This window comes from Dreissena polymorpha, chromosome 2, assembly GCF_020536995.1.
Source record: "Dreissena polymorpha isolate Duluth1 chromosome 2, UMN_Dpol_1.0, whole genome shotgun sequence".
Taxonomy (NCBI): Eukaryota; Metazoa; Mollusca; class Bivalvia; order Myida; family Dreissenidae; genus Dreissena; species Dreissena polymorpha.
In genome coordinates this window covers 110,959,127-111,031,215 of record NC_068356.1, presented here as the reverse complement: position 1 = coordinate 111,031,215, position 72,089 = coordinate 110,959,127, and the positions used below count along the sequence as shown (strand labels likewise).

General features: G+C 36.2%; 4 protein-coding genes across 6 annotated transcripts; 2 read left to right on the top strand and 2 right to left on the bottom strand.

The window, feature by feature from the left end:
• The first annotated feature begins 847 nt into the window (after nucleotides 1–847).
• On the top strand, nucleotides 848–4,377 carry LOC127870406 (uncharacterized). Its single transcript, XM_052413012.1, has 3 exons — nucleotides 848–1,188; nucleotides 1,545–1,597; nucleotides 1,850–4,377. The coding sequence occupies exons 1-3, from the start codon at nucleotides 1,185–1,187 to the stop codon at nucleotides 2,993–2,995; spliced, it is 1,203 nt and encodes a 400-aa protein (XP_052268972.1). The 5' UTR covers nucleotides 848–1,184; the 3' UTR covers nucleotides 2,996–4,377.
• Nucleotides 4,378–15,160: 10,783 nt separating this feature from the next.
• Nucleotides 15,161–42,034, bottom strand: LOC127868511 (ubiquitin carboxyl-terminal hydrolase 22-like). The gene is made up of 13 exons (XM_052410347.1): nucleotides 41,842–42,034; nucleotides 40,637–40,769; nucleotides 39,811–39,921; nucleotides 39,477–39,578; nucleotides 38,940–39,115; nucleotides 37,015–37,162; nucleotides 36,452–36,557; nucleotides 34,921–35,012; nucleotides 34,439–34,496; nucleotides 30,967–31,093; nucleotides 26,088–26,236; nucleotides 25,666–25,815; nucleotides 15,161–21,914 (listed from the first exon to the last, which is right to left on the bottom strand). The coding sequence occupies exons 1-13, from the start codon at nucleotides 41,959–41,961 to the stop codon at nucleotides 21,872–21,874; spliced, it is 1,515 nt and encodes a 504-aa protein (XP_052266307.1). The 5' UTR covers nucleotides 41,962–42,034; the 3' UTR covers nucleotides 15,161–21,871.
• On the top strand, nucleotides 41,868–51,466 carry LOC127868512 (dehydrogenase/reductase SDR family member 7B-like). Of its 3 annotated transcripts, none has more exons than XM_052410348.1 (7): nucleotides 41,868–41,898; nucleotides 44,295–44,441; nucleotides 45,421–45,521; nucleotides 47,505–47,718; nucleotides 48,736–48,828; nucleotides 50,222–50,374; nucleotides 51,210–51,466. In XM_052410348.1, exons 1-7 carry the CDS (start codon nucleotides 41,883–41,885, stop codon nucleotides 51,431–51,433), a joined length of 948 nt encoding a protein of 315 aa, XP_052266308.1. In that variant the 5' UTR covers nucleotides 41,868–41,882; the 3' UTR covers nucleotides 51,434–51,466. The 3 variants fall into 3 exon arrangements, with proteins under 3 accessions (XP_052266308.1, XP_052266309.1, XP_052266310.1); XM_052410349.1 differs by lacking the exon at nucleotides 41,868–41,898 and adding an exon at nucleotides 42,044–42,121; XM_052410350.1 differs by lacking the exon at nucleotides 41,868–41,898 and adding an exon at nucleotides 42,097–42,178.
• Nucleotides 51,467–62,539: 11,073 nt separating this feature from the next.
• Nucleotides 62,540–69,648, bottom strand: LOC127868510 (transmembrane protein 11, mitochondrial-like). Its single transcript, XM_052410345.1, has 2 exons — nucleotides 69,592–69,648; nucleotides 62,540–63,559 (listed from the first exon to the last, which is right to left on the bottom strand). Exons 1-2 carry the CDS (start codon nucleotides 69,615–69,617, stop codon nucleotides 63,055–63,057), a joined length of 531 nt encoding a protein of 176 aa, XP_052266305.1. The 5' UTR covers nucleotides 69,618–69,648; the 3' UTR covers nucleotides 62,540–63,054.
• Between the last annotated feature and the right edge of the window lie 2,441 nt (nucleotides 69,649–72,089).

Below are 72,089 nucleotides of genomic sequence, written 5' to 3'. Positions count from 1 at the left end.
GAGGGGCAAGAAAAACAATTGATTAATGTTCGAAATAAATAATTTGATTAATGACAATTCTATTATTTGAGCCAGGTCACAGGAAAAGCGCAGTCAAATCAGTCTCCAATTAAATTATTTGTTATTGTCAGAAAAACGCTTTTAAGCAAACAGCTTTCAAGCGACTGCAGGCTGATCTAGATCCAAACTGGCCACAATCGCCTTAATGTCTCTTTTACTGTGACACAGTTCATTAAACTTTAAAATGATAAAAAGTACTAACACTAAGAACGAGTAAACAAACCAGTAAAGAGTTTGAAATCAATGTTGAATTTCAGGACAGCTTGGTGATCTGCAAATCCCCGAGGAAATGTTGATATCGGGTATCATAGTCATTCAATAAGTCGCAAAATGCTCGAATACAATTTATAAAGCACAATGTGACTTATATTGATAACTAAAAATACCAGTATGCCAGTTTTGCCATGTCAAGCTGTAACGATCCAGAAAGTTCTTCATTCACATCGAGTATATATCCTTCGAATTCCAACTATTGTTGTCATAAGCGGAGATTTAGTGAATAAATAATTCATATATCCTAAATGACAGCCTCTAAATAGCGAAACAAACCAATTTATGCAGTTAGAAAGTATTGAATCGAGGCTCTCATGGTGGCGGCCATTGATGAATGTTGAAACACGAACGACAACTCTGCTAGGAGAATGTTATCAATGACGAGCAATCTCCTACGTGGTGGCGAATGCAAAAGGGAAGTAACTGAAAAATCGAGTTATCTCAATCGGACTTGCTCGGTCTTTTACATAGGTCGCCATTATGATTTTTTTGTTGATGGTTTATGATACCTTGGACGATGCTGTTCGCATCGTCAAAAAGTCATGTTTATGTGACGTTCAATTGGTATTGAAATAATCTTATTAGAAAACCGCCAGATATAACCATCAATCGGTTATTTATGGGTTAAGCTAATCTAAGTGAGCGATTGTCGATGTTTGCAAATTAAGAATGGTTAATACAACAACACACTAATAAATCCTCATCATGAAATAAGATCATATTCGCAGCTTATTGTCCGACGGAAACAAACCATCATGCTTATGTTGAGAACCAAGGATATAAGTGTGAGCGTCGGACTCGATTTCCCACATAATTTTCATCAAGGATATTGAAAAATAGAACGGACTAATATGAGTATGTCATTGTTTTGTTCTTTTGACAGTTACATTATTTTAATATGTATTATATAAAGATGTTATCCAATTATAAATGGTTTCTTTAATTTAATATAAATTAACACATGCAGACTTAATTTTGCACCATGTGTAGCAAACTAAGCATTTCGTTAAAATGTATCTTGTACATGTACAATGAGTTTTAGGATATGCGATACATGTCTATGGTTAAGCACAAAATTATACATAAATCAAACATAATAAATATTATTTTTTAATCATAGAAAATGCAAATAAATTTTCATTATCAGCATCAGGCTTAAAAAAATGAGATTTTTAATGAGAGTGTTTGTTATGAATTAATTATTTTTCCAGCTACATGTAACGAGCGCTTAGACCTTGTAACTAAGGATCACTTGCGAAAAGTTGTAAGTTTGCGTTACATATTGTTTATTGTTTAATGGTGCTGATACATTATATTGATTGTCTATCTCTTAAAATACAAGTATAAATCTAACAACGGTTGGAGTTAAAATGTAATTTTAAAGTATTAGAATTTTAAAATAATTTTGAACTTAAAACTTGTTTCTTGACTTAATAATAAATATCATTTACTTAATGGATTCTTTTCTGTTTCACTCTATATAAAGTATATTTACATTTAAGTAAATGTTTTGCAGAAACCGATTCAGAATTTTCCGGACTGCTTTAGGTTCGTTGCAGAGGTTGCAGACGACTTCTTAAAAATATTTGATGAGACATCGGATCAGAAAGGAAAAGGGCAAAACACTTTAATTAAGACCAACACTCTTCTAATAAACAGGCCACCAAAACAACAATTATCGCCAATAACCAAGGGAAGCGAACCTATTCGACCGAAGCCAAATACAAAACACACTATTGCTTCTCACCCTAAGCAAAATTACGGTGTTCCTCATGCACATATCCGCCCAGTCTTATCGGAAAAAGGAAGCAAACAAATATCAAATGCTTCTATTCAGACACAAAAGCTTACAAGAAGTAAAACCGTTTCACCAGGTCATAGATATGTAGCGGAAAAAAGCGCGGACCTTTACGAAGATGATGAATTTTATCAGTTACCTACACAAGAAAAGGAGCCAAACTTGGCGCGAGAAGAGTTTTGTAACAATTATAAAGAAAATGATATCGTTCACGTGGATAAAACAGAATTCTTTCGATACAATGCATACGAAGTGGCGTTCGAACTCAACAGATTCGGTTTAACTACATTAGCCAAAGTGTGTCAGGAATTTGGGTTTAATGGAAAGCATTTTCAAACCCTGAATCAAAAAGATTTACAAAAAGAGCCATATGCGCTGAAACCTGCGCAAGTCGAAAGATTTCTGAAAGCAATTGGCGATTGGAGACCACATAATGACCAGTGTATTGATGAGAAAAATTATGCAAACGACAATTATGATGTACCGCCAGGCCCAAAGCAAGTAGAAGCACAACATTTCACGCATACGGATGCAAACCCGAACAGCGTTCAAAAGGACAGACACAACGCACATGAGACAAGTGAGGACTGCGCAGACGGTACATTGGAGAGGAAAGAAAAACGAAAAGCCACAAATACATCGATCGATCCAACTCTGCCCCATCTATTAAAAGGAACAGAACAACAAATTAACAAGTATGGCGAAAGTATTCGGTCGAAGCCAAGTAGGGTACAAACTATTGCTTCACATTTTGATAAAAAATACGATGTTCCTCCTGCATATATCCGCAGTGTACTGCCGGAAAAAGAAAGCGCACAGAAAGCGAATGCGTCGATTAAGACGTCGAAACTTAAAAAACGGTAAACTAATACAACAGGTCGAAGAAATGTATTGTCAGCAAGAGGCGAGAACGGTTTTTTCAGCTGTTTTCCACAGACATTCCATAAACGTTTTGTAGAATTCCAAGAACCACCATCAGATGGGCGGTTAATTACATGCGCGGGCGTTGACGAAGATGCCACATACATCAGGCATCTTAAGAAGTCAAAGAACTAAAATTGTCGCGATGAAACTTTTTGTTAAAGTTATGGATGAAATATGCGCCATATGCATAAACACAATTCTTTTGATAAGAAACTTACTTGGCATTTAACCTTATCAGATTCGGCTTTTCATCAATAGCCAAGGTGTGTCAGGAATTCAAGTTAAAGGGGCCGTCCAACGTTTTGGTGAATTGACAAAATTAAAAAAAAGTTGTTTCGGACTCGCACATTATCACTTTTGTTATGATATTTTTGAGTTAATAGTAATACTGACCATTTACCATGCTATTTAATATCAATTATATGCATCTTTTGACGATTTGAAAACCTGAAAATTATAAAGCGTCGTGCGACGCAAAACGATTGAATAATTCGGAAAGTTCTGTTGTTGTAGTTATATTTAGGCAAACTACGAGGATTGATTATATTATATAGGTGAAAAATACATCCGCTCTAAACATGAGCATGGATGTCGAGTGGTCTAGGCGGGTGACTTTTTACTCCAGAACTCCAGAGATCAGTGGTTCGAGCCCTGTCGAGGGTTACTTTTTTTTCCTTTTTTAAATTGTATTCTTGTTTTTTTACTGATGATTTTTTATGTCAAATTTTTAAATTTATCAATATAAAGCATTTAATGACATGCTTCAATACATGTTGGACGGCCCCTTTAAGGGGAGAGCATATTCAAACTTTACATCAGACGATTTACGGTACATCTTCGAAAGCCAAAAGGTTTGTAAACAGGACACCATATAGTGGAGACTGTTTTAATGAGGACAATAACGCCAATAACAATAATAATGTGCCGCCAAGACCAAAGTAGTTCATTAAATAACTTCAAATTCACAAGTGCACTGATACAAATCCGCCAAGACCAAAGTAGTTCATAGAATAACTTCAAAATAACGCATGCACTGATGCATATCCCACCAGCGTTCTAAAGGACACAAACAACGCAAAAACGACATCAGAGGACTGCATAGACGATGATGACCTCTAGATAAACTGGGAAGCAATGCATCAAACTTAACCAAATGAGTCGGAATACGAAAATGAAACCCTTTTCTGTGTGCATGTGATTAAAATGAAAACAAACTTAATAATAAAAATGATCGAGGTCTGTAAGTCCCCCGATTATAAAACTTCCGAAGACATGAACTTCAAAGCTGTGTGCTCAGCAAATATTTATAAAACTGTATTATGCCTTGTGTAACGTAATGATTTGCGTCGTTTTATTCAAGTGTGTTCTTAATCATCACATTGCATGAAATGAATGCATAACGTACGCGTGTGATTTAACTTTCCGTCGGCTAATGCTCGGTGGGTATGGTAATTGTGTTACCATTTAAATATTTACTAATATTATTTTATAAATGTGAATTCATTTTTTGTGTGAAGTGAAGATTGTGAAAATACAACTATAATTCCTGTTGAGCAAAACTTGATGAGAAATGACAATGCCTTACAAATCCATAAAAAGAACATTAACTTATACAGCAAGCTAAAACTGTTTTGGGACGAAGGATACAAACAACTAATAAATATTGATATATATAAATAAACTGATGCGCGTATATAATTGATCATGATCATCAAATTGAATAAGTGATCGCGTCAATTTCAGTTCCCAAGCAGTACATAAAAAATGTACGTCGTTCATTTTATTTACGTGTTTGTTTGACTAGCTCTATGACCTTTGATTAAAGCCCATTTGTTAAGAAGGTATAGCGTTAATGTATATAAATCGTCAATCACTATGTTGATATTCAATCTATATTCGTACAAGCGATTAGACAGGCGTTGCAAACACCATCTTCATCATATCCACCGTACGATAATAAATTCTTATAAAATAAAAATAACATAATGTTTTATAGCAATTTTAGTGCTACCAGCCATCAAATTAATGAAACTGGCGAATTGTTAAACGAATACACATGAATCCAAATGCACAGGCAGCAGTATCATAAAAAAAAAAATCCCCCCCCCCCCTCCGGACCATACCCCCCCCCCGAGCTTACCCCAGGGGTTCCAGATTGTTAAATGTACACCTATTGTGTATGGTTTGACTTTTCAACAACGAATATTGACAAAAATACATAGCTTAAAAAAATAACCCTCGTATAGGTATTATGAATACACAAGGTATGAAACGCACTATATACGCACTTTTTGATACTGCTGCCTGTGTCCAAATGTTGTGTGCTTGAACTCTGTGGTCAAACAAAGATAGAGACTTTCCGGATGAGATTGTATAATTGATATCGGATACATTGCACTTGTTTGTCGCTTCGGAAGAAGCTTTCTATGCGACTGATATTTTGTTCAAGTATCTTGATACTCTAGTGGTGATATCAATGATCGATAATTAATTCGTCCTGCTCATTTAGCTACACGTCGTTGAAAACTACATATAGGTCAATATTTTAACAAAGGGTCTTGGTTAGTGAACATATTGAAACCTTCAACACATTGCATGTAATGATTTTTGTAAGTGTTAAATAAATTTTAGCGCACAACAATCGCACATCTAAATTCGCTAAGTGTTTGCAAGATTGTTAATACAACAAAAATGTTTTAATAAGGAGTCAATTAATAAATTTGTTGAATGACGTTCTTTTTCGCCCTTATAATGCTGAATCATCACATTCAAACACTTTCTTTCATTGGAATTAACAGCAAATAACAGATGCAATATTGCCATATCGTGCCGTTAAGCCAGGTTTCATTCATTTGCCAAACACAGTAAAGTATTCAATCGACTAGGAAAGAAGGTTTACTGATTCGAAACAAATTTTACAAACATAAACGCTCCCATACATACGTCTTACGTTTGATACTTTGAAGTGCATGCACTATTATGACATTCTTGTATTTGATTGTTTTCAGTTTCCTAAATACGTATAGCCTTTATGCATCTCATTGTTTTAATTCATACCCCATAAAGCGTAATATGAGTTTTATTACTAATACAACAAATGCACACGGAGAGTATATGTGTAAGTAAACAGTATCATTACAACTACCCGGTCTAATCCCCGAACCCATTTCTTTGCTTTGGTCGTTCCATTGCAGCGAACTCAGCGGTAATTTTTGTTTCATTAAGCTAGAATCAAGCCCTTGTTTACCATAAATTCTCACGTTGCTAGAGTATTCACCTTTTAATTTTCTGTTTTTATTTTTCTGCAACGAAAATAATCTGTATATAATCATGTATAGTGTAGATGCTTATCTTTACGTTATAAATATGAATAAAGCAGGTCAAAAGAGAACTATATCCCCCGAAGAGATTCTTTCGACCTTGAAGTAATGGCATTTATTTTGAGGGATGGACTCGTTCTTTTGGTACATCTGAATAATAATAACTTAGCAATGGTTAAAGGAGATACGAAGCAGATACAAAAACAAGAGGGACTGAAAGGCCCAAAGTCGCTCACCTGAGATAACAAGATATTATTGGGACAAATCTTCTGACCAAGTTTCAAGAAGATCGGAAAATAAGTGTGGCCTCTAGAGTGTTAACAAGGTTTTACTATATCCGTATAATGAATAATGCCCCGCCCCTGGCAGCCATGTTTTTAAACCAACCGGAATCATTTTTTACCTCTACCAAGATATTATAGGGACCAATCTTCTGACCAAGATTCATGAAGATCGGACAGTAAATGTGGCCTCTAGAGTGTTAACAAGATTTTACTATAGCCATATAAGGAAAAATGAACCGCCCCTTGGAAGCCATGTTTTTAAAGCAAACATAATTATTTTCAAATTCATCCAAGATATCATTGAGACCAATCTTCTGACCAACTTTCATGAAGATTGGACAATACATGTGGCCTCTGGAGTGTTAACAAGGTTTTACTAAAGCCATATTAGGAAAAATGCCCCGCCTCTGGTGGCCATGTTTTTAAAGCAACCAAACCATTATCGAACTCATCCAAGATATCATTGGGAAAAATCTCTGACCAAGTGTCATGATGATAAGAAAATAAATGTGACCTCTAGAGCATTAACAAGGTTTTACAAATGCCATATAAGGAAAAATGCCCCGCCCCCGTGGTGACCATGTTTTACAAGCAACCAAGACCATTATCGAACTCATTCAAGATATCATTGGGACAAATCTTCTGACCAAGTGTCATGATGATAAGAAAATAAATGTGACCTCTAGAGCGTTAACAAGGTTTTACTATAGCCATGTAATGAAAAATGCCTCGCCCCCTTGGTGGCCATGTTTTTCAACCAACCGGCATCATTTTTGAACTCGTCCAAGATATTATTGGGATGAATCTTCTGACCGAGTTTCATGAAGATCGGACTATAAATGTGGCCTCTAGAGTGTTAACAAGATTTTACTATAGCCATATATAGCCATGTAAGGAAAAATGCCCCGCCCATTGGCAGCCATGTTTTTCAAGCAAACGTAACCATTTTCGAACTCATCCAAGATATCAATAAGACAAATCTACTGACCATATTTCATGAAGATTGGACAATAAATGTGGCCTCTAGAGTGTTAACAAGGTTTTACAAAAGCCATATATAGCCATATTAGGAAAAATTCCCCGCACCCTGGTGGCCATGTTTTTAAAGAAACCAAAACCATTTTCGAACTCATTCAAGACATCATTGGGACAAATCTTCTGACCAAGTTCCATGAAGATCGGAAAATAAATGTGGCCTCTAGAGTGTTAACAAGGAAAAATGCCCCGCCCCCCTGGCGGCCATGTTTTTCAACCAACCGGCATCATTTTCGAACTCTTCCAAGATATTATTGGGATGAATCTTCTGACCACGTTTAATAAATGTGGCCTCTAGAGTGTTAACAAGATTTTACCATAGCCATATTAGGAAAAATGCCCCGCCCCTTGCCAGCAATGTTTTTCAAGCAAAGGTTACCATTTTTGAACTCATCTAAGATATCATTGAGACAAATCTTCTGAGCAAGTTTCATGAAGATAGGAAAATAAATGTGGCCTCTAGAGTGTTAACAAGATTTTACTAAAGCCATATAAGGAAAAATGCCCCGCCCCCTGGCGGCCATGTTTTTCAACCAACCGGCAACATTTTCGAACTCGTCCAAGATATTATTGGGATAAATCTTCTGACCAATTTTCATGAAGATCAGTCAATAAATGTGGCCTCTACAGTGTTAACACGATTTTACTATAGCCATATAAGGACAAATGCCGCGCCCCTTGGCAGCCATGTTTTTCAAGCAAACGTAAGCATATCATTGAGACCAATCTTCTGACAAAATTTCATGAAGATTGGACAATAAATGTGGCCTCTAGAGAGTAAACAAGGCAAATGTTGACGGCGCACGGCGGACAAAAGGCGATCACAAAAGCTCACCATGAGCATGTTGTGCTCAGGTGAGCTAAAAATGTAGGCTAAAATATCGACCTACGAGTGTGACATGACAGAAGTATGCCCAGTATAAATCGTATAAGTAGCCTACACATTGAAATTACTGACTCGTGCCTCCTGCACATCGTCTCAATGACTTTACCACTTTGGCCAAGATATAGACAGGCCAAGAAAATAAAGTCTCAAACATTTGACTTTAAACTATGACTTTGACCTTGAGCCTGCGTTTCTGACTCGTGCCTTCTGCGCATAGTAACAATGACCTTAAATTTAACCAGCTGTCCTGAAGCACCATCAAACAGTACAGGAAATATGGGGCGGACGCGAAATCGGAGGTTCAATCGTTTGAATTAAAGTACGCCGTTTGAGCCGATCGGAGGGATTGACGGCCGAATGTCATTCCGATAATCCCCTTTGGTGGATTATCTAGAGCTTTGCAACACACGAGAATTATATCCTAGCTCCACTTTGACAGCTATGTTCCAGGGCAAATAACTTAGGGATGCATGGAACATTGGGATGAAAAACGTGTATTGAATATATACACTTCAATTTGACAATTTTCAATGTTATCGTTTGAGAAATAAGGTTTCGTTTTAGAAATACGATTTCGTTTGAGAAGTAAGGTAGCAGGTCGCTCTACAAAACTTCATCCATTTTTGCTCAATGACAAAATCACGTCCTAGCCCAGCCCAGCACTGATGGCTCCTACGAACAACATGTAAACCAATACCGAACTTTGATAAAAGTTCCGGTGCGTTTCCTCTAGGTTGCTTATTTGCTGCAGATAAATGAAGTTATAAGCAGATTGCAGGTTATGTATCTAGCAAAGATGGATAGCAAATCGGGCACTGCCTGCTAATGCATCAGCCAACATCCAATAGGATATGCTTTAATCAATACCATTGAATTGTTAATCATTAGCTGATAATTCAGCCATACTATTCTTGTCTTTGAGGTCTGGGCAAGTTCATGTTTCTTCTTCTCTGTAGCCCTCTCGAATTTGATCAAATCGCATAATACGAGAGGCGCCCAGATTATATTTGAACAAAATTTATGACGAAATATAAGAATAGCAACAGTACCTTTATTGAAGTAAGTGTTCAATATGAGATCCATGACATGCGACCTACACCTTTTTGGCCACGATTCAAGACTCTTGTTAATAATATTTTGGTCCAGTTTTCTCCACTCATCCTTAAGAGCTTTTTTAAGACCTATAGCAGAGTTAACGTTGCGTTTCTGTAGACGGCGTTTAAGGATTCTCCATATACCAAAGTCCATTGGGGAAGCATCCGGAGACTTTGGCATCCATTCCTCAGGGTCAATAAAGTTCACTTTCTCCGTCTTAAGAAACTAGAGGGTATGTTAAGATGTGTGACTTGAGGCACTGTCCTGATGGAAAACCATTGACTTCCGACCTTCTGGGAACAGTTTCGGAACGTCATTTCAAAGAAAAGGCATCAATACCTTATTGATATAGAAATTGCTATTTACTTTAGTTCCTTTGTTGATAAAGCGAATCTCGGTTTTACCTCTATAAAAGACACCAGCCCATGCCATGAAACCCTTGGCGAAAGAGTCCCGCTTAACGAACTTAAAGTTTGTCGCTAACTGTTTCGCCTTTTCTCATGTAGTAAACTGTGCGCCGCCCGTAAGACCCACCTAAACATAACATTTCCTCATCAAAAGTAACAAAGTTCTTCCATCTTCCACCTCTTAACTTCATGTATAACTGTCGTGATCTAGCCCTCCTCTTCCTAATTTGCGTCATGTTAAGCTAATGAACTTTGCATTTTTTTTCGTAGTTTATCTTCCAATATTTTTGTGATAATGTTATATACAGTTCCTTTAGAGATGCCTAACATAGACGACGTCTGATGATCTTAACGAGTTCTTTGCCCCTTAAAACCTGTGTATAGCAACCGAAATAATCAAATTTGAGTGGATATTAGTATAGTTATGCTCATAAATAGGTTTTGGCGGGCATCTTGGCGGTCATCTTGTCGGCCATTTTAGAAGCGATGTTGGATTTCTGTGAATTATTGTAAACTTAAACATGTACAATGATCTTTATGTGTTTTTTGCCCCTTAAAACCTAGGTATAGACACAAAATTCATAATATTTGAGTGGACAGTTGCATAGTTATGATCATTAATAGGTTTTGGTGGCCATCTTGATGGCCATTTTGGACGCCATGTTGGATTTGCGTGTAATATAATAAACTTAAACAATGTCTGATGATCTTAACTTGTTCTTTGCCCCTTAAAACCTATGTATATCAACCAAAATAATCAAATTTGAGTGGATATTTGTATAGTTATGCTCATAAACAGGTTTTGGCGGCATTCTTAGTGGTCATCTTGTCAGCCATCTTGGCGGCCATTTTAGAAGCGATGTTGGATTTGTGTGAATTATTGTAAACTTAAACATGTGTGATGATCTTTATGTGTTATTTGCCCCTTAAAACCTAGGTATAGACACCAAATTCATAATATTTGAGTGGATAGTTACATAGTTATGATCATTAATAGGTTATGGTGGCCATCTTGGCGGCCATTTTAGACGCGATGTTGGATTTGTGTGAACTATTGTAAACTTCAACATGTGTGATGATGTTTATGTGTTATTTGCCCCTTAAAACCTAGGTATAGACACCAAATTCATAATATTTGAGTGGACAGTTGCATAGTTATGATCATTTTCATTTGCATAGTTATGATCATTAATAGGTTTTGATGGCCATCTTGGTGGCCATTTTGGACGCCATGTTGGATTTGTGAGTAATATAATAAACTTAAACAAGTTCTGATGATCTTAATGTGTTCTTCGTCCCTGGAAACCTATGTGTAGCCACGAAAATAATCAAATTTGAGTGGATATTTACATAGTTATGATCATTAACAGGTTTGGGCGGCCACTTTTCAATGAAATAATCACATCGTCGTCATTTTGAAAGACAATTTTCGTTTCCATGGGAACAAAATTGTTGTACTGTATGCATGAACATAAAGTAAAGTCAATGCCCTTCAGTTTGATACAAAATTACCTTCAATACCTTGTATATATTGTGTCAAAAGGTGAAAATATGTGGTAAGATCGATAATTTTTCTGTATTTTTGACCTTTGATATGACCTTGAACTTGACCTTCGAAGATGACCTGAATGCATCACATTTTGAGTAGTTCTAATATAAACAATTTCCACCAGTAGATTAATTTGTATCATTTTTATATCAAGACGTATACCTATATTTTGATTACTATTCAGTACAAACAGAAATGGCGGCCATCTTGGATATCTTAGCTCTCCACCATTTATGCCAATTTATGCCGGTGGCTTAGTAAACTTCAGGCTATCACGGTCATTTTGGTATATGACTCAGCTTGTTGCAATATGGTGTCCACGTTACCCCTTGAAATACTGGCCTTCTGAGCTGAAGGTCACCCTACCATTACACATTTTATGGCATTGTCATGCCCATGGATTAGTTCAAGGGTGCGTTACACAATCGCGTGGTAAAAGTAAACATGTCTTGCTCATGTTAACTTTATGGTGATGACACTCATGAAATTTTTAATTAAAATGTTTGCGAAATGTGGAAGAAGTTTACTCCACAAAGTGGTGTATGCGGACAATCGAAAGATGGGGATTGAACTCACATACCTCTCCCTTTGAGTTAAAATAGAAATCGTAACCCAACACTGCCCCATAAATATGTGCATCTCGACACAACATTGAACTCATTAGGACGGAAACTGATTGAACCATTTAACATATACTTCCTTCACAAGCATCATTATAAAAATATACACATTTGCATTGACATATTTAATAACATTTAGTGAAATCAACCTATATACAAAAGCAGCGTGTCAAACGCAAATCTGAAGTCAATCGAAAGCAGTGTGTCTTATATAAGCCTAATGGATAAATATACTAGTAATAGATATCTTCAGTAGTAATTTTAGGGAAACAGATATTTTAGAAACAAAATTACAATGCTTGAATACATAGCAATATTGTGATTGTGACAAAAAAGAAATAACCACACTTTCTACAAAAATGGTTAGTTCCCACTAACCCGACCAACAATAATTTTTATTTCCACCCTTATCTTATTTGTTGACCTCTCAGGTTTTTTTGCTCCATTTAACAATATTTTAAAAATGCGTTTAAATTATTATGAATACAGAATGTTTCATAAATCTTTGGAAGATTTCTGCTGTTAAGTATCCACATTAATAGGGAAAATAAGGTTCGCATTACCTTTTTCTGATATGTTAGTGGACACAAACATCTGTTTGCCTAATAGAACAAGAACAATAATTTTTAAGTTCCTTAATTGCGCGATATGGTTGGTTATCGAGCTTGGCATAACAATTGTTGTCAACAAACATTAGCAGAAAAACAGAAAGTTTCGTTAAGTTTCATTTAAAACTGTATACGTAAGGGAGAAAAAACGGCACTTATAAAACACTCAAACAATTCTGTTTAAATCAATATGAATGTTAAGCTTAAAGTATATCTTTACAGGAAACAATCCTTCCAAACGATTTTTATTGCTTTTATGGTTCTATAATGTAACAAGAGGGCCTGAAGGGCCCAAAGTCGCTCACCTGAGAAAACAAGATATTATTGGGACAAATCTTCTGACCAAATATCATGAAGATCGGAAAATAAATGTTGCCTCTAGAGTGTTAACATAGTTTTACTATAGCTATATAAGGAAAAATGCTCCGCCCCCTGGCAGCCATGTTTTTCAACCAACTGGTATCATTTTTGAACTCGTCCAAGATATTATCGGGATGAATCTTCTGACCAAGTGTCATGAAGATAGGACAGTAAATGTGCTCTCTAGAGTATTAACAGGATTTTACTATAGCCATATAAGGAAAAATGCCCCGCCTCTTGGAAGCCATGTTTTTCGAGCAAACATAATTATTTTCAAATTCATCCAAGATATCATTGAGACCAATCTTCTGACCAAATTTCATGAAGATTGGACAATAAATGGGGCCTCTAGAGAGTTAACAAGGCAAATGTTGACGCCGCACAACGGACGACAGACAAATGGCAATCACAAAAGCTCACCATGAGCACGTTTTGCTCAGGTGAGCTTAAAAGAATTGTAAAAAAGATTGGAAATTAATGTGGCCTCTAGAGTGTTAACAAGGTTTTACAATAGCTATATATAGCCATATCAGGAAAAATGCCCCGCCCCTGGTGGCCATGTTTTTAAGCAACCAAAACCATTTTCAAACTCATCCAAGATATCATTGGGACAAATCTTCTGACCAAGTTTCATGATGATCGGAAAATATATGTGACCTCTAGAGTGTTAACAAGGTTTTACTATAAGGAAAAATGCTCCGCCCCAGTGGTGGCCATGTTTTTCAACCAACTGGCATCATTTTTGAACTTGTCCAAGATATTATTGGGATGAATCTTCTGACTGAGTTTCAAGAAGATCGGACTATAAATTTTGCCTCTAGAGTGTTTACAAGATTTTAATATAGCCATGTTAGGAAAAATGCCCCGCCCATTGGCAGCCATGTTTTTCAAGCAAACACTACCATTTTCTAACTCATCCAAGATATCATTGGGAAAAATCTTCTGACCAAGTTTCATGATGATCGGAAAATAAATGTGGCCTCTAGAGTGTTAACTAGGTTTTTACTTTAGCCATATAAGGAAATGCCCCGTCACCTGGCCACCATGTTTTTCAACCAACCGGCATCATTTTCGAACTTGTCTAAGATATTATTGGAACAAATCTTCTGACCAAGTTTCATGAAGGTAGGACAATTAATGTGGCCTCTAGAGAGTTAACAAGATTTTACTATAGCCATATAAGGAAAAATGCCCTGCCCCTAGGCAGCCATGTTTTTCAAGCAAAGACTACCATTTTTGAACTCATCCAAGATATCATTTGGACAAATCTTCTGAGCAAGTTTCATGAAGATCGGAAAATAAATATGGCCTCTAGAGTGTTAACAAGGTTTAACTATAGCCATATATGGAAAAATGCCCCGCCCCCTGGCGGCCATGTTTTTATCCAACCGGGATCATTTTCCAACTCGTCCAAGATATTATTGAGATGAATCTTCTGACCAAGTTTCATGAAGATCAGACAATAAATGTGGCCTCTAGAGTGTTAACAAGATTTTACTATAGCCATAATAAGGAAAAATGCCCCAGCCCCTTTGCAGCCGTGTTTTTCAAGCAAACGTAACCATTTTCGAACTCATCCAAGATATCATTGAGACCAATCTTCTGACCAAATTTCATGAAGATTGGACAATAAATGTGGCCTCTAGAGAGTTAACAAGGCAAATGTTGACACCGCGCAACGGACGACGGACAAAGGGCAATCACAAAAGCTCACCATGAGCACGTTTTGCTCAGGTGAGCTAAAAAGAATTGTGGTAATCTTGTTAGAAGTAAATAAGGGCATACAATTTTCTGAAACCTTTTTTTTTCAAGTTTCCCATGTCCTCTTACATTTATTTTATTTGATTTTGGCTGTGAGTAAATGATAAATATCTTTAGCTTATTAAATCCAAATATTTGTGGAAAATAACCTATATGAATTAAGTAAAAAGTATAACCACAATAATTTTGTATTGTATTTTTTCATACCAGCTTACAAATATCTTACTAATGTAGTGAATATGATCATAATAAGACTTATAAATACTCAATACAATTTGCAAAATAAGAAAGATAAGCATTTAACATCTTACCACAAGTTCATTAATGCATTTCTGCTTCAGGTAAAATACATTTAAAGAGTACACCGAGAACGGTATTAAACCCTTTTCAAAGGGTATTATATCACCAAGTGCCTAACAAGATTTGTCAATATAAAAACAATTTTCTTTTTAAATATGAAAATCATGCAGCTGTAGAGGTGGGGGACACTTAATGGACAAAGAATATTAATTTATGAGCAAGACAAAAAACATACAGTTAACAACTGTTAACTACACTTACTTAACCTTTACACAGTAGTGATGAAAATCCCTGTTGTCACATTTGGATAATATGTAATAAGGTTAATAAGTTGTAAAAATCAGAAATTCTAATGTGAAACTGGGGCATAGCTTCAGCAATTATTAATGTAAGACAATCTAAATGGCACATTCACAACTTCATATAAAAAAAAAGAATACATGCAAGTTTTAACTTTGTATGTGTCAATTGTTGAAAAGTGAAGGAGTACTGTGTCAGACAGACAAACAGACTAACCAACGTCCATGGTGAATACAGCATACACCCCCCCACCCTACTACTTTACCGTGGGAGAAATCATTATCATCTCTTGAGTGTCAAAATATTTGCAAGCATAATTGCTTATTTATCAGCAAAAAATTCAAGTGCAAGAAAAACACTAATAGGTAATAACACGTGATATGCAACATATGAACATCGCTGGGCAAGTAGAAAAATCTATAAATAACTGATATCACAGGAGTAAGATATAAACAAAACAAACAATATCAAAAGTATTCATACACATTCTAGCACATTAATAGAACGACCATATAGATATATATATATTTGAATTAATTGAACGCAGAAAGGCTTCTGAAAATGTAACTTGACACAACATTTACGCTAATCATAAGTATTGTTGGTAAGGTAGAAAATAATACGGTTGACATTATACCAGTAATGAATAAACAAAGGCTGGTAATAATTTTGCCAAAGTTTCCAGTGAATGCAACTTAAATGTTTCAAGGGCATTTTTTTGCAAAACCAAAATAACCTGGAATTACAAGTTTAAATAATACAAATCAAGACAGTGGCAATAAGGCAAAGGAATCAATAGAAACTCATACACTCGTGTACATGCATACATTTCTAATAGAAATTATATAGCGTTCTAAATTATCACATTACTTTTTACATGAACACAATGTCTTTGATAGAAAACCTCACACAAAAAATACAATGTACAGCATACAAGAGGGCCTGAAAGGCCCAAAGTCGCTCACCTGAGATAACAAGATATTATTGGGACAAATCTTCTGACCAAGTTTCACAAAGATCGGAAAATAAATGTGGCCTCTAGAGTGTTAACAAGGTTTTACTAAAGCCATATAAGGAAAAATGCCCTGCCCCCTGGAAGCCATGTTTTTCAACCAACCAGCATCATTTTTTAACTCTTGTAAGATATTATCGGGACGAATCTTCTGACCAAGTTTCATGAAGATCGGACAGTATATGTGGCCTCTAGAGTGTTAACAAGATTTTCCTTTAGCCATTTAAGGAAAAACGCCCCACCCCTTGGAAGCTATTTTTGTTCAAGCAAACATAATTATTTTCAAACTCATCCAAGATATCATTGAGACCAATCTTCTGACCAAATGTCATGAAGATTAAACAATAAATGTGGCCTCTAGAGTGTTAACAAGGTTTTACTATAGCCATATAAGGAAAAATGCCCCGCCCCTGGTGGCCATGTTTTTAAAGCAACCAAAACCATTTTCAAACTCATCCAAGATATCATTGGGACAAATCTTCTGACCAAGTTTCATGTTGATCGGAAAATAAATGTGACCTCTAGAGTGTTAACAAGGTTTTACTATAGCAATATAAGGAAATTAGCCCTGCCCCCATGGTGGCCATGTTTTTCAACCAACCGGCATCATTTTCAAACTCGTCCAAGATATGATTGGGATGAATCTTCTGACCAAGTTTCATGAAGATTGGACAATAAATGTGGCCTCTAGAGTGATAACAAGATTTTATTGTAGCCATATAAGGAAAAATGCCCCGCCTTTTGGCAGCCATGTTTATCAAGCAAAGGTTACCATTTTTTAACTCATTTAAGATATCAGTGATACAAATCTGTTGACCAAGTTTCATGAAGATCGGAAAATAAATGTGGCCTCTAGAGTGTTAACAAGGTTTTACTATAGCCATATAAGGAAAAATGCCACGCCCCCTGGCGGCCATGTTTTTCAACCAACCCGCATCAATATGGAACTTGTCCAAGATATTATTGGGATGAATCTTCTGACCAAGTTTTATAAACATCAGACAATAACTGTGGCCTCTAGAGTGTTAACAAGATTTTACTATAGCCATATAAAGCCATATAAGGAAAAATGCCCCGCCCCTTGGCAGCCATGTTTTTCAAGCAAATGTAACCATTTTCGAACTCATCCAAGATACCATTGAAACCAATCTTCTGACCAAATTTCATGAAGATTGGACCATAAATGTGGACTCTAGAGAGTTAACAAGGCAAATGTTGACGCCGCACAATGGACAACGGACTACGGACAAAAAGCGATCACAAAAGCTCACCATGAGCACATTGTGCTCAGGTGAACTAAAAATCTTGAACACTCTAGCAATGGTTCACAGCATAACTGACTCCATGAGTCACACAATCAATATCCCTAAAACTATACTGGTGACTTTTAAGGCAACAGTATTTGGGGTCATTTGCCAGATGCACCATATTAAGCAAACCTTTATCCTTAACCATAGGAACGAATTGTCTTGACCCAATTTTTTATATCTGCAAAAAATATTATTTTTTGTCAACATTTGTGTTTCATATGTTAAGAGTGAAATCTGTTAAATATTTCATAATTTGTACCAACGGATCTGACGTTCATACATAAAAACTAAATAACAAATCAATAACTAGTTCTCCAAAATATTTTTTAGACATATCAGATTCATTTTAGATGTTTTCAGAATACAACTTCGAATGTTGTTTTCTGCTTGACCTCCATATAAGAAGAACATTTACCTTTAACAGTATTGACCACAACAAATACAACAAGACCACAGCATAATGGGTGCCAACGCTCGTCTGCAGGTGCATTTTTGAATAAATGAAAGATTTTTTTGATTTTTTTAAAGGTCACAGTGACCTTGACCTTTGACCTAGTGACCTAAAAACGGGTGTGGCGTGTAGCACTCATCAAGGTACATTTACATATGCAGTTTCAAAGTTGTAGGTGGAAGCACTTTGATTTTAGAGAAAAATGTAATGGTTTTAGCATGACGACAGCGGACGACATGACGAGCTAGCTATGACCACACCTTGGGTTTTCTCCGAAAACAGCCAACTAACAAGAGCTGTTTGAGAATAGCGCACCCAAGTTTTCTTGTTCTTGTCCAAGTTTCTGGTGTGTTTTTTTCTAAACCCAACTGTTTGTTCAGCAGAGAAATTATTTAACCTAACAAGTAATTTAATTTATTTGTTTGTTTGACCTTGACCCACTGTGCCCAGTTTGCAAACACACAAATAAATGTGTTATAAAATGTATATATGCTACGTGTTACTATTTTGTCTTACAGAGGTATGATTATTATTATTATTATCATTAAAAAATGAATAGTTACACAACCATAACTGTATTATTAATGTAGCCTATATATTATACAAACAAGAGGGCCTGAAAGGCCCAAAGTCGCTCACCTGAGATAACAAGATATGATTGGGACAAATCTTCTGACCAAGTTTCACGAAGATCGGAAAATAAATGTGGCCTCTAGAGTGTTAACAAAGTTTTATTATAGATAATAGCTATATAAGGAAAATGCCCGCCCGCTGGCAGTCATGTTTTTCAACCAACCTGCATCATTTTTGAACTCGTCCAAGATATTATCTGGATAAATCTTCTGACCAAGTTTCATGAAGATCGGACAGTAAATGTGGCCTCTAGAGTGTTAATAAAATTTTACCATAGCCATATAAGGAAAAATGCCCCACCCCTTGGAAGCCATGTTTTTCAAGCAAACATAATTATTTTCGAACTTATCCAAGATATCATTAGGACCAATCTTCTGATCAAATTTCATGAAGATTGGACACTAAATGTGGCCTCTAGAGTGTTAACAAGATTTTACTATAGCCATATATAGCCATATATTAAGGAAAAATGCCCCGCCCCTTGTGGCCATGTTTTTCAAGCAACCAAAACCATTTTCGAACTCATCCAAGATATCAGTGGGACAAATCTTCTGACCAAGTTTCATGATGATTGGAAAATAAATGTAACCTCTAGAGTGTTAACAAGGTTTTACTAAAGCCATATAAGGAAAATAGCCCCGCCCCCGTGGTGGCCATGTTTTTCAACCAACCGGCATCAATTTTGAACTCATCCAAGATATTATTAGGATGAATCTTCTGACCAAGTTTCATGAAGATCGGACTATAAATGTGGCCTCTAGAGTGTTAACAAGATATTACTATAGCCTTATATAGCCATATAAGGAAAAATGCCCCGTCCCTTGGCGGCCATGTTTTTCATGCAAACTTTACCATTTTCAAACTCATCCAAGATATCATTAAGAAAAATCTTCTGACCATATTTCATCCAGATTGGACAATAAATGTGGCCTCTAGAGTATTAACAGGGTTTTACTATAGCCATATAAGGAAAAATGCCCCGCCCCCTGGCGGCCATGTTTTTCAACCAACCAGCATCATTTTCGAACTCATCCCTGGCAGCTATTATTTGGGATGAATCTTCTGACCAAGTTTCATTAAGATTGGACAATAAATGTGGCCTCTAGAGTGTTAACAAGATTTTACTATAGCCATATAAGGAAAAATGTCCCGCCCATTGGCAGCCATGTTTTTCAAGCAAAGGTTACCATTTTTGAACTCATCCAAGATATCAGTGGGACAAATCTTCTGAGCAAGTTTCATGAAGATCGGAAAATAAATGTGGCCTCTAGAGTGTTAACAAGGTTTTACTAAAGCCATATAAGGAAAATAGCCCCGCCCCCGTGGTGGCCATGTTTTTTAACCAACCGGCATCAATTTTGAACTCATCCAAGATATTATTAGGATGAATCTTCTGACCAAGTTTCATGAAGATCGGACTATAAATGTGGCCTCTAGAGTGTTAACAAGATATTACTATAGCCTTATATAGCCATATAAGGAAAAATGCCCCGTCCCTTGGCGGCCATGTTTTTCATGCAAACTTTACCATTTTCATACTCATCCAAGATATCATTAAGAAAAATCTTCTGACCATATTTCATCCAGATTGGACAATAAATGTGGCCTCTAGAGTATTAACAGGGTTTTACTATAGCCATATAAGGAAAAATGCCCCGCCCCCTGGCGGCCATGTTTATCAACCAACCAGCATCATTTTCGAACTCATCCCAGCTATTATTTGGGATGAATCTTCTGACCAAGTTTCATTAAGATTGGACAATAAATGTGGCCTCTAGAGTGTTAACAAGATTTTACTATAGCCATATAAGGAAAAATGTCCCGCCCATTGGCAGCCATGTTTTTCAAGCAAAGGTTACCATTTTTGAACTCATCCAAGATATCAGTGGGACAAATCTTCTGAGCAAGTTTCATGCAGATCGGAAAATAAATGTGGCCTCTAGAGTGTTAACAAGGTTTTACTATAGCCATATAAGGAAAAATGCCCCGCCCCCTGGCGGCCATGTTTTTCAACCAACTTGCATCATATTCGAACATGTCCAAGATATTATTAGGATGAATCTTCTGACCAAGTTTTATGAAGATCAGAAAGTAAATGTGGCCTCTAGAGTGTTAACAAGATTTTACTATAGCCATATAAGGAAAAATGCCCCGCCCCTTGGCAGCCATGTTTTTCAAGCAAACGTAACCATTTTCGAACTCATCCAAGTTATCATTGAAACCAATCTTCTGATCAAATTTCATGAAGATTGGACAATAAATGTGGACTCTAGAGAGTTAAATGTGGACTCTAGAGAGTTACCAAGGCAAATGTTGACGCCTCACAACATACGACGGACAAAAAGCGATCACAAAAGCTCACCATGAGCACGTTGTGCTCAGGTGAGCTAAAAATACATAAGTTACTGTTATAAGTATTACAAGACTATTGCCAAGCAATATATGTCCCCTACCCGCTCCATCATTGTCAGAATTTTTTGTTTGTTGTTGCCATAGCAACCAGAATTTTTGACATAGGAATAAAATGAAATTACGTGCATAATGTCCTTATTGCCATCTATCCATGTTTCAAGTTTCATGAAAAAATATTAAGTTATCGCAGGATCCAGAAAAGTGTGACAGACTCACAGACTTACGGACACACAGAGCGCAAACCATAAGTCCCCTCCGGTGAAATCGGTAGGGGACAATTATATTACCAGTATTACTATTATTCTTTAGCGTAATATAAAAATTACTGACAACAACAAATGACAATTATTTTTAACACTGAACTAATCCAAAGCTCCATTTGCGACTACACAAAATATGAAGACTTGTTTCTAACATGGCTGTTAGCTGGTAATACTGTGGTGAACCCCGCTCTTTCTCTTAATCATTCAAATTCATTCATACTCTAGAATCTGCTTGTGGTAAAACAACAGGTATCTGAAATATGGACAAACAAGAGCTGTTAAAATTTTTGCAATAAAAATTGGACAATAAAAAGGTGTTCGTGTACTTCTATTGTATCTTAAGCTATAACAAGTAAACAACAAGACATGTGTTTGCGAAACACAATGCCCCCAACTTTGCTTTGAAGTTGCACCGCAGCTACCAGTAATTTAGCGAAAATTGTTACCGGTAAGTACAAGGCCCATAATTGGCCAAAAATTAAGTAACTAAAACAAAACTCAAACTTCATCTGCAAATCATGTAGGTCGACTCACACACCAAATATCAGGTCAATACCTTAAAGCATTTCTAAACAAGAGCACCGCCTTGCGGGTGCAGACCGCTCATCTATTTTCTTTTTAAAGGTGAAGGGACTCTCATTTTCAATCACAAAGGAGGGAGGGGTGGAGTGAAGAGCGGTGCATTGTGTGGGGGTGTGGACATTTATTACATTTTCTTCTAAAAATGCGAAAAAAAGGAAAAAAAAATCGGGGGGTGGGGGGGGGGGGATTCTTGGGTGCGATGGTTGGACGGTATTTCAAACATAAAATAATAAAAATAAATATTTGTGTTTTTTTATCGTTTCATAAAAAAAAAATTGGGGGGGGGGGGGGGTGAGGTGGGGGGTATAGTGTGAGGGTGTGGTGGTAATTTGTGAGATGATCTTAAAAAAAAAAAAAAAATAGGGGGGGGGGGGGGATTCGGGTGGGGGGAGGGGGGGGTGGGGGGGGATTCTTGGGTGCGATGGTTGGACGGTATTTCAAACATAAAATAATCAAAATAAATAGTTTTGTTTTTTAACCGTTTAAAAAAAAAATTGGGGAGGGGGTGGGGTGGGGGGGGGTATAGTGTGAGGGTGTGGTGGTCATTTGTGAGATGATCTTAAAAAAAAAAAAAAAAAAAAAATAGGGGGGGGGGGGGTTGGGGGCACGGGCGATGGTTTGGGTGGAGTCTATTGTGGTATGTCAGGTAAGAGTAGTTTTGTCAAAGTATCAATCAAATCTAATCATAAATAAAGAAGTTATGGCAATTTTAGAGAAATTTAATAATTTGACCTTGAGAGTCAAGGTCATTCAAAGGTCAAGGTAAAATTCAACTTGCCAGGTACAGTAACCTCATGATAGCATGAAAGTATTTGAAGTTTGAAAGCAATAGCCTTCATACTTAAGAAGTAAAGTGGATCGAAACACAAAATTTAACCATATATTCAAAGTTACTAAGTCAAAAAAGGGCCATAATTCCGTAAAAATGACATCCAGAGTTATGCAACTTGTCCTTTTACTGTACCCTTATGATAGTTTGCGAGTGTTCCAAGTATGAAAGCAATATCTATGATACTTTAGGGGTAAAGTGGACCAAAACACAAAACTTAACCAAACTTTCAATTTTCTAAGTATAAAGGGCCCATAATTCCGTCTAAATGCCAGTCAGAGTTACATATAACTTTGCCTGCACAGTCCCCTTACGGTAGTTAGTAAGTGTTGCAAGTATGAAAGCAATAGCTTTGATACTTAAGGAATAAAATGGACCTTAACACAAAACTTAACCAAAATTTTCAATTTTCTAAGTATAAAAAGGGCACATAATTCTGTCAAAATGCACGCCAGAGTTATCTTACTTTGCCTGCCCAGTCCCCTCATGATAGTAAGTAAGTGTACCAAGTTTGAATGCAATAGCATTGATACTTTCTGAAAAAAGTGGACCTAAACGCAAAACTTAACCAAAATTTTCAATTTTCTAAGTATAAAAAGGGCACATAATTCAGTCAAAATGCACGCCAAGTTATCTAACTTTGCCTGCCCAGTCCCCTCATGATAGTAAGTAAGTGTACCAAGTTTGAATGCAATAGCATTGATACTTTCTGAGAAAAGTGGACCTAAACGCAAAACTTAACCGGACGCCGACGCCGACGCCAAGGTGATGACAATAGCTCATAATTTTTTTCAAAAAATAGATGAGCTAAAAAGGTTCAGAAAATGGAATAACGGACGGACAGACAACCTGACTGCTATATGCCACACTATCGGGCGATAAATACTGTCTGTAAAATAGATATGCATCAAAAGGATAAAACAAATGTAAATATAAAATTTACAAAAGTCATGTTGATGAAAATTAAAGAAAAACTGTTGGCTGATACTTCAAATAATTCAAATGCAGACATTCCCAAAAGTGCCAGACTGTCGGACCTGACTGTTTTTTTTAATACAGGTCCGAATGTTGCCCATCCTAATGTCTGGTTAATAATTAAAGAGCAAAAGTTTATACATTTAATAGAAATATAAACCAAAAATAAGAGAGCTAAAATGAAATGTGAGCAGTAAAAATTACGTCATATTTTTGTTAACATTAGTGAAATATTACTGCGCATGCGCACCAAACTTCCTTTTCTAAATATTGCTAATTGCTATGTGCTTTTAAAACTTACTCCGTTAAATAATGCAATTGATATCCCACATTTGTTCGGTTGTTTAAGATAGTTCATTGAATCCTACAAGTACAAATGTGATTTTTTTTGTAAAAATTATTTATATCTTCAGTCACTGTCACACTTAAGTCTCAGTATCTGAAAATATTTGTTTAAACAGCAATTTCCATTCCAGTAAACAATTATTGAATTCTCAATTGAGAAATTGCCTTATTTTTAACTAATTTTTGGTTTAAATATTTTTCTTAAGAATACTTCGAGAGTGCTGGATTTGTTAGTGTTCATTGTTCACAGGGGTTTTTCTGCCTATTTTGGGAATAGGAGTCTGACCAAATTGGACATTTTGGGAATTTTTGCTTCGATGAAACGGATCATTTTGGGAAAACATTGGGAATTTATCATGCTTAAATAAGTCAGAGGTTTAACAAATAAATTTGTTTTTATTTGATATTTTGACCTTAAATGCAGGTAAGCATCAGATGAGTAAGTTTGGTTTGTGTGAATGTGGGAATTTTTGTTATAACTTCGGTTTGGGATCAGGTCCGTTTTCCGGAGGCGCAGACAGTGCTGAAAACCCCCTGGTTCAGTGTTGTGTTGTTTATTTTCCATTTCAATATATTTGAGTCGCTGACATGATGTTTCAGTCCTATGAATCCTAGTCCGGTCCTGCAAGTTTTTAAGTCCACAGAACAGAATGCCATGTGGACTAGAAATACTTTTGGGAATGTCTGCAAATGTAATAGATTATTAATTATTGAAACAAATTGGCAGGTTATTGAAATAAAGTATTTTTTATCACAAACAATGTCAAGAAATGTTGTGAAGGTTTGATGTAACTGCTCTACAACAAGAATACAAACTAGAGCTTCCCAACAAGTTTGACTTATACCACCGCAACTGTCCGCTATGTTCAAAGGCAAATAATTAAAAACTGAGTAATGCTAAAGTGTTTTACAAATCTACAATGCATGCTGATAAATTTTCAAGTTTTAATGAAATTGCTTGAGAAATGTAGAAATAAGTTGAAACACAAACTTATGCGGATAAACTGACCGCCCCACCAACAGACTGAGCATCTTCTCTATACTAGTCCCTGTTTCCTGTAAAACGCTGTTTCAACAAATAGTTCAACAATTTGGCTGTTTAGTTAACTTAATTGTGAGTATATTATCACAAAGATTTTTGTTAAGTTTTAAGAAGATCATGTGAAATGATTGGACAATGAGAATGAAGAAAGACTTCAAACTGATATAAGCACACTTATGTGCCGTACTAAATAGTGAGATGGGGTCAAAATAATACAACTGTTTCACCCACCCTTCGCTGTTGAGCACCTCTTGAGGTAGTGCACGCGTTATAAGGTGATCATCGCATTTGAACCACTGGTTCTTGTGCTGTCGTATATAACACGTGTAGTGCCCGCACTCTATTGTTCCACTGTGATTTACCACGGCAAACAATGAGTACCTGTAACAAGAAAAAAACAGGATACCCCCATGTTATCTTTTCCTCGTTTCCTGAGTTAAGCAGCCTTTTATATATTAGTTACCTAAACATGTTTCTTCTTTTTTATGTTGGTCATTGTGTGTTGTTTAAACATGCTCATTGATATATGAGGTAATGTCATTTGAATGAAAGATTTACAGACAACAGACAAAAAGTGCTCCCAAAAAGCACAGGTAAAGTAAAAAAAAGTTTGAAGGAAAATTATATATCCCAATTAACAATAAAATACCCACTTGTTTTTACAGGAAAGCCCTTTGGTACAACCGTTGATATCACCATTTTGTATCTTCGACGATGACATAAATGGCGTCATGTCCAACTCCTCGGGAAAGGACACATAGGTCGAGATCTTCTTGTGGTAACCCGTAGAATGTTCAAATCTCTGAAAGGATAAACACCCTTTTTGTTGTTTACAATGACAAATACAGTCTACTCTCGTTATCTCGAAGTCGGCGGGAACAAGAAAAAATATCGAGGTAAAGAGAGTTCGAGATATCCGATTAGGCGTTTTCAAAGAAAAATGAGACAAAAATTTACCTTATTTATAACATCCTAATACCTGCTAATTGGTCTAACTAAAGCCGTCACTGTGTTGCATAATTCTCTCTACTACCCTATCTATTACCTGAAATATACGTGTTTTTACGAAGCACGATTAAATTTGCTATTTAAATGCTTAAAATGACGTTTTAAGTGTTACAGAATTGCATGCGGTTATAATTTTTCGAAATGATTGAGTAAACATCAGGTAATGGTGCTATTTAAAGTTATGATGCAATGACATCCAATCAAGACCAGGGTTTTCCATCTGAACATGCGTAAATTAAGTTCCGGAATACTGAACTGTACATGTACATTTTGTTGCTTGAAATGCAAAGTTTAATTGATTAGATTTTCAAGTTAGCCATGACAATGACTGTTGGATTTCAAGGATAGAACAACGTTCTGCAAATTTGCGACGGTTTATATACACAAAAATATAACTCAATGCATTTTGGAAAGTTGTTTGTAAAAACAATTAGTCTTTCGGCCTTTTGGCAGGCTGTGTATTTATTGCAGTTAAAGTGACAGGCCTTACTCTAGTGTTAATGGCTAAGGACATTACACACGTGTGGTCATTGATGCATTTAAAGGATCAATTATCTACGGCACAGTATCGGGAGCAGCCGGGCAAAGCGGGATGGCGAAGTATCAAGGAAAATATTTCGCACCTTTCAAAGGCTTTGCTGACACTGGGACAGTTATTCGCACTTCGAGATAAACCACAGTAAATACATGTAAAATCAAGACTCGGGACAAATTTTTATATCGAGATAACGAATTATTTCACATAACGAAAATCGAGATATGCAATATTTATTAATATAGATAAAGAAGGACAAAAGTTGGGACATTGGGCTTACCTCAACATATCGAGAAAATCGAGATATCTGATGTCGAGATATCGAGAGTAGACTGTACTATACAAGAGCCCATTTCATGTCATATTTTTTTTTTCAAATTTAATCCAGTCAAAAGTAAGGTCCATCAAAACTTCATAATAAATTGCATTGAACAACACTTTAAAGCCTCTATAACGCTCAAAATCAACGAAAATTTGATAAAGAATTTCGTAAAATAATGTTAACACCTAAACAATCAGTGTTCCTTATAGCAATAGCTACAATTTCAACGCTAGATGTGGTATGATTACATAGATTTATGTAGATACACAATGCTCGTTTTTATTTATTTGTGACACAATTAATTCCATTTTAATTTCCCACGAATATATCTATTCAAACGACACACGAATACTAAGATGGTACAATGTTAGTGTTCATGTGTCGTATGAATAGATTTTGTTGCGGGAAATTAAAATGGAACAAAGGCTGTTTGTAAAACATGCATGCCCCCTATATGGGCTGTCCGTTGTAGTGGCAGCCATTGTGTGAATACAATTTTTGTCACTGTGACCTTGACCTTTGAGCTAGTGACCTGAAAATCAATAGGGGTCATCTGCGGGTCACGATCAATGTACCTATGAAGTTTCATGTTCCTAGGCAAAAGCGTTGTTGAGTTATCATCCGAAAATCATTTTACTATTTTGGGTCACCGTGACCTTGACCTTTGACCTTGTGACCTCAAAATCAATAGGGGTCATCTGCAAGTCATGATCAATCTACCTATGAAGTTTCATGATCCTAGGCGTATGCATCTTTGAGTTATCATCCGAAAACCATTTTACTATTTGGGGTCACCGTGACCTTGACCTTTGACCTAGTGACCTCAAAATCAATAGGGGTCATCTGCGAGTCATGATCAATCTACCCATGAAGTTTCATGATCCTAGGCGTATGCGTTCTTGAGTTATCATCCGGAAACCATTTTACTATTTCCGGTCACCGTGACCTTGACCTTTGACCTAGTGACCTCACAATCAATAGGGGTAATCTGCAAGTCATGATCAATCTACCCATGAAGTTTCATGATCCTAGGCGTATGCGTTCTTGAGTTATCATTCAAAAACCATTTTACTATTTCTGGTCACCGTGACCTTGACCTTTGACCTAGTGACCTCAAAATCAATAGGGGTCATCTGCGAGTCATGATCAATGTACCTATGAAGTTTCATGATCCTAGGCCCAAGCGTTCTTGAGTTATCGTCTGACAACCGCCTGGTAGTCGGACCGACAGACCGACCGACAGACCGACATGAGCAAAGCAATATACCCCCTCTTCTTCGAAGGGGGGCATAATTAAATATGCAAAACAATAATAAAAACGAGCTTCTTGTATCTACAAACATCTATTTTACCAGACCACATCTGGCATTGAAATTTCGGCAATTGCCATAAGGAACAATAATTTTTAATTGTTTAGCTTTAATTTTACAAAATATAGTACGAAATTTTCGTTGATTTTGAATTGTTATGTTACTTTAAATTCCAATCAAAAGAATTATGACGATTCAAGTAAAACTTCACCAAAAAGGTCACTTGTAGACACTTTTATTTCTAATGGAATCAGATTTTAAGAAAATAGTTCACTTTCAATGTGACCATAAATTTTGCCATCAAAAACTTTAAATTCTCACTAAATCAAAATTATTACAAGACACTTCCTAACAAAATTCAATAGTAGACACTCTTCAACACATTAAAAAACAAGAGCACCGCCTTGCGGGTGCAGACCACTCATCTATTTTCTTTTTAAAGGTGAAGGGACTCTCATTTGCAATCACAAAGGAGGGAGGGGTGGAGTGAAGAGGGGTGCATTGTGTGGGGGTGTAGACATTTATTACTTTATCTCTCAAAAATGCGAAAAAAAAAGGAAAAAAAAAAAAATCGGGGGGTGGGGGGGGGGGGGGGGGGGGGGGGGGGGGGGGGGGGGGTGGGGGGGGTGGGGGTGGGGTGGGGATTCTTGGGTGCGATGGTTGGAGGGTATTTCAAACATAAAATAATAAAAATAAATATTTGTGTTTTTTAACCGTTTCAAAAAAAAATTGGGGGGGTGAGGTGGGGGGGGGGTATAGTGTGAGGGTGTGGTGGTAATTTGTGAGATGATCTTAAAAAAAAAAAAAAAAAAATTTAGGGGGGGAGGGGGATTCGGGTGGGGGTGGGGGGAGGGGGGTGATTCTTGGGTGCGATGGTTGGACGGTATTTCAAACATAAAATAATCAAAATAAATAGTTTGTTTTTTAACCGTTTAAAAAAAAATTGGGGAGGGGGTGGGGTGGGGGGGGGGGTATAGTGTGAGGGTGTGGTGGTCATTTGTGAGATGATCTTAAAAAAAAAAAAATTAAATAAAAATAGGGGGGGATTCGGGGGGGGGGGGGATGGAAGGGGGCACGGGCAATGGTTTGGGTGGAGTCTATTGTGGTATGTCAGGTAAGAGTAGTTTTGTCAAAGTATCAATAAAATCTAATCATAAATAAAGAAGTTATGGCAATTTTAGCAAAATTTAATAATTTGACCTTGAGAGTCAAAGTCATTCAAAGGTCAAGGTAAAATTCAACTTGCCAGGTACAGTAACCTCATGATAGCATGAAAGTATTTGAAGTTTGAAAGCAATAGCCTTCATACTTAAGAAGTAAAGTGGATCGAAACACAAAATTTAACCATATATTCAAAGTTACTAAGTCAAAAAAGGGCCATAATTCCGTAAAAATGACATCAAGAGTTATGCAACTTGTCCTTTTACTGTACCCTTATGACAGTTTGCGAGTGTTCCAAGTATGAAAGCAATATCTATGATACTTTAGGGGTAAAGTGGACCAAAACACAAAACTTAACCAAACTTTCAATTTTCTAAGTATAAAGGGCCCATAATTCCGTCCAAATGCCAGTCAGAGTTACATAACTTTGCCTGCACAGTCCCCTAAGGATAGTTAATAAGTGTTGCAAGTATGAAAGCAATAGCTTTGATACTTAAGGAATAAAGTGGACGTAAACACAAAACATAACCAAATTTTCAATTTTCTAAGTATAAAAAGGGCACATAATTCTGTCAAAATGCCAGTCAGAGTTACATAACTTTGCCTGCACAGTCCCCTTATGATAGTTAGTAAGTGTTTCAAGTATGAAAGCAATAGCTTTGATACTTAAGGAATAAAATGGACCTAAACACGAAACTTAACCAAAATTTTCAATTTTCTAAGTATAAAAAGGGCACATAATTCTGTCAAAATGCATGCCAGAGTTATCTAACTTTGCCTGCCCAGTCCCCTCATGATAGTAAGTAAGTGTACCAAGTTTGAACGCAATAGCATTGATACTTTCTGAAAAAAGTGGACCTAAACGCAAAACTTAACCAAAATTTTCAATTTTCTAAGTATAAAAAGGGCACATAATTCAGTCAAAATGCACGCCAGAGTTATCTAACTTTGCCTGCCCAGTCCCCTCATGATAGTAAGTAAGTGTACCAAGTTTGAATGCAATAGCATTGATACTTTCTGAGAAAAGTGGACCTAAACGCAAAACTTAACCGGACGCCAACGCCGACGCCAAGGTGATGACAATAGCTCATAATTTTTTTTCAAAAAATAGATGAGCTAAAAATCAAAACTTTGTCCTTTGAAAATGTCACTGTATATTTCACTTACAGAATTGTTTCACACCAAGCAAAACCCACCTTGAGGTGAAAGCAGGCAACAATGGGTAGCTTCTTCATCGTAAGTTGTTTCGTGGACTCCTGGTAACAACCACAACTGCTGCACTTGATTTTAGCCAAACTCCCTAGATGTTCTGGCTTTGTAAATCTGTCATATATCATATTTAACAATACAGAAAAGTATTAAATTTGGTTTTTGCCTGATAAGCAAAACGGGTTTTGTAAATCAGTCGTATGGTGAATTTTCTTAGCCCTTTGCATGCTGGGAAATTTGTCGTCTGCTAAAATGTCGTCTGCAGAATTTTTAAAATTAGCATTTTCTTTGATTTTTTTCAAAGAATACTATCAGAATAGCAAACAGTTTGGATCCTGATGAGACGCCACGTTCTGTGGCGTCTCATCTGGATCCAAACTGTTTGCAAAGGCTTTCAAAATTCGGTTCCCGCACTGAAAGGGTTAAGGAAATGCTAAGATTGATTTTCACCACACTATGTTTGCTGTTAATAGGACTTAATGGCTATCTGTGAAAACTGAAAAATATTCTTTCCTAGCTTAGCAATTACAATAGTAATCATGGAAAACAAAAAGAGAATGTATACAAAAAAATTAAGACAGCAACACTTGCTGAGCGTCAATGAAGGAAATAATAATACATGCATTGAAATGCAATTTCAACAAGAAATGTGGGGAGGAAACTAAAGCAGCATACAGCATATGTTGAACCCAACAAATGCACTAAATATTCTACAGCAAACAAAGTAGTAAAGCGCTTCATATGCCGCAACTTGTCACTGTCAAATATTCAAGTCTGAATCATGATCATCCGAATATTAAGGTCATTACCATTTACCGCTTAGATTTTTATTTTCACGCAGTTGTAGTCCCTTAGAAAGTTATATTTAATTTAAGACCTTTCTTACTTGATTCAAGTTTTTATGATTTCATCTCCAATCCTTAGATACTGATGACCAGCAAACAGCAGAATAAAACCTGAACAGACTGTGAGTTACTCGCAGGCTGTTCTGCTTTTATGCTGTTTGCACATAGCCATTCTTACTTTGTTTCTGAGTGGGTAGGAATAAGCTGTGAAAGTGTGAGAGGGATCCACAAAGAATTGAAAGAAGTGTTAAATAATAAATACACAGGAGTCAGCTGGCTATACATTTCATAATGGGTATTGCAAAAACAGACAAAGAGAAATACACAAGTAGTTCTGCTTGATTCTGTTTTTTTAAAATACTCTACACCTTAAGGTAATTTGGCTGTCAAAGATAAAGCAGGATTTACTTTGTTCAAAACACAAAATTTTTGAGCAATACATTATGTTGTGCAAAAACAGACAAAAGGCCTTAATTCTTATTCTAAACAAGAGTGCCATGATGGCCCTTTATCGCTCCACTGCTGAAAAAAGGATGAAACAAATATTCTCGGCATTTGCAAATACTTAAATATAGGCCCTATTTAAGCACATGTACACTTTTGTGACCCCCTGGGCTGGGTAAAATTTAACCCCAGGGGCATAATTTGAGCAAACTTTGTAGAGAACTACTACATCTCACTACATACAAAATGTGGTAGCCCTAGGTTGTAGAGTTAAGGACAAGAATATTTTTAAAGTTTTCACAAAATAAGCAAAATATAAGCGTATATAATGTTCAATTTTGTGACCCACGGGTCAGGGTCAAATTTGACCCAAAGGGCATAATTTGAACAAACTTGGTTGAGGACTATAAGATGTTACTGCATACCAAATTTGGTAGCCATAGTCCGAATGGTTTTCGACAAGAAGATTTTTTAAAGATTTCACAAAATAGGCGCTTTATAAGCGTTTATTCAATTTTGTGACCCCCTGGGGCAGGGTCTAAGTTGACCCCAGAGGCATTTTTTTAACAAATTTGGTAGAGGTTTATTAAATGTCACTACATACCAAATTTGGTAGCTCTAGGCACAATGGTTATGGACAAGAGATTTTAAAAGTTTTCACAAAATAGGCCCCATTTAAGCGTATGTTCAGTTTTGTGACCCCGGGGTAGAGTCAAATTTGACCCAAGGGGCATAATTTTTAACAAACTTGGTAGAGAACTAGTAGATGTCACTACATACCACATTTGGTAGCCCTATGCCTTATGGTTAAGGACAATAAGATTTTTAAAGTTTTCACAAAATAGGCACTATATAAGCGTATCATTGATTTTGTGGCCCCAGGGCAAGGTCAAATTCGACCCTTGGGGCATAATTTGAACAAACTAAGTAGAGGACTATACAATGTCACTACATACCCAATTGTGTAGCCCTAGGCCTAATGGTTATGGACAAGAATTTTTTTAAGTTTTCACAAAATAGGCATTATATAAGCATATGTTCAATTTTGTGACCCCCGGGGCAAGGTCAAATTTGACCCTAGGGATAAAATTTGAACATTTTGGTAGAGGACTATTAGATGTCACTATATATCAAATTTGGTAGTTCTAGGTTATGGACAGATTTTTTTTTTAATTTTCCCACAATTGGCCTTATATAAGCATATGTTCAATTTTGTGACCCTCGGGGCAGGGTCAAACTTAACCCCAGGTGCATAATTTGAACAAACTTGGTAGAGGACTATGAGATGTCACTACATACCAAATTTGGTAGCCCTAGGTCCAATAGTTAGGGACAAAAAGGTTTTAAAGTTTTCACAAAATAAGCCCTTTATAAGCATATATTCAATTTTGAGACCCCCGAGGCAGTTTCAAATTTGACCCCAGGGGCATAATTTGAACAAACTAAGAAGAGAACTATTACATGTCACTACATACCAAATTTGGTAGCCCTATGCGATACAGTTATGGACAGAAAGATTTCTAAAGTTTTCACAAAATAGGCCTTATATAAGCATATGTTCAATTTTGTGACCCTCTGGGGCAGGGTCAAACTTGACCCCAGGGGCATAATTTGAACAAACTTGGTAGAGGAGTATAAGATGCCACTACACACCAAATTAAGTAGCCCTAGGCCCAATGGTTATGGATGAAAAGTTTTCACAAAATAGACCCTACATGTATATAAGCATATGTTCAATTTTGTGACCCCCGGGGCAGGGTCAAATTTGACCCCAGGGGTTGGTAGAGGACTATTAGATGTCTCTACATACCAAATTTGATAGCCCTAGGCCCAATGATTATGGACAAAAAGATTTTGAAAGTTTTAACTAAATAGGCCTTATATAAGCAAATTTTCAATTTTGTGACCCCCGGGGCAGGGTCAAATTTGACGCCAGGGGCATAATTTGAACAAATTTGAAAGAGGTTCACCACAGGAACATTCCTGAGAAATTTCATCAGAATTAGACCAGTAGTTTAGGAGAAGAAGATGTTTAAAGGAAAAGTTAACACACGGACAGACACACGCACATACGACGGGCACAGGACCATGACATAAGCCCCGCTTGCCTTTGGCCAGTGGAGCTAAAAACAAAAGCCTATAGCAGTTGTACTGTTAAAGGCAGACAAACCTTTTTAAGCAGTCAATGAGTGAGGTAGGGTCATAATTGCTGGGGCTGTTAGAATAGCCTGAAATAAAACAGAACCAGAGGTCACAAACTGCTGCTATCAGGTCAACTATAAAAGCATATGATAATTATCATCACTACAAACTGTAAATGCTGTATTGTCCAATTATTTTACGCTATTGTTAAATATTCATAAGGTTTTTGTGTGTTGGTTGTGAAGATTTCTGTTTTCAAGTTGCATGTTATAGTACAAGGTGCCTATTGAATTCAGAGGAGTTCAATTCATGTGAAGATTAGCAAAACTATTCCGTCACATAGGCCATTACGCTCACATAGACAATAGCAAACTTATGTAAAACTACTTGTGTCACAGTCTTTCAACCGTATCTCTCAGTTGCCCCCATTATCAGATATAGCTCAACAATGATGATAAAATACAAAACAGCTTTATTTAATGTGCCTTCTGCGTAATATGTTCAACTCACCAGAGATATTTGTTGTGTTTGAGCCATTGTAAAGACGTGTTCCAAGGTCCAAAGATATATCCCATATCGGGTCTATAGTGGTCGACACATTACTGAAACGCAAATACACAAATGATTCTTCTTCGAGACCTGACGAATATCAGATCTTTCCCATAATTGTTAATTGGGGATCTTTAACCTTAAAATAGGGAAAAGTGTCTCATTTTGGGAATGGTACTGTTTTCCAGTACCAACTTTATATAGAGGAAAAATACCACAGGAGTATTTTGACACTAAAAATGGCAGCTTTTATTTCAATACAAGTAGAATAATCAATAGTTCCACCTTTTAAGCATTTGCTTTCCCTAAACTCATGGTGACTTGTTTAATGACATTCAATTTTGAACATTGTTCTTGCATCCCTATATATATGTTGTTAAGTTCTGAATTAGAATATGATGCCATTTTATTAGGCTATTTTAAAAAACATATGTTATTTATTTGTTGTAATATGGGTCTAAATACATATCTTTCCGTCTATGAATAGAAACCAAGATTCAATCCTTTCAATTTTAGTTATATATAATGTTTCAGCATAATTCCCAGTGCCCCAGATAAGTGTATCTAACCCAATAAAAATAATTATTATGCGTATTCAAAACGAAAAAAAAAAGACTTTTTCACAAATTAATTAAATTGGATGTGTACGATTTAAGCCTCCATCGAAAATGCTTTTCTCAATTTCGACATTATCTCTTTGGTCTAATTACTGTACCGCGGCAACGTTTTTATTCATTCCAAAGATACGCAGGAGGAAACCAGTTATTCAAAAGCTATGCGGACTACATTTCATAGCAAATAAAGCGTCTGACCGAAATATTTAAGACATGCATGTATTTGTAAAGCGTCTGTTCGTTAAGTTTCTATCACGATGCCAAGTAAAAATTCTAAGCGAGGCAGAAAGACCTCTGCCAGGTAGAAAGACGTCCGCAATTGTTGCGTCTAAATATTAGTCGTTTTTGTTAGAAACTGTATACAGCAGTTGAAAGTAGCGAATTTACATAAAAATTATGAAGGAATGTCTGCAACTGAAAGATCTGTCAAGAGTGGAAAAAATCACATCTCTGGTAAGAAATTGTTGACCTTGATAGGACAGAAAAAAGATTGAAAGATGCATACTGCCTAAGGGTGCAAGTATTGGGTTAACAATTTCTAGATTGAAGATGTCAGTTAACATCAGTTTTTTAAAGTTAAATTTTAAAGTTTATATTATTAACAGTTTCAAGATGTCAATTAACATCAGTTCATGTAAGTTAATCAAGACAGTTTACAGTTTTATTAAATCAATACAAGTGTGCAGCTTCAACAGAAGTAAAGCAGCAATTATTTTGAGGTAGGAATTTTCATAACTTAGTTCACCCTATTTCAAGACTGAAATCACCCTCTTTTTTCAAAATCATAGTGCGAAATTTAAAATCAATGGGTGAAAACCCTATTTCCTAAAAAATTATCTAGGGCACTGAATCTCTCGAGAACAATTTATGCAACCTACTTGCACATTTGGCACGTAACGTCAGACTGCAATCCGCCTGTGAATATCTGGTCTATGATGCATTGGCAGTTGTGTGGACTGCTTCCACTGCGATCGTTAGGTCCAGCTAAAGAACAGATGACAAGTCAATAAATTCGAAAAAAAAAGATCAATGGGAACTCACAAGATACAGCTCAATAACACATGTTTTGTAAATAAATACACAATATCATAAGTTATTTTAGAGACTTATTGATGTGGTTCACATTGTATCAAGCATGTAAACTGACCAAATTTTCCTTGCTAAAAATAAGTGTTTTTTGTTAAGATTTTGATGTGATGCTTTCATCAACAGCAAAACAATAAACAAAGTATAAGGTTGCACTGGCTTTGTTTATATGCTATCTGCCTAGCTCCAGAGTTTGAACTTCAATCAATGCGTGTTCTCAAGATCTTCTATTTGCACACAAAATACTTGTTCTTCCCAGAGACCGGACATTGTTTCAATACTGAAAACAAGCTTAAAAATTCATTTAAAATTCGTTGTTGTGTTTTTTAATTACTTAGATTCTTAAGGCACCCACCTATACAGTGACGATGCAACAGGTCCAGAGCTGCAATCAGGAACTCATGGGCATCCTGTTGTTCATATCCAGCTAGATGTCGCGCACTGGTCCAAACAAGGTGCAAAAGTCGGTACGGAATGTACGTCGAACTGATGCCAGAGTAAAACTGCAAAAGAGAAGAATTTATTAGCCCTCTTGTGAACAGGTGAGATACCCTTGATATTGGGAATTTTAGTTAGTTTAAACTTATATAAATTGTATTTTAACTCAATTGCATTAGAAGTACTTACTACTTATTTGAAACCCTCTTGAGACCGTTTTCTGGGCCTAGAATCAGTTCTTAATTTGTCTATGGCAGTCTTCGAAATTAGCTTTGAAAAGTTACATGCCAGTCGGGCCAGTTACTTAAGAATTTTTACATGCCAACATATTTTTTACATGCCCAAACTTTTTTAATCAAAATTATAACAAATCACAACATTTTAACACTTACATGCTACACATAGTAAAGCAGAACATTTGTTTCAATAGTAGTGAATACAATTACATCCAATCAATCACTAGAATTAAGACGGTCGATCGTTACACCAGTGCTCTTGAAAAGAGCATTCTCTGGTGTCCTCGTACCATTTTTTGACTTCCTTTTTCTCTAAATCATTGTCAATTTTCTATTTTGGAAGTGCTTTATCGGGCCTAGCTCCATCAACATACCTAAGATACTGCATAGCCTCCATGTCGACAATGACATTTGTTTACATTGACAAAAACGGAAGCGTATTACTTGATTGAAATGATCGATTCAAAAAGCATCTTCTCGATTAATGTCTAGAGAAACCGTCGATAAGAACCGAATGTGACCGAACTGCATCGGTCAATAACAATAACGATGGCGTGTGCAAGCAGGTGCGTGTTGTTAAACCAATCAAATTTCATTGTTTTACAACTTACGGCAAGGTGCTTGTTCGCAAAATTGAAAAAATAGATCTGCAAATATCAAGAACTGCTTACGATTTTTTTTATAAACTGTCAATTGGCTTCAATAATTTACATGCCCGGCGGGCTACAAACGTGAATTTTTGAATGTGCCCGGCAGTAATTTTACTCGCCACGGGCGATTGGGCGTGTGCTAATTTCGAAGACTGCTGTCGGCAGATCTAACGACCACTCCCACAGTGTGGATCAAACCCCTGACCTCTCGATCACTATCCGGACACAATATCCATTACAATACACCTTTCGTGTGGTAAAATCCCTAAATTATGAAGGGTCTGACACATCTTGTGAAATGGCCAGTGGGTCCTTTTACTGAACCCATGATATGAATAAGAATAAAGAATCATTAGGGACTTAATCATAGGCAAAATGCTAACATAAAAATAAATGTCATAGATTTAATAAAGGATATATGCATTTTTTTTCAAACAAGCCAAAAAAACACACTCCTGTCTTAAGAAATTTGTTTCAATATTGGTCTGCTTGTGTATGATCATTTATTACAATTGGCCACATTAAAAAAATAGGATATTTTTGGCAAATTTAATAGATATTACTTAGTAACATTTACCATGGCCAAAAGTATTTCATTTCCAAGATCCAGTCCCAAAATTACCACTTGGTGTTTAAATACAGAGATTAAAGTTGTTATATCAATTTAACTAACATCTCAATGTTACTAAGTATTTTCTGGTTGTTTTTGTTAAGTTTTTTTTTAAATGCTATTTTCTTACAATGTGCGAGACTGGTCAAGAGCTAAAATGTTTCATGCTGCGCGCTACCTTTAAATAAGATAGTCATCTAATATTCAATTTATTCTATTATTATCATTAAAACAAAGTGCATTCATGTCTATCACTAGTTAAAATGTAAGGATTTTTATCCAATCAAGCAAAAATTGGTTCAAACTAAACTAACTACATATTACAGTGGATCTTCAATCAACTAACCTCTTGAAAAATGCTGGACAGCTCACAGACAAGACACTGCTCATTTTCTTCCTTCAGCAACTGACAGACGTGCCTGTCTGCCAGAAAGTACTCTCTGAGCACCGGCGTATGGATCAGTGCCTGCACGATCGTGTTCATGAAACATGTGTTGCCGAGATTGATCAGTCCTCGAAGGCCTGAACGGAGAACAAATAATGTTACTTCAGTCGGATTACACATGGTAATAGTTATTGCAAATGAAATATTATTTTATGCTTTTATTATCAGTGGTTCATATAACTATTGATTTTGTTTGCTTGTTGAAGTCCATGGATTTTTGATTTTTTTTACACCATTTCATCAGGGTTTCATTAGATAATTGATTTTTTTTTTATATAAATGCATTCCATGGTTGATGGGGAAATATCTGTGATTAAAAATAAGTAATTCAATCTTTCACACAGGCAAAAGAAACATGGACAAATTATTTTAAGCCTAATGAAACTACTACAAGTTCCAGTAATTTCAACCCAATGGTCAATTTTTATCATTTCAAACCTATTGTTGACGAATCCTCCACCCGTCGCCTCTTACAATTCTTACGCAGCAATTCAACTTCTTTATGATTAGGCTGCCAAACAGCAAACTGATTAAGAGCAGCTGTGAATAAAATACATACAGATTTATTGATTGCAATCACTCACTTCAGATGTTATTTATAAAATAAGATTAATAAAATGTTATGTCTGGAAGTATGAGTAACTAAGTCTATTACAGAAAGGAATGTTTCTCTCACATTTATTTAATAAAAACATGTCTAACATAACCTTTGAAATCTAAGTCCTAAAATTATTCCAAATAATGTAGGTTAAGCATTTGTATTGCTGCCAACCTGGTATGGAAGACCTGTAGTTGAGAGTTTTGGCAATTTTGTCAATGTCCTTGTCATACACGTAATCGTCACAGGCAAAGCATCTTACCATGCCATAGGACATGTCAACAGCTGGAGCACAAAAGAAACATACATGTAATTCATGACTCAATTGCAGCAGCCTTATAAAATACTGATAATATACAAGTGATTCTCCAGTTTGAATGCATTAACTTCAACTGAACCCATTCAAAGTAATTCAAATTTCCATCTTATAAAGTACAAAAAACTGTTAACATATTAATAAACAATTGAAGTGATTCATATTATAAACAATAATTGAAATACATCTTTTTATTTCATTCTAAATTATAACACATTTAAGTTACACAGTTTCTGAAATTATCTGGAAATGATTGTTTACTCTAAGTGATCATTAAAATTCAAAATAATATGTATATTCATCAAAATGGGAATTAAAAAAGTACATTGTTCATAAATCGCTTGCCATCCAAACACAAGTAATTGCATAGCTTGCTTATGTAGTCTATTGCTGTATAACAGACACTTATTACACTGCCTTGCTATCGAAGTAGCTTTTACAGAATTGTGGTATTGCTTTCTTAGACCAAGGAAATTCCCATTCAAGCCAAGGATTTATTAAGCTAGGTTACATAGGTGCCCAACATAAATCAACCACTGGGGGATGAATATTTGTACAACTTCCCTCAGATATCATGGGAGAATCCCCATAGAGGCATAAACAACTAAATGACTATCATTTGCTGCTTTGTATATAATTATTATTATAACTTATTAAAAGTTGAAAACATGAATATTTTTGCACCTATCCAGTGTTCATTTGCTCTTGCATGACTCTGAATGTGCTCTTCTTGATGGCAGCCGAAATAGACGCAGGACATGCAAGCGTGCAGTCGCAACTCATACACACGACACGTGTGGCAAACACTGTGTCGGGCCTGAAAGATAAAACAAATTAATCCAATACATTATTAATACATATATTAAAATATATTAAATTAACACAAACATTTCTATATGGCAATCTACAATCAATCATTCATACTCAAAAACATCATTATATGCTGTGTATTCTACTACAAAGTATATGTTACACAACTAATTTATAGTTGGTTGTCGAACAAAATGATTCATTCATGTTGTTTCATTAGTTGCAATAATTCAACTCTCAGCTTAGGCTGAGAGTTGCAATGCGCTCTCTATTGTCCATGGGTGCAAAATGTTATCAACAATGCAAGGGTTAAGGAACACTGAAACTGCAAGAACTTATTAAAGTTTACCTATCTAAACCACAAACTTATCTAAATGGTACCATTAAAGCAAGAAATAATTGATTTTATTGACTTAGGTTTTGTTTTGTACGCTGTATCCGCCATATTGGAAAATTGACCTAATATTGGTTAGGTCGCAGTACACCAATATTTTGCACGTCGGGTTATGTGCTCTAGCCTATAAAGTCGATAACAATGTGGTATTCGATACAGAATACACTGTTTCAAATTTAAATATAAACATGTCAGCGAGAAGAGTGTGTTGAAACATCGTCGTGTTTTTATAGGGTGCATGCAAAGGATAACATCCGTAGGTTGCCAGTCAGGTAAATTTAACATGTTTATGAAGTTTATTCATTATTTTCCTCAATTTGTCTCGAACGACGTCTATTTAGTGAAGTGCACGGATTCGCTGTGCTGAACTGCACCCATGTTTATGAGGGGGTGCATATGGACTGCCAGAGCCGCCATTGCAAAAAAAAAGGCTCTGGGAGTCCGTTTATATGGACTAATTGTTACATGTGAGATATGACAATAACACAGGTGTATGAAAAAGGTGTGGCAACCCATTTATTACCATATCAAGTAACGAAATTCCATACGTGGAATTTAAAAGGGGATGTGAATACTTTATTTTCAAGAAATAAAAAGCAAATGACTTGTGTAATTGTGAAAATGATCGTTCTTTCACATCTCACTGGTTGACAGCACGGACTGACATAGTGACAAAGATTGTTACCTTGCGACGCCTTGCATCCGCTGTTTTACAACTTATGAAGCATGCATGGAGGATTTTGTATGAATCAAGACCTTTTTCTGTTTTTATTTTTTGTAAATGTTGACAACCGCTTAAGGTCATCGCGAGCTATTAACTCAAAACCATAACTTTATTTTCATCCGAAAACTGCTCGGTTCAAACCATTTCTTCTTGCTGATCATGCGCACTGCATACACATCTACTTCCTGTCAAGTTTTACTTTCACTTTGTGACAGTTGAATCTTCAGAAAGAAAACATTGGGTCAGTTTAATGTTATACAACACAAGACGTCATTTGCATAGGAAGTTTATGCTTCATGTAATTTAAATAAACATTTTCAGAAGCATTAATTTTTGTCAGAATTGGGTCAATTTACATATCAATCTATGATATATTTCGGTTGATTTCTGGTTCGGATATGGATATTATTTACATTGGCTTCATTGATATTACTGTGTTGATTTTTTTAACCGAATAGCAAAAATACATCAAAGGGCCTTTTCACATATTTTTGCATGTATTGATGTTTGTCATTAAATGCTTTATATTGATAAATGTAATCATTGGATCTGAAAAGCTCCAGTAAAAAAAACAAACAGAATAAAATTAAAGGAAAAAAAAGTAACCCTCAACAGGGCTCAAACCAATGACCCTGGAGTTAAAGTCTATCTCTTAGACCACTTGACCATCCATGCTCATACAATTAATTATGAGTTTTATACTTTATATAAGCAGCCCTCGTAGTATCACAAAATGTAATGACAACAACAGAACTCTCCAATTTGTTCAATCGATTCTCGTTGCAACGCTTTTTAAATTTTCAGGTTTTTAAATCACCAAAAGATGCATTTAAATAATGGCTATTTTATAGCATGGTTAATATTTAGTATTACTGTTCCCTAACAAGTATCATAACGAAAATGTGCAAATCTGAAAAAAATATTTTGGTCAATTTACAAAAACATGAAAAGGCCCTTTTAAAACTGAAGTAACTTAAACTTTAGTTGAATGGCTTCCATAACTAAAAGGGATTATGCATTTTCAAGCCCCCGGCCACCATTTACAGAAAGGGTCATACAGCTATTCTCCTGTGCAAGTGATGAGATATACGTCCAAATTCTTTTTCTCAACCATAACCTTGCCATAAATTGATAAGTTTGCGAAAATGTAAACCAATCACAAGATGAATGTTATATGTTTTACCTGTCTTCCGGCCTTCATCAAATTTTAAAGGTTACACATAGAGATCAAAGGTTTTGTTTGAAAATAAACAAGGAATGTGAAGGCCCCTCGGTTTCTATACCACATCTTCATTGTAATCATGTAAGAAGCTTTATACAAACCAGTAAGAGTTATATCGCTGTATGGAGAGCTTATATGATGCTGGATTTAATTAAATACTTTACTCTTCATAGAAACACAATTAATGAATTTTAAAAGCCTGGCTTACAAAAAAGGAGCGCTGATGTCCTCATTCTTCTTCCTGTTATGCCAATACTAGTGCCAATACTAGTTGGTAATGGGCACTAAGTCAATTTCATGCACTGCTTTTAACTAAAAATAATGTCATTAGCATCCTCAAAATAGCTGCACTGGATTGTACTCTTGAAGTGTTAGGATAATGTTACTTTTTTGGACAACAGTGCAAATTCATGAAAATGATAATTCAGTGTAACTATAATTTATGACTTGTTCATTACACAACTCTTTTGTTGATGCCATGTAACAAATACACATTTCAACATATTTACTTTTGTTATATTCATCTTCCATTATAATGATAAATTATGTTGTGGTTACATGTTAAGAGGTGTGTAATAAATAGGTCATTACACTGCGATGGCTTCCCCTGGACCTGTATAGGCAAATATTGGGAGGCATAGGCCTTTAAGCTGAAGCCCTTGCGCCAGAGATGTGTCAATACTGGCCCATAGCACACCATAGCAGTGTTAATTTCTTATTAATATTTTCAAAAATATTATTTAATTTTCACAAGTATTTGATAAATAAACACGTTTGTCCCTATTTATCAATGCTTAGTCAAATATTAATTGGTAAACTTATTTAAAAAAAAAACTTTTGTCTTGTACACTTTTAAAGGGTTGAGAAAAATCAGTAATGGTTTATAAATCTTATGATCAGTGAAGTTAACATGATTGATTGCATATGAATGCACACTATTTGTTACAGTACTGGAAAACAATACAAAAATATTTAAAGATGTAATTTCTAATTATTGTTATTAGGATATTCCAACAAATATTCCAGCAAACATAATATTCATCGATATTGTTTAAATGTAAAATGTTAATACGTCAAGGCATGGAGCATGAAATTATTTTATCATATATAGTTTTAACCGAAAAGCAGTTACAACATTTCCACATCAAAGTTTTTATTAATTCTAACTTGCATCTTCTTTTTTTGCTTTTAGATATGTCACCTAGCACAGTTCTGGCCTGGTGTGGGGGTACTGCAGGACTGATCTACCTTATATTATTCCTGCTTAGAAGAAGAAAACGCGTTCAGTTGAAGGGCAAAGTAGTTCTGATCACAGGTGCTAATTCTGGTCTGGGAAAAGGTATAATAGTTTGTCATTATGCAAACGACACCTATTCATTTAGTATTATTGCATCAAAGCCTAAGGCTTATTTCAACACTCTCTGGTCCGTCATTACTTTGGGAAGATCATAACAAAGCTCTCACTTCCAACTCCCTATCCTCTTAGCCATGATGAGCTGTTTTTGACTAAATGAGTTTTAATATAAAGTCATTGTCAGATTATCTTTGCCGCTTATTAATTTAGGATTCTTTCTACCTTAATGTCAGAAGTGTACAGTATTTTAATAAATTTGCCACTAGGTTGTAGGCAATTTTACAAAAGTAAGACAAACAGAAAGCATATGTATACATGTACTGCTAAAGTTGTGACCTAGTATTTAGTACCTCACTTACATACATGCCTTATGAATAGGATACCTTGCCTTTGGCACTTTCTCCTATTCAAGCCAAATATTTAAAAAAAAGTTACGACTTATTTCAAACTGAAATTGGTCGTGACGAAAATTTGCTCAAAAATTGAAGGAAGTGGTTACCAGGAAGGTAAAGCTCATTCTATCAGTTTAACTTTTTTGACTGTTGCCTTTTTGTTAATATTCATCTTGTTTTTAGAAGGAGAAGGCAGTTTTTGTAGTCTAAGTAGTTTTGGATGTCATTTTAAGCTCGGCTGTTTTTGGAGAAAACCCGAGGTATTGTCATAGCCCGCTCGTCGTCTGCCGTCAGCCGGCGTCGTGCTAAAACCTTTATATTGGCTCCAAAGTCAAAGTGCTTCCACCTACAACTTTGAAACTTCAAATATGGATGCACCTTGATGATTTCTACACGCCACACCCATTTTGGGGTCACAAGGTCAAAGGTCAAGGTCACTGTGACTTCCAAAAAAAAAAAAATTGACAAGCTTTCATTTATTAAAAAATACACCCGCAGCCGAGCGTTGGCACCCTTTATGCGGTGCTCTTGTTAATGCTATGTGTTATTGTCTTCTTTTGCTTTACTTTCAGCGTGTGCCATGGTGTTCAACAGTGCAGGCTGCAAGGTTATACTGGCTGGACGGAATCTTTCAAAGCTTCAAAAAGTGAAAGAAGAGTTGCAAAGACTTAAGGTAAAAATTAAAAGGTTATGGTCCATGTGCCATTAGAAAACCAAACCAAATATAACATTTTTCCTCTTTTAGGCATAACTTCATTGTGGTCCTTTACAATTTGATGGTTAAGATCTATAAGCATGTTCCATAAATTTTTGCTTGGAGTGATGGTTAAAAATAAAGTCAAACATATACCTGATTGGAGAATCTTGGACATCGATTCCAGCTGTCACTTGTTCCCATGCTTATTTTGCCTTAGGCGGACATTCGTTCCTACATGATTTTTACAGCATGGACATTATTTTGTTTCCACGTTCTTTTGACAGCCAGGACTTTGTTACCTACGTTATTTTGAATGAACAAACATGGGCTTTTATGTTATTTTGACAGCCCTGACATTGGTTACTATGGCTCATTGGGTCATTGTAGACCTGAAAGGGTTTTAAGTCACCCAGGGGTGACTAGAAGCCGATTCATGACACTTTAAGCCGATTCTAGTCACCCGGTCGGCTTGAAGTCACCCCAGGGTGACATGGATTGGCTTGAAGTCACCATAGGGTGACAAGAACCAGCGTCTTGTCACCCCCAAGTTACTTTAAAACATCTCAGGTCGACAATGACCCAATGCTCTACACTCATTGGGTCATTGTTGACCTGAAGTGGCTTGAAGTCACCTGGGGGTGACGAGAAGCCGATTCATGTCACCTTGGGGTGACTTCAAGCCGATTCTAGTCACCCGGTCGGCTTGAAGTCACCCCAGGATGACAAGAATCGGCTTAAAGTCACCCTAGGGTGACAAGAATCGGCTTCTAGTCATCCCCGGGTGACTTGTGGGCCATTTAAGGTCGACAACAACCCAATAAGCGTTACTATGTTATTTTGACAGCCCTGACATTGGTTCCTATGTTAGTTTGACAGCCGGACATTGGTTCCTATGTGATTTTGACAACCTGGATATTGGTTCCCATGTTATTTTCACAGCTTGGAGAATGGTTCTTATGTTATTTTGACAACCTGGACAATTGTTCCTAGTATGTTTTTTTGAAAACCGCAGACATTGGTTCCTATGTTTTTTTTGACAGCCTTTTTCAATCTGTTTACCCTGAATTTAGTCAGATATATTAAAACTATGTTTGGGAACATTTGTTATTATTATTGATCATTTAAAAATATTACAGTAACATTAAAGTCAGCACAATGGTTTCATGTTTCCAATTCATCTTGTGAAATTATTTTAAATCTCATAAAACCAGACAAACACTTGCTGATCTGTCTTATATTGACTTGCTGTCAGATAAGTTTGCTGAGGGAATTTTTATAAACCAAACATAAATATGATTTAAAGAAAAATCACTCCTTTGTTTTTATGCCCCCAGATCGAATGATCGGGGGCATATTGTTTTTTGCCTGTCTGTCTGTCATTTTGTGTCAAAACTTTAACGTTTTAACTTTAACTTTTGCGATAACTTTTGCAATATTGAAGAAAGCAACTTGATATTTGGCATGCATGTGTATCTCATGAAGCTGCACATTTTTGAGTTGCGAAAGGTCAAGGTCATCCTTCAAGGTCAAAAGTAAAAAAATACAATCCAAGGGAAGTAAAAAGCTTTTAAAGGGAGATAATTTCTAAACCTGCCAAATGATGTAGTGAAATTTTATTTCAAAGTGGTGCAATAGGGGGCATTGTGTTTCTGACTAACACATCTCTTGTTTCTCTAAAAATTTACCATTAACTAGGTCCATAAAGCACATACTTAGAAACTCTTTTGGTTATTTTTCTGTGTACACGAAACATTTTTAATCAAACTTATGGTGTGCTTTTACTTATCCAATAGTGCGATGTGTGCATAAGCATAATTTGAATTTTCAGTATTTACTTTCTCAGCGTAATGTCATGAAATTGCCATTAAGTATTTATTTTATTAAACATTTAATGTACCTGCCTTCTTTTCACTGTAACTATGCACATCATATTTCTTGATTTGACCTAATTTCCTTCAGTCATCAGGTGACCTTGGTATTCTTCAAGTTGACCTTTCTGACCTGGAGTCGCTGGGCAACAAAGGTCAAGAAGCAAAAGCCATATTTGATGCTGTGGACATTCTAGTCAACAATGCTGGGGTCAGTTATAGGGGATCAATAGAGGGAACAAACATGGATGTGCACCAAATGGTTATGAATGTGAACTACTTCGGACAAATCGCACTGACCAAAGGTTTTGTTTGATTGATTGCTTTCTAGATTCTTCGCAGTTTTAAAACTTAACTCACACAGAAGAGTGAGTATACTGGATATATCATGGATGTTTGTCCATTTGCCTGTCTGTCTTTTGACACAAACTTGTCTGACAAACCATTTGTCTGTCTGTCTGTTGACACAAACTTGCCTGACAAATTTTTTCTACACTTTCCAACACAAGTTTTTCAACGTAAGGTGCATATTTCTGTATGATACGCAGCTGCACATGAAGTCAAACTATTCACATTTTTTTCTGGTCAAGCCAAGCTTTACTTAGTAGTTTTCCAGTAGTAAGGGCCATCAACTGACAACTTTCAAACTAACAGTAATGGTAGGTTGATAATTGCCCTATATTTGTTACATTTTATTAAAGTTTGTTGTAAATTCTCATTTTGGGGGAAATATCTTCAAGTAAAATCATAAATTGAATTAATTACACTTATGCTTTTGTCTTGAGTACCGTTAGTTTCATTTTGATGTTACAGTAAAATAGTAAATAACAAATTGTTGGTTAAATGAAATTAGGGTTGAACATTTTTTAAGTATTTAGAAAAACTGCCGTAAATTACAGATGCAAATTATTTGATACTGGTATTCTTCGCGAATATGTATATCACTAGTTATATTATTACATTACATTTAATGGAAACCTTACTAGTCATGCAATTGAAGGGCAGTTTCTAGATCTAATATTCCAGAAAATACAGTCAATAAATTTATGACAATTATGATTTATCAACCAAATCAATTGGCTCATGAACTACCATTCATTTTGGTCTTTACAATCGAGCAATGATCCACCAAAATTTGTGTGTACGTCACTTTGACAAGAACATGTATGCACACTTGATCAGAAATTGATTTCAATTTTTCCACCTTTACCACTGATTTCATGTTTTATTCAAAGAACAACCCTTCATATGAAAGTAGTCATGTTTTCTACTTTTATTCTTTTACAGAAAAATACATGAACAATAGTATTGGTCTTTTTCAGCCTTGTTACCAGTTTTGAAGGAGAGACCAGGTTCTTGCATCGTAGCGGTGAGCTCTGTTCAGGGGAGAATATCTATACCATACAGGTCTGCTTGTGAGTATTGTTGCGTCCGTAACGCGAGTTTCAGTATTGTTTATTGTGAATCATCAATGTCCACATTTTACAGAATCAAAATTTATAGTTACCTTGTAACTTTTAGCTTTCCTGAACATGAAGTGTTCATTTGCACAATTGTGAAGAGTCTATGTCAGTTGTCTTGTATTGACAAATACAAGCACTCTGCTTTAGAGGCTTCAGCTATGGCTCAATCTTGATGAAACTTGGGTCAGGATGGTGATATTGACCTAGCCCAAGTATGAATATGGGTTACCCGAGTTAACGAACTAAAGCACCGGGTCAAATCTAATATTAAAAAATTACAACTTCACACGCCACTGTTATGACTTATTCAAAGTCAATGGTGATGATACTTAGTTAGAAAGAACTTAATAATATCTAGAGAAGAGACAAATCTGGGTTATGTGGGGTCAAAAACAAGGTCACCTAACTTAATAATATCTAGAGAAGAGACAAATCTGGGTTATGTGGGGTCAAAAACAAGGTCACCTGATGAAATCTTGTTACCCCCTCTTAGAAGCCTAGAAAAAATCTTGTTACCCCAGTGGGCAGAAGCCACATTCATGATTCAATCTGAATGAAAGACAGACTGTCAATCCTGGCCCAGTTTCAAATTGGAAATGACGGTTTAATAAAAATGACACCAGTAAGGGTCGAAGGAAAAATATTATTGGCACTCTCAATGCTTTATGTGTGACATTATGATTAAACATAGTCTGAATATTTATCACGATCATATTTCATGTCCACTTCATGCCCTAGTATTAATCCTTTGCATGCTGGGAAATTTGTTGTCTGCTAAAATGTCGTCTGCTGAATTTCTAAAATTAGCATTTTCTTCGATTTTTTTCAAAGAATACTATCAGAATAGCAAACAGTTTGGATCCAGATGAGACGCCACGTTCTGTGGCGTCTCATCTGGATCCAAACTGTTTGCAAAGGCCTTAAAAATTCGGTTCCCGCACTGAAAGGGTTAAAGGTTGTAAGCAAGATAATTAAATAATAAAAGTAAATGTAGTCACAACATAACACTTGATTAGCAGATGCAGCTTTATTGAGTATTATCCCTGTAAAGACATTTAAATTGGGAAGAATATATGCAAACATTGTACAGTAGAATTGGGAAATGGGTCGATTCAAGTAAAAAAACTTGACTGCTCTGCAGTGTTTTAAGAAACCTTTTAATTGATTGGCTAAGTACGAGAAGACATATACTAGCTGAGGAACTTGTCAGTACATGCATTTTAAAAATATTCATTACTTAAATATTGCAAACCTTGTTTGTAGTATGGCCATGGTTCTTGGTTTCTTGACTTACTCACACTTGCAATACCGGTACTCATTAAATGCTCTTGTTTTTGCGCCATAGATGCAGCATCGAAACACGCCATGCAAGCCTTCTTTGACTGTTTACGTGCAGAACTGTGGGACACCGGAGTTGGGGTATGCGTGGTTAACCCAGGCTACATCCAGACGAGTCTTTCCACAAATGCCTTGTGCGGCGATGGGTCCAAGTATGGAGGTGAGAATTGAGCAGAATGGCTCAAACCAAAAATGTATGTATTGTATTGTTCCATCATAAATTTCATTAATCAATCAATGACAAAAAGGACAATATAGGTTCTATTTACTTATGTCTTATAATAATTGAAATTCAGCGGGTTGAAATCGACCACCCATTTCATCCTCTATTATAGGTAATAGAAATAAATTCAGCAGTAAGGAGGCTTATCTATGATTACATTCAAAGCAGATTAAGGGTTAAATATATAACTTAAACTCAGTTAACCCTTTCCCACTCAGAAGCAAAGTGAAAATGGCTATGTGCAAACAGTACAAAACCAGAAGAACCTGTGAGTAACACTTATTTCCGAATTTTAGTCAAAACACCCCAAATTTTCCCAATACAAAGGGATCCAGTCTCATTTCCAAAATGGTGATAAAAAAACAAATAATCATTACTGGCAGGGAAATTGAGCCTATTACAGCCCCAAATTTACCCTATAAAACCACTGGTTAAATGTTCAGTCAATGTAAGGCTGTATTCACAGTTCAAGAAAGTATATCATCTTTATGTCATGAATTAATGTACATGTATAGCATTTTGCCAATGTGTAAAAAAAATAGGGTCCATCCCAAAACAATTGAATAACGCTTGAAAGCAAAAGGCTTTAAAAGCTACCGGGTATTCATCTTAAAGAAAATGTGGATTTATTTCCACAAAAGTATTAAATGCACATAAAGCCAAATGTGTAAAAGTTGCTAATGTAGCTGTACACATTTAGACAATCTGACGTTTAACAGTGGGCACTTGTTACAAAATCAGAAGTCCCCATATTGTAAAAATGTTTTTTCAGTGACAGACACAACGACTGCATCAGGATTACCTCCGGAGACAGTTGCTCAACAGATCCTGAAAGCAGTTGAATGCGGGAAACCAGAAATATTCCCTGCCACGATGACACAAACACTTGCTATAACACTGCGTATTCTGGCACCCAGTCTGTTCTTTTGGATAATGGCCCATAGAGCAAAGAAACAATCAAAAGTCGATGCAAGAATGCATCCAAAAAGTGATTAATCCTAGGAATTAAATAAAATAAATAATATTGTATTCGTTATTTTATTTGTTTGTTTTTTTTTGTATGATGTATCCCTTTTTTAGCTCACCTTAGCACAATGTGCTCATGATGAGCTTTTGTGATCGCTTTTTTCTGTTGTGTGTCCTGCGGCGTCAGCATTTGTCTTGTTAACACTATAAACGCCACATTTATTTAAATTTGGTCAGAGGATTTGTCTGAACGATGTCTTGGACGAGTTTGAAAATGTTTACAGTCGCTTGAAAAACATGGCCGCCAGGGGCAGTGCAATTTTCCTAATAAGGCTTTATATGTCTAAAGTAAAACCTTGTTAACACTTTAGAGGCCACATTTATTAAACTTAGTCTGAAGATTCTGCCCAATTATATCTTGGACGAGTTTGAAAATGATACCGGTTGGTTAAAAAACATGGCCTCCAGGGGGCGGGGCATTTTTCTTTATGTGGCTAAATAGTAAAACCTTGTAAACACTCTAGAGATCACATTTATTGATTGATCATCATGAAACTTGGTCAGAAGATTTGTCCCAATGATATCTTGGACGACTTCGAATGGTTCCAGTTGGTTGAAAAACATGGCCCCCAGGGGGCGGGGCATTTTTTCTTATATGGCTATATACCCAATGTATGGCTATAGTAAAACTTTGTTAACACTCTTGAAGCCACATTTATTGTCCGATCATCATAAAACTTGGTCAGAAGATTTGTCTTAATGATATCTTGAACGAGTACGACAATGGTTCCAGTTGGTTGATTTTTTAGTAAAACCTTGTTTACATTCTTGAAGCCACATTTATCACCATCGTCATGAAACTTGGTTGCAAGCTTTGTCCCAATTATATCTTGGATGAGTTTGAAAATGATTCCAGTTGTTTGAAAAACATGGCCCCAAGGGGGCGGGCATTTTTCCTTATATGGCTTAAAGTGATATTATGGGCATCTTACAGTTTATAGGTGTCTATCGCAACCGTTGTTTATTTTTGGTGTTTTCACTTTATATACAGTTATATTTGTTAATGCAGCATCAACATACTAAAACAATATCCCGGAAAGAGAAAAATAATGTATTTGAATATCAACCGTACTTTCGTTTGACAACTGATCATGCATGTATGATGTGAACCTAAATTTAGTTTTAGTGCAGATTCGTTCATAAGACACATGTCTTGTAAAATTTCGAATATAAAATATATTTTTATAAACAACTGGTAGCAAGATGACTTGCAGATAATTGGTCAGTAACCACATTTTAACTAACTCTTTTGACCTGTTAATTCTTTTCATCTCAATTCAACAGTGAAAAATGCCCATAATATCACTTTAAGTAAAACCATGTTAACACTCTACAGGCCACATTTATTGTCCAATCATCATAGAACTTGGTCAGAAGATTAATCCCAATGATATCTTGGAAGAGTTCAAAATCAGTTCCAATTTGTGTAAAAACATGGCCACCATGGTAAGAGGTGGGGCATTTTTCCTTATATGAATATAGTAAAAACTTGTTAACACTCTAATAAAATTAACATTTATTGTACAATCTTCATGAAACTTGATCAGAACATTTTGTTCTAATGATATCTTGAACGAGTTCGAAAATGGTTCCGGTTTCTTGAGAAATATGGCCGCAATGGGGTGGGGATTTTTCTTTATATGGCTATATTATATTACTATAGTAAAACCTTGTTAACACTCCAGAGGCCACATTTATTGTCTGATCTTAATGAAACTTGGTCAGAAGATTTGTCCCAATGATTTCTAGGAACGAGTTTGAAAACATTCCTGGTTGGTTGAAAAACATGGCCAGCAGCGGGCAGGGCATTTTTCCATACATGGCTATAGTTAAAACTTGTTAACACTCTAAAAGTCACATTTAATTTTATTGTCCAATGATATCTTGGATCAGTTCAAAAATAGTTCCTTTGTGTTGAAAAACATAGCCACAAGGGGTCGGGGAATTTATCCTGATATTGCAATAGTTAAACCTTGTTAGCACTCTAAAAGTTACATTTATAGTTCACTCTGAATTAAACTTGGTCAGAACATTTGTTCTAATGATATCTTGGGGCTGCACTCAGCAGGTCAGTTCCTATGTATCTCAAGTGAGCGACTTTGGGCCTTTCAGGCCCTCATTTGGTTAACGTGAGTGAGTTGACAGAGAGCTGTTTGAACATTGCACAAAAGTTTGTTCATGCTACATAACATGGTTAAGTATGTGTTGGCATAGCAGAAACTAAATGCCCCATGTCTGAAGGGTCAATATAAAATTAGCATGTTATTAACCATTACAAATTATAAAGTGGTATTACTTTTAATTCTTTGCAAATAGAATGTTTGTGCTATTGAAGAGTCTGAACGTAAACATTTAGTTTGATTATTTTGCGATATAACTTTATATACTTTATACATATGTAATAATGAGCTATTATTTATCTGTCTATGAACATTTTAATCTTTTTCAGTTAGGTAAATTTGTTCCATTCACTTGCATTTTGTTGAAAAGGTGTGTTCAGACAAAAGCAAATATCTGATTTCACTGACAGAAACTTAGTCAGCAGTTTTGTTAGAAATGCATACAAGTTTAATCAAAACGCTGAAGGCACTGAAGTTGTTTGCGATTGCATAATTTAAGATGCAATTCATTTTTCAAAATTAATCGCAAGTTTATGAACACACGCCATTCACATTTATAAAGAGTGTGTATTAACGCACGGGTCGAGTTTTGTGTGCACTTTTTATCATCCTATTTATTTCATAGAGATAACTTAGACAAAACAAAAGCTGTGTTTGTGAAACACAATGCCCCCTACTGCGCCGCTTTGAAGCCATATATTTTACCTTTGACCTTGAAGGATGACCTTGACCTTTCACCACTCAAAATGTGCAGCTCCATGAGATACGCATGCATGCCAAAAATGGAGTTGCTATCTTCAATATTGCAAATTTTGACCTTTGACCTTGAAGGATGACCTTGACCTTTCACCACTAAAAATGTGCAGCTCCATGAGAGACGCATGCATGCCAAATATCGAGTTGCTATCTTTAACATTGCAAAATTTGACCCTTGACCTTGAAGGATGACCTTGACCTTTCACAACTCAAAATGTGCAGCTCAATGAGATACACATGCATGCCAAATATCAAGTTGCTATCTTCAATATTGCAAATTTTTTACCTTTGACCTTGACGGATGACCTTGACTTTGACCTTTCACCACTCAAAATGTGCAGCTCCATGTGATACACGTGCATGCCAAATATCGAGTTAATATCTTCAACATTGCCAAATTTGACCTTGACCTTGAAGGATGACCTTGACCTTTCACCACTCAAAATGTGCAGCTCCATGAGATACGCATGCATGCCAAATATCGAGTTGCTATCTTCAATATTGCAAAATTTGACCTTTGACCTTGAAGGATGACCTTGACCTTTCACCACTCAAAATGTGCAGCTCCATGAGATATGCATGAATGCCAAATATCAAGTTGCTATCTTCAATATTGCAAACTTTGACCTTTGACCATAACCTTGAAGGATTACCTTGACCTTTCACCACTCAAAATGTGCAGCTCCATGAGATACACATGCATGCCAAATATCAAAATACTATCTTCGATATTGCAAAATTTGACCTTTCACCTTGAAGGATGACCTTGACCTTTCACCATTCAAAATGTGCAGCTCCATATATATATGATACACATGCATGCCAAATATCAAGTTGCTATCTTCAATATTGCAAAAGTTATGGGCAATGTTAAAGTTTTCGGACGGACGGACGGACAAACAGACAGAGTGACTGACGAACAGACAGACGGACAGTTAAAAAACTATATGCCACCTTTCAGGGGCATAAAAAAGTTATGGCGAAAGTTAAAGTTTTCGGACTGACAGACAGATGCCATATATTTGACCTTTTACCTTGAAAGATGACCTTGACCTTCCACCTTTCAAAATGTGCAGCTCCATGAGATACACATGCATTCCAAATATCAAGTTGCTATCTTCAATATTGAAAAAGTGATGGCCAATGTTAAAGTTTTCGGACGAACAGACGCCATATATTTGACATTTGACCTTGAAGGATGACCTTGACCTTCACCTTTCACTACTCAAAATGTGCAGCTTCATGAGATACACATGCATGGCAAATATCAAGTTGCTATCTTCAATATTGAAAAAGTTATGGCCAATGTTAAAGTTTTCGGACAGACGGACAGACGCCATATATTTGACATTTGACCTTGAAGAATGACCTTGACCTTCACCTTTCACTACTCAAAATGTGTAGCTTCATGAGATACACATGCATGCAAAATATCAAGTTGCTATCTTCAATATAAAAAAAGTTATGGCCAATGATAAAGTTTTCGGACGGACAGACACCATATATTTGACATTTGACCTTGACTTTTCACCATTCAAAATTTTCAGCTCCTTGAGATGCACATATATGCCAAATATCAAGTTGCTATGTTCAATATTGAAAAAGTTATGGCCATTAAAGTTTTCGGACGGACAGACTGACACACTGACTGACTGACAGACAGTTCAACTGCTATGTGCCACCCTACCGGGGGCATAATAAAAACAACATGGCCTTTTTTGGACATTCTAAAAGCATAGAAAGTATGATGAAAATGGCAGTGAGAACTGAATATAAAGACAATTTGCATTCACCATCATATTAAATGAATATTGTTGGAATATCGAATACCTATCTCACTAAGAATATAATTTCATGATGAAAATTCACTTTACAAAACTTTTGATTTTTGACACCATATACAAATTCAAAATATAGCAGTCAGTATGTGTGTATGTCAGTCTATCCAAAAACTTTAATGGCCATAACATTTTCAATATTGAAGATAGCAACTTGATATTTGGCATGCATGTGCATCTCACGGAGCTGCACATTTTGAGTGGTGAAAGGTGAAGGTGAATGTCATCCTTTAAGGTCAAATGTCTAATATATGGCATCTGTCCGTCCGTCCAAAAACTTAAACATTGGCCATAACTTTTGCACTATTGAAGATAGCATCTTGATATTTGGCATGCATGTGTATCTAATGGAGCTGAACATTTTGAGTGGTGAAAGGTGAAGGTCATCCTTCAAGGTCAAATGTCAAATATATGGCGTCTGTCCGTCCGAAAACTTTAACATTGGCCATAACTTTTTCAATATTGAAGATAGCAACTTGATATTTGGCATGCATGTGTATCTCATGAAGCTGCACATTTTAAGTGGTGGAAGTTGAAGGTCAAGGTCATACTTCAAGGTCAAAGGTCAAAAAAAAAAAAAAAAATTCAAAGCGGCGTTGTCATGAAGCTGCACATTTTGAGTGGTGGAAGTTCAAGGTCAAGGTCATCCTTCAAGGTCAAAGGTAAAAATAAATAATTTTTTTTTTTTCAAAGCGGCGCAATAGGGGGCATTGTGTTTCTGACGAACACATCTCTTGTTACTCACAAATTAGGTAGTCATCAAGACAGCCCTGTTGACGCTTACATTGTTGTTTATGCATTACTTGTAACCCATTCACACAATGTCAACAACTCTTATTAAACATAGGTATAGAGTACTCATGCGCTTTTTCGGCATATCTGTTTTACTCGGCTTTTCATCTTAATGACTTTTACATAACGCCAGCAGACACGCATGAATGTTTTCGAATAGTTCATAGGCTGATTCTAGATAAAACCTCTGAACTTTGGCTACATCACTGTGTCTGTGCTCAGCGTAAAGGATGTAGCACTGTTCAGTGTAATGAATTCCGGACTACTCTCTGAATGTTCAAACGACACAAATTGTGGCCCAGTTACAATTTATACGCGTTAAAATCTATTTTGCAGAATTTCAGTTTTGCTTTCAAGATGAGAAAACAATCATTACCAAAATAGTATAGTGTCGCGATAAGAAGAAAATCGTTTAATTATCCAACCACAATGTTTGCTGTACTCCTTCAGCACGTCTGGAAATTGTTCCTGAACACCTGGATAGGCTGCCCTTATTTACAAGTTTGCTATTTTGAATTCAATTTTGTATCGAAAAGCATTGTGCTAAAATGTGTCATTTACAATTCGTAATGAGATTTTTAATGACCCTCGTCATGCGAAAGTGGGTCTTATTCCATATGCGCTCATCATATATATATAGCCCACTCAGCCAGCTCATCTCTCAGTCCGGTCAGGTGATACATAATGAGGCCATAACATATTGAGTGATTTTTATAGCGAACAGCATAGCCTCTGACCAGACTGCGCAAATGCACATGTTGAGTTTAAGAAACGCATAAGACCCATTTTCGCATGACGCGGCTATGAAAGTGTGATTTAAATGTGTCGAAAGAAAACTGCGTTTTAATAAAACATTAACATACAATATATTTGGATAGTGAAGAAATATACTCATAATAAGGCATGTGAAGACACATATGATGTGCACTCCCATACTATATTTTTTATCTTCTTACACTAATGTGTGGTTTGACACTGACAACACACATTTCATGCGGTGAATATGCAAGTTATAAGTGAAAAAAACCCACAATAGTTAAACTTTTGTTTTCATTTTATTTAATTATTTAGAAAAGTAAATTGCAAACTTTATTTTAAAGTCAGCGTTTACGCCGACTACATTTTAAAGATATTTATTGTTCTATTTAGTCGTTTTCGGCTTTAGCGATTATAAAGCATTTTTGAGGTTGTCTATAGTACACCTGTAGTAATTGGTGAACTCATGTCCAATGTTTTATAAATTGAGAACTGTGAATATAAACAAGCTTAACCTTCTACTATTGCGTTGTTAGCACCCGTAAATACAAAAGATCGCCACTATCTGTTGAGAGCAAAAGAACGTTTCCCAGAAATCCCCGCTGTAGAAGCATGAACAAGGTTACAAAACAGATCATTCGTGTTATATTTAATTGTTTGTTATATTCGGTTTTAGCCATTATGAAGCATTTTTGTTGTTGTCTATCGTATCCCTGATGTTATTGTTGAACTCATGTTCAACGTTTTATAAATTGAGAATATAAACAAGCGTAACCTTATACAATTGCGTTGTTTTCCTGAATCTATTAATAGCCTCAGATTAACAAGCGTAACCTTATACTATTGCGTTGTTATCACCAGTGCAATTGGACTCTCCCTTGTTTATCAGCAGCCGCATCTATTAATAGCCTCAGATTATGAATGGGCTGAGGAAAAAGACTACGTCATGAAGACGCAGCAGAAAGTGGACTATTTTAATCATTCATAAACAATCTTAATCATTCATAAACAATCTCTTCCGCGACATGTATAATACAATCATTGTTTATTTATTCTTTTCTATATAAGCTTCGTTCGAAACTATTACATTGAACATGATATTCAAATAATGTTTCCATTTGTGAATAAAAATATAGTTGGAGAACTCAAACCTTTTGCATAAATTATACAACTCTTTTTTGCGCGGATGTGGCAGGTAGTAGGCTCTCCATAGATAAGCCGAACCGACTTAAAATTTTGAGTAACAACATTAGCTGGTCGCTAAGAATATTGTTAATAAGGGGGTTTATAAATCACCTTTTTGTTAACTTGTCCATTCATTTGGAACTGGTTCAATGCAATAATACAGTAAATTCTGTCCAACCTTAACTCAATTGTCCGTTGTCAGTGACAATGGACAATGGATTTTACAACACCTGTGTTAAATAATTTAGCTATTACTACTGGTAGTAGTACTAGTTATTCAATCAGTTCAGCATACCAACATACCATTTCTTGTGTCCATTCGTATTCCATAGTTTGATCATGCAAAGCAGTTTAACTTGCTCCTGGGTTGTCCTTTCTGGTACACAATACTCCTTTTGTATTGGCTATGGCAGGTCACATGCTGACTGTGTATTTTCCCATATAAGGTCTTTAGCTTTTAATATCCAGTCAGTAACGATAAATATCACGAAAGTAAACAAGATTTAACTCTTGACCTGTTATGTACATGTATATCTTACTAATCCCTATTGGTGTGATATAGGATAGGACATTAATTGTATTGGGTCTGTAAGAAGCCGTGTCACTTACAATAAACAACTTAAGAACATTTACCTGATTCTTGTACACTCAATTAAAATAAATTGGGCTCTGGAATTGTTTCTTACACTAATTCATGCTTTCTGTGTGAAACTAAAAATGTGGTACATCACTACATGTAACAGTGCAGTGCTCCAGCTAGGCCTAAATGGGCGCCAAACCCTGCCCTTTTGAAACCCCAACCTGCCCTTCCAAGGCCCCAACCTGCCCTTTAATTTGAAAAAAATAATATTTTTTTTTAGACATGATTATTTATAAATCTCTTATTAAAAAACTGTAATTAATGTATTCCTCATTGTAGACATTTTATTTGAATGGTTTAATAATAATGGGAATAATATATTCCAACAATTATTAATAAAACAAAAGGCCCATGAGGGCCTGAATCGCTCTACTGGCTGGAATCAATAGGGCTCAAGCCCTTGATAGTATGAACAATCTGAGTAAGTTTTAAATAAACTGACCCAAAATGGGAAATTTATCGCATAAAAATGAAGAAACGTAAAATTTAAACTTCAAATGGCTCCTTTTCAACAATAAGTTGGACAAATTTTCTTCACTCTCAATAGGGTTCTGGCCCTTGATGATATAAAACATCTGTTGAAGTTTCAAAAGGATAGAACTTTATATGTAAACAAACAAATGTGTTTGTCGGAAACACTATGTCCCCTTCTGCGCCGTTTTGAATTAATTTTTTTGACCTTTGACCTTGAAGGATGACCTTGACCTTTCACCACTCAAAATGTGCAGCTCCATGAGATACACATGCATGCCAAATATCAAGATGCTATCTTCAATATTGCAAAAGTTATGGCAAAATGATAAATATTTTCATTTTGTTCTCAAATTCAAGGGGAGATAATTCTGGACTTATAACTCCGATATTGCTCATTTTCATTAGGGTTTGACTCATCATTCAGATAAAGAAACTGTGCAAGTTGGGAAATGGTTTGATGAAAACTGTGGACTTTATTGCGTAAACAAGCCTTATTTCACAATTTTCTCAAATTCAAGGGGAGATAATTCTGGACTTTTTACTCTGATGTAACCCATTTTCAATAGGGTTCGAGTCCTCATTAATATAAAGACACTGAACAAGTTTGAAAAGAATCGGATGAAAACTGTGGACTTTATTGCGTAAACAAGAAAAAGTCTAACGCACGCACGGACGACGGAAACCACGCCATGACATAAGCTCTTCAGGCCTTCGGCCAGTAGAGCTAACAAGAAACCGTCGAAGACGGGTGATGCTCCCCAACGTTTTTTTTTGTCACAATATTGCACTACATGTATATATTCAAATAAAGGAAACGTCTTGAGGGGCATAACTTTGGCAAAATATTACGATGGATGGTTTAGCAACTTAAACATTTCAATGGGCCATAACTCTCTAAATAAATCATCTAACCAGAACCCACAAATAACATGCGCATCTTCTCAAGGTAGTTAAGCTTCCCATAAAGCTTCATTGAATTCCAGTCAGTAGTTTGGGAGAAATAGCCCAACAAGAATTGCACTATATGTACAGTTTATAGAAAATTTCAAAGGGCCATAACTCTGTGAAAAATCATCCGACTAGAACCCGCTGATAATATGCACATGTCCTCTTGGTAGTGAAGCTTCCCATAAAGTTTCATTGAATTGCGGTCATTAGTTGCTGAGAAATAGCCCGGACAAGAATTGCACTATATGTACAGTTAGGGGAAAATTTCAAAGGGCCATAACTCTGTAAAAAATCATCCAACCAGAACCGGCTGATAATATGCACATCTCCTCTTGGTAGTAAAGCTTCCCATAAAGTTTAATTGAATTCTGGTCATTAATTGCTGAGAAATAGCCAAGACAAACATTGTGCACTGACAGACGGACATACAGACGCACGCACGGACAGACGAAGCGGCGACTATATGCTCCCCCAAAAATTAATTTTGGGAGAGCATAATAAATTAATATGCAACAGGGAATTCCAGATACGCCTGCAAGCTCGAAATTGCCCTTTTGACCACATACTGCGCGTCGAAAGTGCTCTTTTGACAAAATAGCCCCCCCCATGCCCTTTTCAAATCCTAGCTGGAGCACTGAACGTGCATTATTTTGTTTCAATACACTTTCTCAATTTTTACATGGAATCCAACATTGAAACTAATATATTCAGGTTTACAGCAACTTAATACATACTTGCATTGTGATAAAGGTTGGTGTTAGGTTTGTAATATTCAGGGGTGTCAATTGGCCCAAATTTGAAATCCGGAAAATTAAGCCGTAGGATAAAGGGAAGAGAGGGCCCAACCCCCCGAGCCCTAGCTTATTGTTCTTTTTTTATAGTCTTTCTAGGTGCAATTTCTGGTGAGTACAATGCGAAATATTATTAACCAAACCATCCGTAACACCGCAGGTGTATTTGTCATTCTAAACAAATGATATTAAGAACTTCTAAATGTAATTAACAAACCAGCGTATCCGAAAACGACTGTCCGAAAACATGTCGCGATACATCATTTGCAAATGAAATAAAATATGCATATCGTTTGACTGCAGAAAATGAAAACCAGTAACCAGTAACCTAGCAAATACGCAGTCAATATATAATTTGATTAACATATTGTTTTAAAATATGATATTGCAGTGCTTTACTTTGCCAGTGCCTGCTCATGTCAGAGCCAGCCGCTTACCAATCAGATATCAATAAATAAAATCGGTACCAAGCGCAATGTCCGGAATGCCGACGATGCTATAACAATATTCGTTCATAAATGATCCCGCACTAAAAGAATTTTGTCCCTACCCCCACCCGCCTTAAACAAACTCATCGGATTTACATTCACCTCAAAATCAACCCTGGACGGCTCAAATCCGGATTTCCGGAATAATCCGGAAAATTGACACCCCTGAATATTGGCTATATATACCCATTAACTAGGCATTAAGAGTAAAGTGTTCATCATATTGGTGAGCATTCTCATAATAAGAGAATATGTGAATATTAATACGCATGATTAAAAAGAACAACATGAATGACATCATTTATTACCAGCTCTTAAAAAGTTTGCATCAACAAATGTACATGGAAGAAATTGATCTAACTCTGCACAAGCACAGTACAAATGCAACAGTCTAATCCCTATTTTAACAAGTAAAACAATCAAATACATGTAAATAAAATAATTAACTGAATTAACTCAATTTGTCATTGGAAAGAATGAATATCAATATAGGGTAGAATGATTTAGTGTTAGACTCTTTAAAACAAGTATAATATATACATTTTCAATGCAACTTTTTGATCCTGTACACAATTACCAATACAAGTAATGCATCAACAAATAAACTGAAGGCAAACAGTCGTTAAATTCTCTCAGAAAGTGAACAACTTCATCAACCAATTCAGTAGATGCAATTGCATTACGAACAGGAAGATTGCTTTCTTACTTTAGTAAAATAAATCAATAAATCACTTATTACAAATAAAATTGAACATGAAGTTATTTGCATAACCTACAATAAGACTGTAAAACTTTACTTGAAATCAACTTGAACTTAGTTCTTTGTATATTCTAAACGAACACAGTAAAGCAGACATCAGGGCAAACACATTGTGCAACTTTCTGCGTCGACTATCGTCCCTTCTCACTAGAACTACTGGATTGGCACTGTTCAAGCTTTGAATTAAATGTTCCAACTCTGCTAAGTCTGTTGACACTTGGTATTTACAACAAGGATCGTTCTGCCAGGCGATTCCGTACACGCTGGCACAGATGACGCTCAAGGCGCTACAAGTCACGGGTATAGAATTCGATTTTGTGAACAATGGCAAGATAAGAGACGCAAGTCCGGATAGAACGCTGACCTTGTGCAATGTGTTCCCAACTCTAATCCAGCGGGCTATTTCGTTGCCAAGAGCTATCGGTTCAATAGCAATTATTTCAGCCTCCTCTTCAAAAGCTCTTTCTAGTTCCTCTTCAGAGTCTTCGTCTGTCAGATCTGTGTCGACAACGTCTCTTATGATTACATACTCAGGAGGCCTACCTGGCCTGAAATATACACATAAATTTGTCACCAACATTTACTTTTAACATTTAATTTTATTGTTTTTGTTTTTTAAAATATTTGGTGTTTTTTTAAAACCAGAAGGATTTATTGTATTAACTAATGGTGTAAAAATAAGTCTTCTTATTGATTTATTGAAATAAATCACTAGCAAATTCATCGATAACATTTGCAGATGCTACTGAAATCTGCCAACAATGTTTTTTTTCACATTTTACACTAAGTCCATTAAAATGCACTCTTATTGTGGTTATCTGCTTACATATTCACTTGTATGATCATTTTCTGTCATTGGGAGCTTGCTTTTTTTATTTCTATGAACAGCTCGCCTGTAAGATGATTGCTCTCCCCACTTAATCATGTGACTATTGCGTTGGTAATCCTTGACAAGTGTACACTAAAAAGGCGTCTATGCTAGGATTATGCTAACTTTGGTTGTCATCTTATGTTGTTTTGCATCCCTTATAACATTGATAAAGGGGTTATTTTCAGGGTTGTGAGGTTTGTGACAAAGTTTGAAAAAACAAGAGCTGTCTCCATAGGATGACATATGCCCCTGAAAAACGCTTTGATAGTTATGTATGACAGCTAAATAACAGAACAAATATTTGAAACCCAAATGCCGACCCTAACTTCAAGGTCATGGCCACAGGGGTCAAGATTTGTGTATGTATGGAAAGGCATTGTCCATATACAATGTACACATGCATACCAAATATGAAGGTTACATCATGACGTTTGGTGACGATCCGATGACAATTACTTGAGTAATTGAGCGGAAGCGCAATATTTATGATTTGACAGCCATAACTCAGAAGTGTTTGTTTATTTCACGGGATTTAATTTTGCAATTGATTATCATCATAGTGTTTCACAGTTAAAAAGGAAAATCTGAATTGTTTGTAACTGCAAATATTCTGAATTGCTCATATCATAATATTCCCACATTTTGGATTGGCATTTGTTTTCAGATTTAACTTTTTTATTTTATATTCTGTGCACATATTTTGCTTGAACAAGATCATTGATATCCGTCATATTTTGGTCACAAGTAGATCTATTATATTAATGTATAGCAACTTGATGTGTTGTTCACTCCCCCACCCACTTTTAAAACACAATAAAAACAAATAGAATAACAATGCTTACAAAAAATGTTTGTTAAAGCGGGTATATACGATCTTGTCAAATATTTAGTAATAAATATAAAATGTGTAAAAAACTTATTATACATATATTTCAATATAAACTAAAATAAAAGTTAAGAAGAACATGTGTCGAAAATGCTAAATAAGCCAGATATTTAATTCTGAAATCGAAAAAGGCTGTACAGCCGAATTCGCCAGCATATATATCATGCATGTACGATGTGAATCTAAATTTAGTTTAACGGTTCATTTGAAATTTCTGCAGCGATATCGATTCATACGACACATGAACACTTACAAAAATGACGAATGCGTCGGTTATTGTAGGAAAATTATTACGAATTATCTTCGTCACAATCGGCTCGGGGCGCTAATTTGTATTTGCTGTATTTTATGAAATTCGTCTTAAATGTATCATTTTTCTTGCATAGTGTGTGTTATTATAACATATTTGTATCAATATTTTACAATTCAGCACATATAAAAATCGTATATACCCGCTTTAATACCATGAGTGTAATAAGTTTCATAGGACTTTATTTACATGTATTGAAAAAGTCTTCATGGTAATATATTTAAACCATTAGCCCGAATAATGATGCTTTTTTTGAAACAGTCAAGAAATCCAATAGCCCGACTATATAAACTTTTTATTTCTAATAGCCGAATACCATTTCACAAGTCCCGGGCTGTCGGGCTTATACTTACCGTGAAGACTGTGAAAGAAATATAAACAAGGGCTGTTTGTAAAACATGCATGCCCCCCATATGGGCTCTAAGTTGTAGTGACAGCCATTTTGTAAATATGTTTTTTGTCACTGTGACCTTGACCTTTGACCTAGTGACCTGAAAATCAATAGGGGTCATCTGCCAGTCATGATCAATGTACCTATCAAGTTTCATGATCCTAGGCATAAGCGTTCTTGAGTTATCATCCGGAAACCATTTTACTATTTCGGGTCACTGTGACCTTGACCTTGTGACCTGAAAATCAATAGGGGTCATCTGCCAGTCATGATCAATGTACCTATCAAGTTTCATGATCCTAGGCATAAGCGTTCTTGAGTTATCATCCGGAAACCATTTTACTATTTCGGGTCACCGTGACCTTGACCTTTGACCTAGTGACCTGAAAATCAATAGGGGTCATCTGCTAGTCATGATCAATCTATCTATCAAGTTTCATGATCCTAGGCATAAGGGTTCTTGAATTAACATCCGGAAACCATTTTACTATTTTGGGTCACCGTGACCTTGACCTTTGACCTAGTGACCTGAAAATCAATAGGGGTCATCTGCTAGTCATGATCAATCTACCTAAGAAGTTTCATGATCCTAGGCATAAGCGTTCTTGAATTATCATCCGGAAACCATTTTACTATTTCGGGTCACAGTGACCTTGACCTTTGACCTAGTGACTTCAAAATCAATAGGGGTCATCTGTGAGTCATGATCAATGTACCTATGAAGTTTCATGATCCTAGGCCTAAGCGTTCTTGAGTTATCGTCTGACAACCACCTCGTGGACGGACCGACAGACAGACCGACCGACTGACAGACCGACATGAGCAAAGCAATATACCCCCTCTTCTTCGAAGGGGGGCATAAAAAATCATTGTGTTAATTTATAAATGAACACAATAAAAAGGACAATGACATATTTAGTTTTACGTTCACTTTCGAAAATAACTTCTCTTTCATAAACATTCATTAAAATGTCACATTAGCCAATGTTAAAGAGTCTACATGATCTGCATGTTGATTATTATATACAATATGACTGTTGAAGATCAACATTCTCTTGTCTTGAGAACGCTCATTTCCTTAACACATTTTAATTGGCTTCCTGGTATCCATAATATACATTTTTATGTCCTGTGCTGCTAATGTTGTGGTGTCAGAACGTTTAAAAAAAATGAAATTCCCCCAAAAGTGCCATATGACACAGCAAAACAAGTTACATTCCATGCCAGGTACATGTACAGGGATCAAACCTATGCAATCCTTGGTGTCAGAGAAGCACGTTGTCCGACCACGGTGCTAACCTGACAGCCTTTATAAAAGTGTTTTTTTTTCACCGTTTTGGGAACGGGGCCGGGTCCCTTTGGATTGGGAAAATTTGCGGTGTTTTGACTAAAATTGGGAAATTAGTGTTGTTGTTGTTTTGCTAACAAATGCTTCAAAATTGAGGATACAAGTGTGTCCAGTATTATATTTACTAAGGTTGATCTTATATGGATGGGAGATGAACAAAATATTGATCTAAAAAAAATAAAATAAATATTCCATTAGCTCCCATTTGGGAAAAATATATACTTTTTTCCATTGGGAATGGGTCCGGTTACCGGACCCGATTTTGAATGCAAAAAAAACACTGCTTAAGTTAGGCTTAACCCAAGTAACCCTTCTTTAAGTATGGAAATCATATGTGTTTTCATTGAACAACAGGAATAGTTCTGCTTGAAACATCTTGGATCTTACACATTTTTGTAAGATCCAAGAATATGGCATGATGTTTCAACTTCAAGCATAGTCCAACTTGTTGACGCTCTCAAATATTAAGCTACTTTTTATATTGGTAATATTTGGAGCGTCCAACCGGGCTGGCATTTAAAATGTGTTGGACTTTTTTCCTTCTTTGTCTTTATTGTTGTGCAAGGATTTTGTGCACAACATTCAAGCCCCGATATAAGACACTTAATATCAACGGATTGCAATAATATTTACATACCCGTGTCAGCGTTATAGATAATTTTTTACTCATGGGGGTAAATACCCCCACTTTTCAAAGCATAGGGGTAAATGGTCAAATTTTGCCCTGCTTGAAGGGTAATCTGCTAAAAGTAAAACCAGAATATAGCCGGGGTACAGACACGCTACTTTAATAATGTTAAACACAATTAACCATTAACTATGTGTATTCCTTCATATTAGAAGGTTTCTTAATTTCTTGTTATTTTAACTTGTATTATTGGCAGATTACATTTAAGAAGATCTTCATCCTTATTGTCCACCACCGTGGGCCACGGAAATTTTTTTTGCCAACTTTCAACAGTTGTTTTATAAGCGTTTCAGTGGTTCCTTTTTGATTTGAAAACAGAGGAAATTAAATCATTCAGTATTGGCAGTACAATTTTATTACTTGATATAATTTTTGCCGTACACAAAGAATCAATTTTACATTGAGAAGTAATTTGTGTTGGCTTGGAAGAAGCCATGCTGACCACTTCATGTAATTTAATAAACACATAAGCGCTTGACTGTCTGTTAAAAAATCAGTACTAAATTTACCATGCGTCTAGATGATACAGAGTATACATACCGACTGGCTAACTATTTCTACAATCCAGCTCTAATTTTTACGATAACCAGTCTCATATTTTGGCTAAAGACAATCAGCTGTTTATATTTTTTGTTTACGATGTACGCAGAGAATTTACAGCATTAGCGTAAGTCCAGATTGGCTTGCTTAAATGTACGCACGGACATGATAAATTGAGCGTATCTTAATATTTCTAATGCGTATATTACGCTGATACGCAGCTTATCTAGAACGCTGCTGTGTGGATAATTCCTTTCTCGATAATGTTCCGTAAAAATTATGTAATGACACTTTGAATTGTGCACGCCTGAGCAATTTAAATCCAACCACTATTCAATTTTTCAATGTCTCTCAATTCGCTCGCTGCGTAGACATAAATCGATAACACGACCTCCATGTAAAGCATCTGGTTTAAAGTGGAATAATAAACAGCGTAAAATACAGTTTGCGTTCGTCTGTTGTGGTGCAGAGCGTTACATAGTAAACCGATGTTATACTTTTCTGAATTAATTTAGCATTGTTTTTTTTTCTAAATTGACAATTAAAAAGTTCTGAAATAAATTACATCTTTTATTTTTATACTGTACATAAATTATAATGATACAGATCGTACAGTATACCGTCCTATGTAATGTAGAATTTAAGTACATAAAACAACACAGACAGAGGTGCGAAAAAGACATGCATAAAAACTTGCTGAAACTTAGAACAGTGAATAGAAACTGCACCATATATGTTCTGAACATATGCTTATTAAATCGACAAAGATTAGCATACTAGATCTAGTTAGGTAAATGTCGGTGTTAAAAGCTCATGTTAAATAAAATTACGCGTACACGTTACACTGTAACAGTGTAATGCCTTCTTCTGATTGGTTCATATTTAAATCAGTTTCATGACATGGCTACAGGTCAGTGATTGTTTTGCGATATAAGCAGAAGTTTAACTGAAGAATTTATGCCTTTCTAACTAAGAACCAACGATATTTGAGGTAAAAATGGACTTCTGAATTAAAACTGAATTAGTTGGTAATGTTATTTTGCAATTTTACGCAAATTGATGAAAATTTAAACTTTCTGGTTTCCAACACATAAAAGGTCCTTCAACGATGAGACGTTCCAAAGAATTTAGCCCATATAAAAAGTATCTCTAAATTCTTTACGCGTCCTATAAATGAGACTACTTCAAGCATAACTATTCCTGTTGTTCAATGAAAACACAAACAATTGCCATATAATTAATGCCAATAACCCCATAACCCTACATGTATTCTTATTTGCATAATCTACATTCGTGTCATTTTAATTGTAAAGAAAGATCTGTAACTGTTTATTTTTAGATGTTTGTTTTACATAACATCATTCACAAATTCAAAATCAAATGTCAACCAAAATAACTCTGGTATCAATAAGAATTGCAAGAAAGATGCAAAAGATTAACGCTTACCTTTCATTGATAAGTTACAAATACACCAATGTATGTAAGGCCTGTCGACAGAAGTAACATACTTACATTAATATATATAAACAATATTTTTTAAACTTACCGAGTTCTTGCAGTGGTAACCGCCATTATTTAAGGGAATGAACTCTTGTGTTATTTCTTGGCTAGACACTACTAAATATTATGTCAAATCAACAAGAAAAAGTCCATTCTCCTAGCAGAGTTGTCGTACGTGCCTCAACATACAATGTAATCAAAGACCTATAGAATAAAGTATTCTATAGGTCTTTGATGTAATGAACCGCAGTGTAAGAGAGCGGAAAAAAGTCATTCTTTATTTGTTTCCCCTAACAGTGACGGGCGGTCGGTCGTCGGCTAAGCGTTTGGCATCTGTAAGTTTTTTTCACAAGTCACTCCCACTTTACTAAGAATATGCAATGGTATAATGCAAATCCTCCAAGTCTCTCTCTCTCTATATTTTTATAATATTTTTTCTTCATTGTTAGTTAATTCAGCGAATGTAGAAAATAGTATGGCAAACTTAATTATTTATCGAGTGAATATGATCGAATTAGGGAACGGTTATCGACCATTCAACCTTAAAAACGCAATCAATGATTAGGAATGATACGATGAATTAGTGCCTGTCACGTTATTGGAAATAAACACCATTTTTATTTGACGCCATACAGTACAGTATCTTTGACAGTGGTGAAACAAATATCGATTAATCTTTAAAAATGATATTTTTTTTTGCTTTTATCAAGCGTTTTCGTAGTGATTATCTTTCAGGTAACGCAAATGCACTTAACACGTGGACAATCATAATAGTGTATATATGTGTGTAATACAGTGATGTCACTGCATCAGTAACCAACATCATCAGCCAGGATCCACCCATCAACAAGTGTTTCGACCCTTTAATCCTGGTACACTCTTCGGGTGGTGGGTCCGCAGTGGTGATCAGTCCACTACGTGTTGGTGACTGGCTTCCAGCTCCTCTCATCTCTTCGAGACCATAGCCAACTGGATGCCCTTTCAGCTGATTGTTCTTTCTGCCCACAGCAGTCCTTCTCTCATGGCCGTTGAGTCCCATGGCGCCCAACATCTTCCATAGTGAATTGGCTGGGAAACCCCTTGCTCCTATTTCAACAGGGAACAGCCAGGTTCTCCATCCTTGTTGTCTGCATTGTTCCATGAGATCAGAGTACTCGGTTTTCTTCCTTTCATAGGCTTCTTCACACCTTGTTTCCCATGGGATTGTCAATTCAATCATCACCAGGTGCTTTGCAGTGTTGGACCAGATGACAATGTCGGGTCTGAGATTGGTTTGTACTACCTCCGGAAAGACAAGCTTTTTCTGTAGGTCAACAGCCATATTCCAATCGTCAGCTTCGTCAAGTACCGAAGATTTTGTTATTTTACCTTTAGGTGCTGACTGGCCCTCCTTGACAAAGTGGATGGTTTTTGGCTGTGGCTGTTTTCTCTTCTTCATTCGCTGTCTTTCAAGAATGTCTGCCATATCTCGAAGCACTTGGTCATGGCGCCATCTATATCTGCCTTGCGTGAGTGCTGTGCTGCATGCCGATAGTATGTGCTCCATGCTTCCAGTTCTGTTACACAGTTGACATGATGGGCTGTCTTGTATTCTCCATCTGTGTAGGTTAGCTGGTGAGGGTAGCAGATCATATACCGACCGCAGTAAGAAGCTGATTCGCAAAGGCTCATACTTCCAGATCTGGTACCATGTCATCTTCCTTGGTGTGGTGTCCCATTTTGTCCATGGTACCTGTGAACCCATGGCTACTGCTCTAGATCTTCTCTCGTCTTCTTCCATCTTCCGCACTTCATCTACTACCATTTTTCTTTTTTCCCCACTGGCTGCTTGGCTCCATCTAGGACATGTTGAGATTCCAAGACCTTGGCGCCCGCTAGTGGTTGTTCCAACAATGTCTTTCTGCCAAAGTCTGCTTTCTGCCTGGGTCACTGCCTGGCTGGCTGACCACTTTCTCCCTGTTCTTGTCTCTATGCCAGCTTTCCTGATCTTATCATCTCGGGATTCTTTCAGAGTTACCACCAGCCGTGCCTTTGATGCCTTGAACTCCTCCACTTATGATGAGAGCGGGAGTTGTAACTGATTGGATCTTCCATAAAGACCTATGTTTGTAAAGTTTGGTGGTACCCCTAACCATCTTCGAAGATGCCTGCTTATAGTTCTTTCTAGGCCCTCCACTGTTGATGTTGCTATCTCATACAACATAAGGGGCCACATCAGGCGAGGTAGTAGTCCGTGTTAAAACAACCATGCCTTGAATTTTCCTGGTAGCCAAGGCCTGTCTATTTGTTTCAACCCTTCATTTAGCTGCCCTTTGATGCGCTTTACATTATTTGTATCGTTGAGGCTGGCATCATACCACTTGCCCAGGCACTTGATTGGACTATCCATGATAGATGGTATGTCTTCTCCCTGTACCTGGAGGTTGAACTTCTTGGTTGACTGTCCTTTCTTGATGATAAGGCTTCTGGATTTCTTTGGCTTGAATTTCATTCTTGCCCAAGATGTTGTACGCTCAAGAGCTGAGAGGACCCATCAAGCCTGCA

What these genes read in the sequence shown, in the direction of transcription:
- LOC127870406 (XM_052413012.1), top strand. An exon ending in AGGATCACTTGCGAAAAGTT is followed by an intron (nt 1,598 to 1,849) that starts GTAAGTTTGCGT and finishes AATGTTTTGCAG; the next exon opens with AAACCGATTCAGAATTTTCC.
- LOC127868512 (XM_052410348.1), top strand. An exon ending in TAATTCTGGTCTGGGAAAAG is followed by an intron (nt 44,442 to 45,420) that starts GTATAATAGTTT and finishes CTTTACTTTCAG; the next exon opens with CGTGTGCCATGGTGTTCAAC. An exon ending in CGATGGGTCCAAGTATGGAG is followed by an intron (nt 50,375 to 51,209) that starts GTGAGAATTGAG and finishes ATGTTTTTTCAG; the next exon opens with TGACAGACACAACGACTGCA.
- LOC127868511 (XM_052410347.1), bottom strand. Translation starts at nt 41,961, where the DNA reads ATGACCTTAAGCGGTTGTCAACATTTACAAAAAATAAAAACAGAAAAA. An exon ending in TGTCCAGCATTTTTCAAGAG is followed by an intron (nt 37,163 to 38,939) that starts GTTAGTTGATTG and finishes TCTCTTTTGCAG; the next exon opens with TTTTACTCTGGCATCAGTTC. An exon ending in GTTACGTGCCAAATGTGCAA is followed by an intron (nt 35,013 to 36,451) that starts GTAGGTTGCATA and finishes TTTGCGTTTCAG; the next exon opens with TAATGTGTCGACCACTATAG.
- LOC127868510 (XM_052410345.1), bottom strand. Translation starts at nt 69,617, where the DNA reads ATGGCGGTTACCACTGCAAGAACTCG. An exon ending in GTTACCACTGCAAGAACTCG is followed by an intron (nt 63,560 to 69,591) that starts GTAAGTTTAAAA and finishes TGTATATTTCAG; the next exon opens with GCCAGGTAGGCCTCCTGAGT.